This window comes from Coenobita brevimanus, chromosome 57, assembly GCF_032717465.1.
Source record: "Coenobita brevimanus isolate Jiangsu-jjx chromosome 57, ASM3271746v2, whole genome shotgun sequence".
In the NCBI taxonomy this organism is placed as follows: Eukaryota; Metazoa; Arthropoda; class Malacostraca; order Decapoda; family Coenobitidae; genus Coenobita; species Coenobita brevimanus.
The window spans coordinates 57,569,360-57,641,448 of record NC_137010.1 but is presented as its reverse complement, the minus strand read 5'-3'; the positions used below and the strand labels follow the sequence as shown (position 1 = coordinate 57,641,448).

Here is a 72,089-nt window from a genome sequence, read left to right as displayed (position 1 = left end):
CCCCTCCCCGTAAAACAAATAACTCAAAGTCAAATGGCCACCCCTTACGGGATTATGACGTCTGGCAATAGATAGATAAAAATTATGGCCGTTTTCATGAGGGTGTTTTAGATCATTTTCTAGGTGACACAGGATGCTTCATTGCACCTCTTCATTAGCAATGTATTCTTCATTATTACACCTTTTTATCTATAAGACAAGCCACTTAGAATACAACTCAAAGATTTACATTAGCCATTATTCACTTGTGATAGGTAAATTTTCATCATGTGTAAGAAGTTGGAAAACTGTACTCATCACAGTATGGATGTGTTTTGATGATTAATGGTCCTTATTCAGAGTGGCACAGGAGGCTTCGTAGCACCTCTTCCATAGCAGTTTACTCTGCATACATCTTAACATTCTTGTGTATGTTATCTGTGTTGTTTTAAAACAGGCATAGTTTACACCAGTTACATAGAAGAAAAACTGAAGTGTAATGTACAGAATAAATCACAAAGGAAGAGGTGATGCAAAACATCCAGACCCACATAGAAGTTAATGAGGGAATGGCCTCAACCTAGTCTGTCAAGGAAGAGAGAGTGACTAGCTCCACTGGGGTTGGAAAATCAACCCTCTTAGTGTTGGGTAACTTTTGTTAGTTGTATAGCTGAGAGTCAGTCAGAGGAACCTGAGAGTGTTATTATTGCTCATATAACTCTATGGTTGGGGTAACTCTAGTATACCCTATTCTCTACCGACAGAAGCAAGAGTGTGTTGTTTATGTTTGAGAAAGTCAAAGAAGCCTATGAGCATTAACCCTTCAGTATTGTGAATTCTTGTCAAGTTTTGTTATTGTCTTCATATGGTTTTATTGAGGTTTGATGAGGCTTTTCAAACTGGAAGGGTTAGATATTGCCTTCATTTGCCTATCTCCAGGCAGTTTTATTCACTGTATGAGATGTGTTCAAACTGGAAGAGTTACTTTTTTTTATGTGCTTTTGTTTACCCACTATTTCATTGTGTGCATTTGTTAGGCCAGTATTTCATAACTGCCTTTGATATTTCTTCATCTACTGCTTACTGTCAGTAATCCCCTGCCATTTTTTGGAGTGTGGTATTTGTATTTGGTTGTATTAACAACTTTCCTTTGATGTTTGTTGGGACTTTAGTTGACTTGGTTTAGGGTCGTGACTGAAACATGAACCATGCCACAAGAGAGCATTTTGCACATCCTCTTTGTCCTTCATTACTTTATTCCTGTAATGATATGAAGGTGTGCATCTCGAGTTTTTCATGATTTCTTTTTCTTTCTTTTTTTTTTTTTTCCCTAATAATTTGCAGGGGTGCAAAAGTGGAGCCATTATAATATCTCAGGACATCGTGGGGCTTTGTGTCATCTTTCCGGTTGCTTAGCTCCACAGTTTCCATTCTTTACCTGCTCATCTCCTGGGTTGGTCAGAAAAATGTCAATATTGTGCATAAAGTGGCTGAATGGTTAGCATTGCTGACTGCAAAGCTGGTGGCCTGTTTGCACCAGTTTTTGAATCCTGGTATGGACAGCTGACATCATGGCTCAGGTGTCCCATCCACCGTTTTTGGGTTGGTAAGTAAAATGAGTACCTGAGGTAACACTTAGGGGAGGTAACTGTGGTAACGGGGATGATGCAGTGGCCTTGTATCCCTGCATATTGTGTGACTAACCTGCCAGAGATTCAAAAGCATATGATGTTACAGAGATGAGCAGTTCAGCTAAGCACCTCATGGAGTCAACCCCCATGTTTATATTTACGTGTTTATGTACAGTGCATTTGTAGCCATGCTTTTGGCAGAGGCAGTGAGAGTTATCCCCACATGGCCACTGTCTCCTCCCCTTAGAACCTCCCACTGAGGACCTCACTTGCCATTGGCCGTGCTTTGGAGAAAACGCTTAAACCAGAGTGCCTTTCCTGAATGCATGCAACCTTGGCATCACATCCAGGGTAACTGGTACCGTCAGAAGCTTATTTCTTCCTTGTTTCTTCATTCATTCATTGCCAGACACCATGAATCCCAAACGGGGTGGCCAAGGGCTTAGAGTTAATTGTTTTACAGGGAGGGGCACTAATTCTCCACCAACCCCACTTGACACGTAGGGATGCCAACAGCATCTGGTGTTCCCAGACGGTCACCCATCCAAGTACTAACCTCTTCTTTGTTGCCTCCACTATTTCTCTCCCCCCTCCTCTTCCCTGCACATGCCTTCTGTGTGACCACAGTCATGCTCCTGCATTGTCAGGAGTGGTGCTGGTATATATGGAGTACCTAACGGATGGAAGGAAGAGGAATAGAGAGTGGGAGTTTGGAGAGTTAGCTCTGAGACACGTTTTCTCACCCAGTCACCTCAACTAATGGTACTGCAGCAACTAGACAATACCGTGTGGCCACTTAGTAGGCCACATTACTTTGGCAGTTGCTGTGGCTTCCTGACTGTGTACACTTCCCCACCTGTGTGGTGCCAGCCCATGTGTAGCATCCTGCTTTGGTTCAACTTTCATTTCTCAGTGCTTTTACCACTGCACTTCTCAAGCAACAAGGTGGAATAGCTATGCTTCCAATAGTGCCTAGTCTGCACCTTGATGGCTCAATGCCACAAATCATCCAGCCTTCCTCCTTCCACCCATCACCACTATTGCACTGATATACATTGCATCAAGGCTTATGATAATAACGAGGCAATAGGCATAGTGGTATCTAAGGTGCTGTCCCTCCCTGCTTATGAGGTCTGTTCAGAAAGTATCCGACCTTAGGCTAAAAAAGAAATATATAGATAACTAACCCATTGAGCTAGGACACTAATCCCCCTAAAAGTAGGCCCCTTCTGACTTGACACACATAGCCCAGTGTCTTTCCACTGCCTGAAATATTTTTCAAAGTCAGCTTTTGGTATCTCCTGCAGCTGCTTCATCGCATTAGTCATGATCTCTTCTCTCGTCTCAAATTGGGAACCCTTCAGTGGAGTTTTGAGCATGGGGAATAACCAAAAGTTGCATGGAACCATGTCTGGTGAGTAGGGAGCCTGCCGGACCTGCAGGGTATTGTGTTTGGCCAAGGCAAGGGCGTTGTCATGGTGCAGCTTCCAACTTGCCACTTTCCAAAGGTCTGTTCTCTTCCACCGAACTGTCACAAAGATGACGGATAACATCGAGGTGGTAATTTTTGTTGACAGTCTGACCTTATGGTGCATGATGCACAACTCCATGGTAATAATAATAAAAAAATGTCAACATGCAGGTGCATTTCACCTTGCTGCTGACCTGTCATGCCTTTTTTTTTTAGCTGAAGTAACCCTGCATGCTTCCAGTGGTATGACTGTGCTTTGGTTTCTAAGTTGTATTGATATACCCAAGTCTCATCTCCAGTGGTACCAGTCGTCAGAAAGTCTGGATTGCATTTTGCACACTCCAGCATGTCTTGAGCAACATTCATCTGAGAGAAGAGATCATGACGAATGTGTCGAAACACCTGCAGGTGATACAAAAAAACTGACTTAGAAAAATGTTTCAGGCAGTGCAAGGAATGCTGGGCTATGTGTGTCAAGTCAGAAGGGCCTACTTTAAGTGGGAATAGTGTCCTAATTCAACAGGTTAGCAATTTAATTTTTTAGAGCCTAAGGTCAGATACTTTCTGAACAGACCTTGTGTACATTGCAGACATAGTGGAGTACTAAGGCAATAGGCACATTGGTATCTGTGGTGCCGCCCCTCCCTGCTCATACATTGGAGGCATAGGGATGTAGACAGGCTTTAATGCCATCACCTTACTCATGCCCTGTAAATGGAAGAAGACCAGAACTCGAATCAGGAGCTATATTGGCTGTACCCCCCCAGGCCCCTGCCATCAGCAAGCCCAAGCTCTGAGAACACCCAAGGCAACTAAGGCAAAGTGACCCCAAGGACATGCCTGAAAAGAAATACATTGCCGAGGACTGCCAGGCCATATGGTGTGCCACTCCATAAACACTGTGCTGGATGATGATGGAGAGGGACACCGTCAGATGGTAGCACTGATGTGCTGTAACTAGTTATGGGAGCTGCCTGGTTATGTAAATTCTCCTTAACTCCCTCCCCATATCCCGAATGGAGGATGATGGACTGCAGGAGTGAGAAAGTTTCAGTCAGCAGTCCACTGGGTTCATGTCCAGATTAGCCTGGGGCAACAGCATCAGCAACAACAGTAACAGCCCAGTGCCTGCTTATTGATAGAGAATTCAGTAATTTCCCATTTATCCGGACGTCCATTATCCGAACGATCCATTACCTGGACGCAGTGATCTGGCTGTATTAAACCATTCTACACACATTTTTCCATTTTATCTGGACAGAATGCTTGCGTCTGGGTGGAAATTTTTGTCGCGCGAACATTTTCGCTTGCCCGGGCAGGAATAGCCCAGTGACGCTGCGTGTCTGGCCTGGTAGTTCACCCAGTGTCCGTTAGAGACTCCATTGACCGTTCCCAGTTCTCGCACATCGACCATGTGGGGAGCAGCTCCTCATATAGTTGTTATGGCGGTGCATGTGGTGGCTTTTGTGGTTGTTCCGTACCTGCTTTAGGCCTTACTATTCCTTGCATGCCTCATTCTAGGCTGTGTGATGATGGTCCCTCCACCACAGAAAAGAAAGAGGGTAGCGATGACTCTGGAGAAGAAGTGAGAGATCCAGGATGAGATTGATACAGGATGGTCAGCTTCCTTCATCTTAAAAGGTCTGCCTGATGTAATTGCTTGTCTGTGGTTTATAGGTCAGCTTGACCAGATAGAGTAGTGTAAAACAACAGGAACAAGTGTTGTACTATTTACCGTAGTGGCCCTTTACAATGGCTTTCAAAGTTAGGTTATGTACGAAAGGGGGCCTGGGGAGAAGGCCATTGTCCGGATGGATCTGCTTTCCGGACATGCCTTTGGCTGTATTACATCAGGTAATCGAGGTATTACAGTACATTCTTTACCCTGGAGCAGAATAAAGTTTCTACACAATAGTTTCTTAGTGTTATGAAACTCCTTTAGAGAGCCAACGAAAGTTCCCTGGAAGTGTTTAGCCAGTGCGTCAGATGGAGAAAGTATAAAAATATGGAATGAGATGCTCTTTGAAACTCTATCCTGTTACCAACCATTAGATCTTTCCTCCCGTAAGAAAAGGTGCACAGTCAGGATTACAGAGATCAGCCTCACCATTGATGATTACGGTAGTGTTTCACCAAAACACTGCTTAAAACTATGTTCACACCAAGTGCTTGCTGATGTGGGTGGAAGTTTTGCATTACTATAAGTCATACAAGTGGTCCCTTGGTTGCTGGTAGGTGTGAAAGAGAACATCAGTGGGTTACGGTGATGCAGAACTTCAACCCACAACCCAAGCCAGTAAGCATTTGGTATGGATGCAACCTTATTGAAGAAATCTGCTTTAAATTAGCCTCCCATTAAAAATATCCAGTCTCAACAGAGTATCTGCTGGTTCCGTTTGAGACCCCCCAGCTTCATACAACAGAGCAGAGTGTGACTGCCTTACCGTAGTAAGTTGGTCACCTTTGGCTGTGCAACTGTCCACACATAGTTGGTTTGTGGAAAAGGTCAAATATATTAATTTTCGAGGTTATAGGTCATGCCACCCTCCAGCAGCCCTTTCCTCTTCCCCCACCTCACCCCCACCACCACTGTGGAACACAGCAATTGGACACCATTCTCAGGAACTGGACCGGCTTTGGCTATGTAACTTTACAAACATGTCAGGTCTCTCTCTAACCCATTAGCATTCCATCTGTTCCGTGTTGTCCCATCAAGAGCATAGGGTTCCAGGACTACAGGACACCATTTGGTTTGTCACTCAATATAGAGTCATCTGAAAGCAGTACTGCATTGATTGAGTGCATGGTGGGTATTCCCACCTACCACAGTTATACAGCACAGTATTTGGATGTAGTATCTTGATAACTGGTCCACTTTTGACAGTGCAACTTTAGACATACAGTAGGTCTATGGAAAGGGCCAGCATGTTGACTCACAGTTCAATATGGCACACATAGAAAAAAAAAAAGGGTTTGGTGGTTATGGTAATGGACAAATTCCTTGGACACAGATCGATCTGCTACGTTGGTACCCCATACTACTGTATATAACATCTTTATTCATGCCATTTTATGTATTCTGCGAGTACAAATAAACACAAAGAAAAGCTTTTTCAGTAACGTCACAGAGTGACCCAACACTTATCACAACACTTCGTCCGCGATTCAAAATGCTAGTTGCTTTAAGCGGCCTGGCAAAAGTGGATATATGTGGATTGACTGAAACTAAATGGAAAGGTGAAAGGATGAGAGAATGGGAATACGGTGTAGGTATATGTGCGGGAGTCAGTGAGAATGAGAGGGCAAGAGAGGGAGTATGTCTGATGATAAGCAAGAAGTGGAAGGAGAATATAAGAGAGTATGGAACAGTGGGTGCAAGGATTGTATGGGTGAGGATGAAAGTAGGTATACAAGCATGGGCGATTGTATGTGTATATGCTCCAACAGAGGATCGAGTGGCAAGAGTGAAAGATGAGTTTTGGGCGAGAGTAGAAGCATGTATGGACAAATTTGAGAGGAGCGAGAGAGTGCTGTTGATTGGAGACATGAATGGCAAAGTCGGGAATGTACGAGTGGATGGAGTGGTTGGTCAGTGGGGTGTGCCAGCGGAAGTAGATGGGAATGGTAGTGCTTTGGTGGACATCTGTGCTGGTAAGGGGTTGGCAATAGCCAACACCTACTTTCGTCATAAGATGATCCACCGGTATACATGGAGAGTAATGAGGAGGATGGATGGTGAACTTGTTGAACGAAAGGCAATGATAGACTACGTGTGTGTGGATGAGCGAATGAGAAGACAAGTGTTGGATGCAAGGGTGTGGAGAGGGTGGGGGAATGGAGTCTCGGACCATCACTTAGTGATGGCCAAGGTAGGGCTGCAAAGAAAGTGGTTGAGGAGGCGAAGGGGAAGACAGGAGGAAGCAGCTCCTGTGAGAAGAGTGGAGAAATTGCAAGATAGTGAGAATAGGACAGAGTATAAGAGCATAGTGGAAGAAAGATTGGGAAGGTATGAGCTAGAGCAGATGGAAGGGGTGGAAGACGTATGTAAGATATTCACGGAAGAGATAAGCACAGCGTGTGAGGCGGTTTGTGGAGTGAGGAGGAGATGCAAGGGTGTGCAAGGGACAGCATGGTGGAATGATGAGGTGAAACGAGCTGTGGAACAAAAGAAGAAGGCATATGGTGAATGGTTGGCGAGTAGAGGTAGGGGAGAAGATGAGAGAGAGAAGAGAGAAGTATATGTGAGCAGGAGAAGGGAGGTTAAGAGACTGGTGAAGGAGAGTAAGAAGAAAGTGGATGAAGAGTTTGGGAGGAATCTGAGTGTGAAATGGAGGGAGAGTAAGAAATTGTTTTGGAAGGAGGTAAAGAAAGTAAGGCAGTGTGAAAGGGGAAATAGTAGGGGAGTGAAAGATAGGAATAATAGATTGTTGGTGGAGAAGAGAGAGAAATTGAGGAGATGGAAGGAGCACTTTGAGGATTTGTTGAATGTAGAGAGTGAGAGCAGTGTGAGTATAAGTGGTTGGGGAATGGCTGGGAGAAGAAGAGATGAGAGGAGGGAGGAAGAGATCAGTAGGTCGGAAGTAGTGGAAGCGATGAAGAAGATTAAGCTGGGAAAGGCCCCAGGAATTGATGGAGTGTGTGGTGAAATGCTTAGGTATGGGGGTGAGATTGTTGTGGAGTGGATATGGAAGTTGTGTAGATTGGCTTGGGAAGAGGGAAGGGTTCCAGAGGACTGGAAATCAGGTATAATTGTTCCTCTGTACAAAGGAAAAGGGGAGAGAGAAGTATGTGGTAACCATAGGGGTATTTGCCTTCTTAGTGTGACTGGTAAAATATATGGTAGAATACTCATTGATAGGGTTAGGCATATGACAGAGGAGCTAGTTGGAGAAGAACAAGGGGGATTTAGGAAGGGAAAAGGGTGTGTAGATCAGATATTTGTTCTAAGATGTTTAGTGGAGAAGTATCTAGAGAAGGGAAGGAAAGTGTACGCTGCCTTCATGGACTTGGAGAAAGCTTATGACAGAATAGATAGGAAAGGTATGTGGAAGGTATTAAGAATATATGGAGTGGAGGGGAAATTGTTGAGTGCTGTGAAGAGTATGTACGAGGGAGCTAGGGCTACGGTGCGAGTGGATGGTGAGCTGAGTGAGTTCTTTGATCTCAATGTGGGACTGAAACAGGGGTGTGTAATGTCTCCTTGGCTGTTTAATATATATATGGATGGGGTCGTAAAGGAGGTACAAGGTAGGGCAGTGGATGTGGGGGTGGCCTTAATGAATGAGGGTGAGATTTGGAAGCTTCCGGTGTTGCTGTTTGCTGATGATACAGTATTGTTGAGTGAAGATGAATGGGAGTTGCAAGGTTTGGTGAATGAATTTGGGACAGTGTGTAGGAGGAGGAAGCTGAAAGTTAATGTAAACAAAAGTAAAGTTATGGTGTTTGAGAGGAATGAAGTCACAGAGTGTGCAGTGAGGTTGGATGGTGAGGATATGGAGAATGTGAGTGCATTCAAGTACTTGGGTAGTGTGATGAGTAAGGATGGAACTTTGGGGGATGAAGTACGTGAAAGGGTACAGCAGGGAAGGAAGGTTGTTGGCACACTGAAAGCAGTGATGAGAAATAGGGAGGTGAGTATGGAAGTTAAGAAGTCACTGCATGATGGTATTGTGATCCCTACCCTGACGTATGGAAGCGAGGCGTGGACCTTGCAAGAGGGGAACAAGTCAAGAGTGAGAGCAGTGGAAATGAGTTACTTGAGAGGAGCATGTGGAGTGACATGGAGGGACAGGTTGACGAATGAAGAAGTGAAGGAACGTTGTGGGGTAGATGTGGATGTGGTTGAAAAGATTAGGAGAAATACACTGAGGTGGTTTGGACATGTGGAGAGGATGGAGAATGAAAGACTGACTAAGAGGGTGTATGTAGGTGAGGTGGAGGGAGGGAGAGGGAGGGGTAGACCGAGGATGAGGTGGAGGGATGGAGTTGAGAGGTATATGAGGGAGGGGGGGGTGAGTTGGGGGGAGGGGAGTCAAATGGTGGGTGACAGAGTGACTTGGAGGCGTTTTGTCTGCGGCCACCCTTTGCGGGATTAGGGCGTCGGGCTATAGATAGATAGATAGATAGATTATTTTTTAGGGGTGTACACTAATAAAATGGCCACTCTGGGATACATTGACCTTTGACAGTCGGCGAACGGTTTGAGTGGCTTATTCTTTTTCACAGTTTTCATTCAATTGCTTCTCATTCAGTTTCCCTTCTATTTCATTCCTTTACCTTCCTTCTTCGCAACTTCTTTCCCTTCTCTCCCGTGATTAATACATACACTTTTGTCAGACCAAACATGTATAATATCCCTTTCCGTTTTTGTGTTTCTCCTCCTCATATCCCCTCTTTTCTTCTTGTTTATTCCTCTTTTTTTTCATGTTCACAAGATAATTATTCTTTCAGTCATCCCTTCTTACCTAATTATTCTTTCAGTCATCCCTTCTTACCTAATTATTCTTTCAGTCATCCCTTCCTACCTAATTATTCTTTCAGTCATCCCATCCTGCCTCCTACCTCCTTGTTTCCTTCATTCTTTTCCTTCCTGCCATATTTTTCATCTCTCCTCGACTTTCTCTGCCCTCTTCTTCCCAGCATTCTTCCTCCATCCTCTTCATTCTTCCCTCCCTTCCTGGCCAAAGCTTATCCACTGTATTTCCTTCCTTCCTTCCTCCCTTCTATCTGTCATTGTTTTCTGATCATCCTCCCCCTATCCTACCCATTTTCACTGTCCTTACTTCTCTGTATTATTCCTCCTTTATTCCCATTTCACTTCCCTCTCCATCACCCCCTCCCTTCCAACCATCTGCCACATTTTATTTTTCTTATTTTTCACCTCTCTCTCTCTCTCTCTCTCTCTCTCTCTCTCTCTCTCTCTCTCTCAAAACTTCTTTCCCATTCTTCCACTGATCAGTACCGACTCGTTTGTCAAACCCAGTAAAATATTCCTCTGTTTTTGTTCTTTACTTTTTCCTATCGTGCCTCTCTTTATTTTCTTTCGTTTGTGTCATCGCTTTCTCCCTCCTTCCTTCTTTCTCTCCTAGTTTTCTTCCCTCCCTCCCTCCGTTTTTTCTTTCTCCCTTCATCTTCCTTCCTTCCTTCACCAAACATCTTCCTTACCATCTCTCACTCCTTTTATCCTGTATCACATTCATTCATTCATGCATTCATCAGTCTTTCCTTTGCATCTATCACATTTCTCTCTCTCTCTCTCTCTCTCTCTCTCTCTCTCTCTCTCGCCTCCCGGGATCAGTTACACACCCGTTTGTCAAACCAAACTTGTAAAACATCCATCTCGGTTGATGTTTCTTCCCCTCTCGTCTTTCCTTCATGGTAGTTTAATCCTTTCCTTCCTTCCTTCCCTCCCTCCCTCCTGCCTTCGCTCTGTTTTTCTCTTCCTTTCTCTTCCTTCATTCTTGTGCCTCATTCCTCTTTCCTTCTCGATGTTTTATTTTATTTGTCATTACTGATTCCATCCTTCCTTCCTTCCTGAGTGCCATTTATCCTTCGCTCCTTCCTTCCTTCCTTTCTTTCCATCTTTCCTTCCTTCCCTCTCCTCCTCCCTCTCTACTTTCTTCCCCCGTCCTTCCTTCCCTCTTAATCGTATCATCCCTCCTTCCTTCCTTCCCTCCTGCCTACCATTTATCCATCGCTCTTTCCTTCCGTTCTTTCCATCTTTCCTTCCTTCTCTCTGCCTCCCTCTCTCCTTCCTTTCCCCCATGCTTCCTTCCATCTTATCATCTCTCCATCCTTCATTCCTTTCCTTTTTCTGCCCATTTTCCTCCCACCTATTCTCTCCTTCCTTCTCTCTCCTCCTCCCTCTCTCCGTCCTTCCCCCCTCCTTCCTTCCATCTTACCTATATCATCCTTCCTTCATTCATTCCCTCCCTCTTTCCATCCACTTTCCTCCCATCCTTTCTTCCTTTCTCTGCACGTGGAGGACAACTTCAGCCTGCAGTCCACTGGGTTCACGTTCACATGAGCCTGGGGTTAGAGAGAGAAAGCTTTTATCTTTCCATTTCATCCGTCACGTTTCATTCTCAGTCCTTTCTTTCTCATCTATCCCCCTCCCTCCCTTCCCTTGCCTTCCCTTCCTTCCCTTCTCTACCCTTTTCTTTCCTTTCCCTTCCCATCCCATCCATTCCTTTCCTTCCCTTCCCTTCCCTTCCCTTCCCATCCCTTCCCTTCCCTTCCCTTCCTTTCTTATCCCTTCCCATCCCATCCCATCCCATCCCATCCCATCCCATCCTCTCCTTTCCTTTCTCATCCCATCCCACCCTATCCCATTCCTTCCTATCCTTTCCTTTCCCATCCCTTCCCGTATCTTCCCTCCCCACCCCATCCCATCCCATTCCATCCTCTCCTTTCCTTTCTCATCCCTTCCCTTCCCTTCCCATCCCATCCCATCCCATTCCTTCCTCTCCATTCCTCTCTCATCCCTTCCCATCCCATCCCATCCCATCCCATTCCTTCCTCTCCATTCCTCTCTCATCCCTTCCCATCCTATCTCATCCCATCCCATTCCATCCTCTCCTTTCCTTTCTCATCCCTTCCCTTCCCATCCCATCCCATTCCTTCCTCTCCATTCCTCTCTCATCCCTTCCCATCCCATCCCATCCTATTCCTTCCTCTCCTTTCCTTTCTCATCCCTTCCCATCGCATCCCATCCCATCCCACTCTTTCGCCTCCCTTCCCTTCCCTGTCTTTCCTTTCCCATCCCATCCCATCCCATCGCATCCCATCCCTTCCTGTCCTTTACTTTCCCATCCCATCCCATCCCATCCCTGATCAATACCGACCCATCTGTCAAACTAAAGTTGTAAACATAGCTCTCTCTCTCTCTCTCTCTCTCTCTCTCTCTCTCTCTCCATCTTCATCATCATCATCATCATCATCATCATCATCATCATCATCATCATCATTTTCTTCTTCTTCTTCTTATTTACATTATTCGTTCATTCGTACCTGCCTACTAACCATCCACCAACCTACCTACCTACCTACTTACTCTTCCATCTGTCCTTTCATTCCCTCCCTCCTACTCTGTATTTCCTTATTCTCTATATTTCCTTCTTTTTATGTTTTCCCTTAATATCTTCCTTCATTCCATTCCCTCCCTCTCTTCCTCCTTCCCTTCCTGTCTCCTTCCTTCCTTCCCTCCCGCTCTCTCAGCCCCCTCCTCTTTTTCCATCACTTCCTTTCATGCCTCTTTCCCTCCTTCCTTCTTTCCTTTCATCCTTCCTTCCTTCCATCCATCCATCCATCCATCCATCCATCCTTCCTTCCATCCATCTATCCATCCATCCATCCATCCATCCATCCATCCTTCCTTCCTTCCATCCATCCATCCTTCCTTCCATCCATCCATCCTTCCTTCCTTGCTTCTTCATTTCATCCATCCATCCTTCCTTCCTTTCTTTCCTTCCTTCCTTCCCGCTCTCTCAGCCCCCTCCTCTTTTTCCATCACTTTCATCCTTCTTTCCTTCCCTCCTTCCTTCTTTCCTTTCATCCATCCATCCATCCTTCCATCCATCCATCCATCCATCCTTCCATCCATCCATCCATCCATCCTTCCTTCCTTCTTTCCTCTCATCCATCCATCCTTCCTTCCTTCCATCCATCCATCCATCCTTCCTTCCATCCATCCATCCATCCATCCTTCCATCCATCCTTCCTGTTAGGACTCCATATTATAATTACAAATCATAATAGATAAATAGATAGAGAGACAGATAGAAGCAGCAAGTCAGATGATGAGAAGGTATTGTGTCTGCGAGAATCGAGCAATGCTAAACATGCTTACACACTCTTAACTCAAGGAATGCTTTATAGGCACACGACAGCGCCTCGTGACCATACACACACATACACACATACTCAACACAGGCTTCTAAAACTTTCCAACCACAGTGTAACACACGTGACACGACCCCTGCTACACCAGAATTTAGGAAGCAAAGAGCTCAGAAGGAGACAGGCCATAGAACAGGCAGGTAGTAGGGAGAAGGGCTTAGCAACATGGAAGAGAGAGAGAGAGAGAGAGAGGAGGTAGCTTGCTGGAGAGACTTTGTTAATATTTCCAAGACAAATAAAAATAGTCCCATAATATTCTTTACCTCTCCTGTCATTGCATGACAAATGGGAAAGAAGATTATCTACTTACAAACTACTCACGTATAACAACCGCTCGTCCACAAGTCTAATATATATATAACTGATCTACAAGTTACTACAAAGTCTTTTTTAAAGACATTCCTTCCTTCCTTCCATTCCATCCATCCATCCTTCCTTCCTTCCATCCATCCTTCCTTCCTTCCATCCATCCATCCATCCATCCTACCTTCCATCCATCCATCCATCCTTCCATCCATCCATCCATCCATCCATCCATCCATCCATCCTTCCATCCATCCGTCCATCCATCCATCCATCCCTCCTCGCTGTACGTTCTCCTTCCTTCCATCCTCTATTCATTCAGTCATTCACTCATTCACACCCTTCCATCCACCCTCTCCTTTCTTCCCTTTCTTCTTCCATCCCTCCTTCTTTCCCTCCTTTCTTCCTTCCTCAATTCATTTTGTTCATTCACTCCCTTCCATCCTCGCTCCTTCCTTTCTTCCCTCCCTTCTTCCTTCCCTCCCTTTTTCCATCGTTTCTTCCTCAATTCATTCATTCATTCACTTCCTTTCACCTTCCATCCCTCCTTTCTTCCTTCTTCCATTCTTCTCTTCCTTCGTCCTTTCCTCCCTCATTCCCCTCTTTCTTCCTTCTTTCTTCCCATCTTTCCTTCCTTCTTTCCTTCTTCCATTCATTGAGTCATTCATTCACTCCCTTTCACTCTTCCGCCCACCTTCCTCCCTTCCTTCCTTCCATCCTTCCTTCTTTCTTTTTCTTTCCTTCCTTCCTTCTTTCTTTCTGTCCTTCCTTCCTTCCTCCCACCCTAATTACTCCCCCAACAAGGAAAACACACTCGTAAACACCAATCAGTGTCACAATGAATCGAACTTTCCAGAATGATTCGAATTTATAACCGTCTACCGCGTTCGTATCTCTGTATTTTTTGTTTATATTTTTGTTGCATCTCTTATTATTTCGCTTATTTGTAAGTTTATTTATGGTGGGGATTAATTACGTGATGAATTTTAAGGTGTCCTGTAAATTTTGAGGATATTGAAGTTACACAAAATATGCTTTAGATTGCGGTCACAGTCCACTCTCTCTCTCTCTCTCTCTCTCTCTCTCTCTCTCTCTCTCTCTCCAGGTATCTGAGAGCTTCGTTTACTGATTTCCTTCATGTTTTTATTATTTTAAGGAATCAAGGTTTCAAAATAAATCATCACACCCAAACCAACCGACATACTTCGTTTCCATACTGTTATTGGGCCTACAATGGCCAGTTCTAACCAATATATATATATATATATATATATATATATATATATATATCTCGCATATTTTGGCGTGTCGTGATTTCTGACAGTTTCCCACTGTCACGTCACGTGCGATCGCCCCTTTTTTTTCTGACACTTCTTGGACTCACCCCAGATTTATACAAAAAGAATTAGGTTGATTATCTGTTGCTCTTTACGTGAAACAAGCGAAAAAACTCATGAACAGACACACACGTACACAACTTGATTTTATCATTAAGATGGTTTATGTACCATAACTTTGCAGAAATTTTTGTTCTTTTGCAGCATGACTACCATAGGTTGGTGGCAAAATAAGACATTACTTTGGCTCCGCATCTCCACAGTATTTCTTCCTGACTAGCTTCATATTACGTTAATCTCATGTTGCAGCAGCATTCGTGATGGAGGGATGGCAGTTTTATGCCAGGTTAAAGCAAACAGCGTAGTACTGTATTTTCTTTTATACTGTTATTGCACTCATCGGGATAAGGTAAAAGTTTCTGTGATTATTAAAAGATACAACTAATTTTATTAACAGGTGTCAATTTGTAGTTACAGACGCAACAGACACAGCCAGAAGGGACATGAATATGGAACGTGGCCAGTGCTCTGTTGTGGACCCGCTAGACGTTGCGTGTGTGTTACTACCCGACGATGCCCAGGAGACAGCTGACCACGGGGAGGAACAGCGGCTACCCTCAGAGAACGCCTACCACAATGAGGAACAGCGGCTGCCCCTGGAGAACTCCTACTATAACACAGAGCGGAAGTTGTCCCACGAAAATGCGTATCACGACGAGGATCAGCGAACGGGAAATGCATATCACAATGAGGACCAGCGGCTGTCCTTTGAGAATTACCACGGGGAGGAACACAGATCTCAGTCACCTAGGGAAGAGAAGGTGTTTCCCGACCCTGTAGATGGGGAGCCACCAAAAAGAAGGTGGAAAAGACCTAGGATGACCATAGAATCCGCCGAAGAAGTTGTAAATTTGCACAGTGGTCTTCTTAATGCTGTGCAGAGTATTCAAAAGAGTTCAGAATTGCAGGTTGCCAGTCTTCAGGGAATGGAGAGAAACATGGAGAGACAGGCTGAGGGTTTGGCCAGGCTAGAAAATCACATAGCTGGGATTGATAGGTCCCTCCAACAACTTGTTTCTATTTTAAACAGAAGACCCTCAATTGTGTAACTTAAATAATGATTAATTTTTAGCTATCTCTTGTTTCACCTGACCTTTATATTCATCTTAAGTTCATCATCATTATCATCATGACCTTTTCTCCCACCTAAGGATGGGGACAGGTAAGGTCCAGAAAACAAGGAACATTCAGTGTTGTCTAGCTACGTATCTATAGCCAGATGCCATAATCCCGTAAGGGGTGGCCGTTTGTCTTTGAGGTAGTGGTTTTATGAGGAGGGGCACTAACCCTCCACCAACCCACTTGTTGACACGTAGGGAACCAGCATTGTAAATGGTTTTCTGGCTTACAGGAAACCATTAGGCTTGTCACTCAATTTAAAGTCACGTGAAAGAGGAGTAGTAAGAAGTGACAGGAAAGATAGAAGAAATAGGAAGAATGGAAGGCAGACAGAAAAAGAATAAAGGTGAAGGATGTAGACAGCACTACATCAAGTAATGTAGTGCTGTCTACTTCTTCCTTCACATTTATCATTTCATTTTCTGTATCTGACCTCTTGTCTCTATTTCTTCCATCTTTCCTGTCACTTGTTACTACTCTTCTTTCCATTTCAAGTGGCTTTACATTGAGTGACAAGCCTAATAATGTACAGTACTGTGAAGAATACTTGAGCACGAGTGATGTATAGCTATGACAATGATAAAAAAGGGAACCAATAAAGATGGCATGGAGGGAGCTGTGAGAGGCTGAGGGAGACACTGATTCAGATGGAGAGGTGGTGTGGTGTGGGATATGAGAGGACTGGGTATGCAGGAGGAGACCATGGCAGACAGAAGGCAGCGGAGAAAGTACACAGGAACAGTCCCTCTCCAACCGTGACAAAGGCAAGGAGTACCGGTAATTTTGTGTCCTTGTGCTTAAATCTTAAATTGCTAAGAGGAATTTGGCTTACATTCTGACAGATATGGAATATTTGTGGTTATAGATGTGATTAGCCTTAACGGGTATCTTCGAGTAGAATGAGGAAGAAGAGAGTAGGTTAGGGTCAATTAACAAAGGGATAAGAGCGATAGACAAAATTAGGCTACAACAAATCCAGGTTTCATATCAACATTAATATGGCCTTCGAATAGGGAAACACATAACTGACAGGACTTTGTAACTTGTGGCCAGTAGAGGTAAGGGCCAGTATTTATAAACTCTCCCAAGCTCAAGTTGTGTATATTAGTGCTTGGGATGGTGGTAGGTGGTGGCGACCATCATCCACTCGCTTGATGTAGTGCTGCCTACTTCTTCCTTAGCCTTTATCATTCTTTTTCTGTGCCTGCCCTCCTCTCTTCCTATTTCTCACATCTTTCCTGTCACTACTTATTGCTTTTCTTTCCGTTACAGGTGGCATTACATTGAGTGACAAGCCAAATGGTTTCCTGTAAGCCAAGAAACCATTTACAACGCTGGGTGGTAACCATATAACCAAACCATGCGTGCTCCCTACGTGTCAAGTCGGTTGGTGGAGGGTTAGTGCCTCTCCCTGTAAAACAAATAACTCAAGAGTCAAGTGGCCATCCCGTACGGGATTATGGCGTCTGGCAATAAATAGATAGATAGTATACTTTTCACTCATCTTGCCACGAAATGTTTCAGAATCGAATTAGTGTAAATGTGAAAGTGATAGTTTTTGAAAATAAAAATTGCCTGATTATAACGAATGGACACTTGTTCACTGTAGAAGTTAGTGGGGATCTTTCATTAGTACAAAAAAGGTGAGTGTTATGCTGAGTATTCTGGGTTCAACTCCTTGAACTCAGATACGGGCATAGACTTGGGTTCTTTTATTTTGGACCGGGCTAGAGCAAGCTCAAACACAGGCTAGCCAGTCTTACACGTATATTACCTTACAGACAAATACAGTGGACTTTACACAGTTAGTACATGAGACAACACTATATATGGGCATAGGTATGGTGTATCTCACAACACTATGTGTCAAAGGGGGACAAGTATTTCACAGAGTTATGACACTATAGATGATCACAAGTGGTACACAGGGGTCGTGACATTACAACTGGGGCACAAGTGTTACACAGGGGTGTGGGGCACAACATTACACATAGTATGTAACACACAGGGTCAATGATGCTGTGGAGGGGTCACAAGTGGTACACAGGGGTGGTGACATTACAACTGGGGGCAAGTATTACACAGGGGTGTGGGGCACAACATTACACATACAGTAGTATGTAACACACAGGGTCAATGATTCTACGGAGGGGTCACGAGTGTCACACAGGGGTCATGATATTATGGACAGGTTACAAATACTATACAGGGTATACACACACAGTCCGTGATACTATGGGGGGGGGGGTCACAAGTATTACACAGGGGCACGACACTCTGGACGGGGAGAATGGAGTTCACTCAGGGTCTATAGCACAATGGATGCGCACGTGTTGCGCAGAGTCAATAACACCACTGGTGGGGCGCTGAGGCGCACAGAGGCTACGTCGCAGGTAGGTACAGGTGACGGCCCGGTGTGGGAGGAGGACCATCATGGGTGCACTCCCGATAGGGGTGCCAGTCGCAGGCAGCGCACTCATGAGTCCGGTGTAAGCTGGAGGGCAGTGTGGTGGGTGGCCCTTTCCTGGCGGGGGCCCTAGGAGTGTGGTGGCCTTTGGGACTGGGGCCAAACAGGGCTAAGAGGCGCGCTGCATGGCGGCTGCCCTTGGCCATGGTGGGAGTCCTGGAGGAGGGTCCGGGCCTGGGGTCGGCTGCGGGGCACCCCTCGAGGTCCGAGGGCTGCGGTCTCGCCGGGAGGGGAAGGCCATCAAGGGGTGTCTGTGGCCGCTCGCCCTTGGAGAGTCCGTCAGCGTTTTTTTTTTTTTTTTTTTTTTTTATTGTGACCGACTCTGGGCATAGGCTTTATAGCCTGCTTTCAAGGCCCAGTAGTCCTCCTACATACCATACACCTCTACATGTTGCTGGGGGCATCGGAGGCTGGGCTGCAGGGACAGGACACCCAGGCTCACAACAGGTCCGCTCCAGACACTCTCCAACAGGAGTCCTGCTGGGGAGCAGTCTCCGCCCTTTGTGGAGGAGGGGGAGCAGGAGGGGCGTCTTGCTCGGCCTATGGAGGGGCAGGCTGAGCCAGAGACTGTGCCCTCATAGGGAGCTTCTGGGGTAGTGGAGGAGGGACAACCGGTGGTCTGTCCCTCAGCCTGGCAGGTCCGATGGACTCTACCGGAACTCCACTCTGGGGCAGAGGAAGGGGGTCCAGGGGACTCTCCTTCCGCCTGGCGGGTCCGGTGGACGCTACCCAGGCTCCCTCCCGGGGTAGTGGAAGAAGGAGGTCCGGTGGACTCTCCCTCGGTCCGACAGGTCCGGTGGACTCTGTCGGAGGACCACTCGTCCCAGGGACAAGAGGAGCAGAAAGTCTGGCGGACTTTCTGGCTTCCGCGGCAGGTCCGATGGACTCTACTGCCCTCCTGCTGCCGGGGGGAAGTTGCAGCTGGGGGATGACCGGTGGTCTCTCCCCTGGTGGCAGGTCCGATGGACTCTACCACGGGCCCGCCTCCCTCCTTGGGACTGTAGGTGAAGGTCGTCTGATTGACGGTCCGAGATACCTGCTCCCGAAGGTGGGTGGCAGAAGAATATCTGGGGGACGTTCCTTCTACAGCAGGTCCGATGGATACTACCGTGCCGCTGCTCCCCTGGGGAAAAGTAGGGCTTCAAGGACCAGTGGTCTCTCTTCCTCTTTTGGAGGCAGGTCCGGTGGACTCTGCTACCGAGAGCCTACTTGGGACTGTATTGGAACAAGTCACACCCCGAGTCTGGTAAGCGCTGTCCTCGTCAAAGGGTTATGCACCTGGCCGATGCACTTCCCGTGGGTCTGACTGGGTGGAAGAGGGGCATAAGGTAGCTGGGGACATGGGCTGGTGTGGCGCGGGACACCTGTAAGCCTCCCCGTGGCCTCCTCTTAGGGTGGGTGTCCCATCCCCGTGTCCTCCTCTCGGGGTGGTGGTGTCGGGGTCGCTCCGTCGGGGTGGGTATTGCAACTTTGAAGTGTTTTACAGTACAAAATACGTCATCTCTGACAGAGGCTGCACCTGTTGGATATCTTGCTTGCTTTTATATTGTGAGGCAAACTGTTCCAGTCTTTTGTTGCTGCATAGAAGAATGTACAGTACACACTTTCTGACCTTTAATGTTTGACACGTCAAAATCTAACATTCTCCCAAACTACGAGTTATTTCTGTTTCTTAAGGACAAGTGTTGTGTATGTGGAGTATGTATAGAATTCTGAATAAATGTAGCTATAGAAAATAGCTATGCATTTGTGTTAGCTTGTGCTTGTGAGAAGCCGCGGGGAGGTTATCTCCAGTGGGATTGGATCAAGTCGAAGTGACAGATTGACAGTGAATCTGTGAGACCGGAAACCAACCGACGCCAACAAACTGCCAACAGCTGATCATCGGGCAGTGATGGTGGAGGTGAAGGAAGTACGTGTGAACTGGGAGTTGGTCAAGAGAAGTAAGGAATTGAAAGAAAATGAAAACTCTAATATCAAGAAAGTCATTATTGCCCCTGCCTTGACAAAAGAGGAAAGGGAAGAGAATGATAAGCTTAGAGAAGAACTGCGAAATAGGAGGGATAGAGGTAAGTGGATCATCAAGGAAGGAATAGTGATCAGGCTTCACAACCAGATTGAGGAACAGGATGAGTGACTCTCTGATGTGAAGAGGGATAAAAATAATTGCCAATTACAAAAGAACAGCAAGGTGGAAGACAGCATCGTGATTAAGGTGACTAACATTCAAGGATTATCAAAAGTAAAGGCTAAAGAGGCAGAAGCATTAGTAGATGGTAGAACTATACTCTGTCTAACTGAAACACAAAAGAAAATTAGAGATGTAAGCATCAGTAACAGAATAAATATAATAGAAGAAATGAGAGAGATGAATGATAGAAAACGTGGAGGGATAATGATCTATCTATCTATTGCCAGACACCTCAATCCTGTTTGGGGTGGCCACAAACAAATCACCTCCAAGTCGCCCTGCACCAAAATAAGAAAGAAATATCCTTCAACAAAGTAAATACAAAAAATAGACATTTTATATGTAAAGGGAATTATTAGAGGATGGGAATTAAAGATAATAGTAGTATATTTTAGTGTTTGTGATAAGCAGAGAAATCACTCCATGAGAATAGATATAGAAAATATATTAGAAAATAGCCTAGGAGAGCCACTGTTGATAGTAGGGTACTTCAGTGGTCATGTTGGATTAAAAGGAGAACAAAGGATGGATGATAATGGTAGAATGATCATAGATTGGATGGAGCAATGTAAATTAATAATGCTTAATGATGACATCTATTGTCAAGGAGAATACACGTCACTTGAGAGGAGCTTGTGGAGTGACGTGGAGGGACAGGTTGACGAATGAAGAAGTGAAGGAACGTTGTGGGGTAGATGTGGATGTGGTTGAGAAGATTAGGAGAAATACACTGAGGTGGTTTGGACATGTGGAGAGAATGGAGAATGAAAGACTGACTAAGAGGGTGTATGTAGGTGAGGTGGAGGGAGGGAGAGGGAGGGGTAGACCGAGGATGAGGTGGATGGATGGAGTTGAGAGGTATATGAGGGAGGGGGGGGTGAGTTGGGGGGAGGGGAGTCAAATGGTGGGTGACAGAGTGACTTGGAGGCGTTTTGTCTGTGACCACCCTTTGCGGGATTAGGGCGTCGGGCTATAGATAGATAGATAGAATACACGTGGCCAAGGGACGTCCAGAAAAGTGTGATAGATTATGCACTTGTCTCAGATGAATTTTATGATAAATATGTAAGTATGAAGATAGATGAAGAACAGGAACAAATAGATATATCAGATCATAACTTAACGGAAATTCAACTTAGGGTTAGACAAAGAAGGAAAACCTATGATAGGAAGGACTGGATATGCAGAGACTACTACAAATCAGATAGAGAATCTTTGAAGAAATATAGAGATGAATTAGAGGAAAACATTGTAAGAGAGAAGGTGAAAAATATAAAGGATTTGGAAGAGAGAATGGTGAATATCACAAACAGTGTTCTTAAAGGTAGGAAGAATATAGGGAAACAAGAAAGGGAAGAAGAATCAGTGTGGTTCACAGAAGAAATTAGAAAAGAGATTAAGGAAAGATGAAGATTAAATAGGAATTGTAGGAATGCAGTTGGTAGAGAAGAGCACGAGAAATGGAGAAACCTGTAAATGGAACAAAAGAAAAAAGTACAGTTAAAAACTGTAAAAGAGATGAGCATACATGAAGAAAAGGAAGCAAAGGAAATAAAAGAAGATAAAGGCAATGGTAAGAACACATGGAAATATATACGGATGTTGAAAGGAGAGAAGGAAAAAGACAGAACCTGTCTATTGGACAATGTATATGATGAAGATAACAGGAAATTAGGCAGAGAAAGGGTAAAAGAAGAAGTTGACACATACTGGAGCGCTGTATATGGAAAATATTTAAATAACATTAGAGAGGAGTGGAATGGAGAAAAAAGGCAGGAATATATAAGAGACAGGGATGCTATTAAATTGAGGATAGAGAGAGGGGAACAGTGCCAGGTAGTTAGAAGGGGAGGTGAGGAAAATGGAGGCATGGAGTATATAGGCCTATGTAGAAAAGAAATTAGGGAACACTTAGACATGGCATTAGAAATTAAAAGTGGTGTGTCATATGTGGAAGAGGAGATAATAAATGAGGAAAATGTGTCTAAGAAAAATGAAAACAAAGAAAGCTGCAGGCCCAGATGGAGTGAAACCTGAATTTTACAAAGTTTTCCTAGAAAGTAAGGTATTATGACGCACATTAGTCGACAATGAAACAAGCACTGGAAATAGCGGACATACCAGAAGATTGGAGGGAATCAAATACAGTCATGATACCTAAAGCTAGGAAGCCTAAAGTTCATGAGTTCAGGCCTATAGCACTAACAAATACAGGTTACAAACTAATGATGGCAGTACTGAGAATGAGCATAGAAGAACACGTAAAGAGGAATGGATGGGGAAAAGATACTCAAGTAGGTTTTACAACAGGAGGTAGAGTAGAAAACAACATTCTTGTTCTGAGGTACTGTATAGAAAAGACATATAGGAATAGAAAAATGTTAATAGTTATATCAGTTGATTTTCCCAAAGCTTTTGATAGTGTTAAAAGAGACTTGATGGTAAAGTTACTGAAGGATTACAAGATAAGTGAAAAAACAATAGATATTATTACAAAACTATATAAGGGGAACAAAACCAAGGTGACGTTGGATGAGGGAGAAGAGTTTACGATACCAGTAAGTAGTGGTATAAGGCAAGGTTGTGCAGGTTCAACCACTTTATTCAAGTTAGTAACCTTCAAAATAATTCAAAGACTAGAAGAACTAGATAGGGGCTTTAAAGATGAGGCTTTTAAAATAACATCCCTGTTCTTTGCTGATGATGGGATGCTGTTGGCAAGCAGTGTAGAAGATGCAGAAAGAGTAGTGGAACAGGTGATGACAACAGGCAAGGAATGCGGACTAGAAATAACTAAACCAAAAAGTAATATCATAATATTCAACATGAAAGATAAACCAACGGAGATAGCTGGTATAAAGGTTATTGATAGGCTGAAATATTTAGGAATTACAATTAATGATAGTAGACACTTCTTCAAAGCACAGAAAGAGTCAGTGATAGAGAAGGCAGTAAGAATGGCAAACATGACATACAGTACTCAGTAGTTGCAAGGAGCTGTTCGAGACTGTTAATCGGGAAAACATACTGGAAGAGCGTAGCCCTCCCAGCAATACTGTATGGCTCCAGTGTAGTAGATTTCACAAAGCAGGAGATAGATAGACTGCAGAGGATAGAGAACAGTGTGTGTAGGAAGATACTAGGAGCTCCAAGCTATGCACAACAAGTAACCTTAAGGGGAGAAATAGGAATATCAAGTATGAGAGCAAGAATTATGGAAAGTCAGCTGAAGTATCTACAGTATATCTTGAGAGGGGAGGGGAATGACCTGATTGAAAGAGTTGTGCGAGAGATGAGTGCGCAAGTTAAAAAGAATGGATGGATAAAAGGACTAATAGAGGGAAGAAGAATGATGGATATAAGAGGAAGCAATGTGACAAATGATGAGATAAAGAAGAAAGTTCAAGCATGGGATACAAAAGTTTGGAAGCAAGAGATGCAAGAAAAAGTGAGCCTGAGAATGTATAGTAAATGGAGAGAAGAGATGAGTGGACAAGAGAAAGTATATGACAACAGGGGAGCATCAGTCATTCTCTTCAAGTGTAGGAGTAATAACATGAATCTGAGAGACAGAAGAAGATTCTGAAATGAATCAACAGAATGCATTATGAGTGGATACAACACCAAGGATCTGAACCACCTCATCCTACACTGCCCTGCCTACAACGAGGAAAGAGAAAAATATCCTGCATTACAGCGACCGTACCAGCAAGATGAAGCGTGTATTATTGGAACACTATTATTTGATAACATAGAAGAAAATAAATCAATGTTATACAGATTCTGGAAAATAAGGGAAAATAAAATAAAGGACTCAATGCCATAAGAAAAAGACCCAGACCACGAAAAGACCACAATAAGACTGCATCAGGAAGTGCCGATAGCAAGGCAACACTTCCGTCATCCAACTGAACTGAACAGAGTTGTCAGTTTCGCAGGTCAGTGAATTTATTTAACTGCACCATTGTTAAAATGGGATTTTTGAGTCCAATTTCAAGGATTTGGGGTAGTTATTTGTCATATGAATAAAAAGTGGCCCATGGAATGTAATAGATTCATGCTTTTCCTCTCCCATTTAGATCCTTTACAATCTCAAGGAGCGATGTTGGAAATTAAACTATCAGATTTGAATTTAACAGACTTATATTCGTTGTTTAACCAGACCATATTAAGTTTTTAGGCCATTTTTTGTTGGGCAAATTTTTCAAACATTCATTTCATTGGTTTTTATTCAGTGTCAATCCAATCTAGTCTGCTTATGCCTTACCACGCCATGCCTTGTGATGGCCAGTTGTTGAATGAGAGAGAGAGAGAAGGAGAGAGAGTGAAGTTTTCAAAGCTACCAAGAATAACCACTGAACACCCCATCTAAAGTGGGACAGTGCTTTGAAGGTGGGAAAATGTCAGGGTAAATACTTTAATGAGAGTCACTTCATGCTTTCTTCTCTTCCATTGTATAGTAATGGGAAAGAGGGATCAGGTGATGGTGGGGGTGAGGGTATAGAGGGACATTACAGTATAGATACAAGTAAGCAGGGTGAGATGATGATGATACAGTGGAGGAATGTTACTAAACTTGATATGATGATGATGATGATACTGCAGGAGTAGAGGAATATTACAGTGCAGCATAATTGTGGCAGATAAGGTGAGATGATGATGATGGTAAGGTAGAGGATTATAACTATAGATGAGCATGAATAGGTAATGATGATAATGATAAGAGTACAAAAGTATTACTGAATATTGATGAGCCTGATGATGATGATGATGATGATAAGGCAGAGGAATATTACAATAGATGAGCTTAAATGAGTAAGTGATGCTGAAGATGATAAGAGGAAAAAAGTGGTATATAAATGAGGTTGGTGATGATGGTGATAAAGTAGAGGAATATTACTTTAGATGAAATTGAAGAGGTAGCAACAGTACTGATGATGATGATGATGATGATGATATTACACAAGAGATATGCCATGGTAAAGACAGTTATTATTATTTCAGAAAACATCAGTATCAATATCCTTGCCTGAGGGACAAAACTGCGGCTCATGCTTGTCACAGAGAAGAGGAATCACTGACACCATCTCTCCACTCCAACCAACACCGTACAGAAATACTACATAGCTACATCCCTGAGCACATCCAGCCTCATTGTGTGTATTGCAGCTGTTGTAGTTTCTGTAGTGAGTTGTAATCAAAAGCAGGGAAAGTACATCTGAAAGTTTAGTTATGAAAAGCAGAACTGATATGTTCCATGCAGAATGCCTTTTATGCCTTTCAGATTCCTTATGCATATCAAACATTAGTATGTGTATTAACGCTGTAGTTGTTGTCTCTGTAGTGATTTATAATGAATATAGAAAGGGAAGAAGTAGGAAAAAGTACATTTGAGCACTGAATATGATTATGAATTAGAGTTTATGGTGTATTTTCTGTGCAGAATATTTCTTAGGGCTTTTCAGATTTCCTAACCACATACAGCAGATAATCAAGTTTTGAATATGTGACAGTATTTCTAATCAGCCCTCTGGAATAGCAAGCATTTATATATACTGTAGTAATTAGTTGCCTGGTTTTGTCAGGTATTTGGATAATAAGATGTATAGAGAATGAGGCAACCAAATGATTGTTTAGCTATCTATGCTGTGTCCACTCTGTCCTGACCTGTAATTGCCATCTCTCCATCTTGAATGCTTCGATGTAACTAGAACTTAACGCTAGAATATGGTACTAGTCGTGAAAAAAGGCTGTGGAAAGGATGAAGAGCCAATAATATCAGATAATGAGCAGTGGGAAATAAGCTGCAAAAAGATGAAAATCTCAGTCAAGTTGAAGTTGATGAACTGTGGATTACTGTAACAAAAATGTGTATGATTGAGTATCTAGATTATAACATGTGTGGATGATTGAGTACAGTATCAAAATTTTCAAATTTCTGGATACTCACAGATGAAGATTATAAAATATCTAGATAATAAATTTTCTGGATAACCAGATGTCTGTATAATTTTGCATCAGTCAAGAATTATGCACAGAAACATCCATAAGCTCCCAAAATATAACCTGCTATATTGTACTATGGGCTCAAGAGAAACTTGGGATCCCAAAAATGTCTCTAGCAGTCAGATCAAGCTAAATCAAGTGAAACCATGCTTCTTCGTAAGTAATCACCATATTGAGGTTGGTCATGGTACACTTAATGTTTTCTGTGGATTAGAAGCCAAATCAAGTGCCAAAACCAGCTAATGGCTTCCCAGCATTGCTGTAGTCAAGTTGGGAGTAAAAAAAATTTACACAATGTCTCCAGAGAGAATGAAGAACTTCATATTTCATTCCACCTCATGACAAACAAGATTATTCAACACATAAGAACTCTTCAAAACTATCACAGTAAATGTTTTGGCAGAGAATGAATAACTTTGTATCTCACTCCAGCTCATGACGAGTGAGTTTTCCATCACAGACTCATCATGGCCAGAGTTAAATGATATGCTGGCCTCAGGATCACTAGTCTTCCTCACCTCTTAATGGCAAGGGATCTGTTTACCCCGGGGCTGCAAGATATACGAATACTGTACACTGTACTGGAGTGAAGTGCTAGGGAGGGACTATGCTCGTGTTACTTTAAATTGACCAAAAATTGTCATTTCTTGGTGCCAGGAAATTGTCATCTTTCCATTATGAATGCTGAGTTGTAACAAGACAAGCAGTAGAAAAAGTACTAGACTCTTTTTACCTTAAATAAGCTAAGATTGCCATCTCTAACTTGAATGCTGAGCTGTAACAAGACATTGACACTGTAATGCGATGCTAGTCAAGAAGTGCCATGGAAAGGATGTAGAGCCATAGCAGTGTCTTCTTCCACCATTGAGCTACAGGAGATAAGTTGCAAAATGACCAAAATCTGGGTCAGGTTAAAGTGAATGAACTACATTGTAAAGAATAGAGGTGGTTTAGTTGATATGTTTTACCCTGGTGATAACCTATGATAAAGGTTGGATTGTAGGTGAAAGATTACAGTACAGTGATTGTAAACTGAAGCTGAGTATAGATGTAAGGTACTGGTACAGCAGTATATAAATACACTGTAGAACTGAGGAATGTGATGAGAGCTAAGAAAACAATGGTAAAGCTTAAATGAAAGAATGATGATTGTTGACAGCAATGAGTAAAATAGCTTTAGGGTGAATCATTGTGTGGAGGCAACCACTTAGTTCAGCCCAGCATAGTTAACCTGGATGGATGTGTCTCAGGGATGCCAGTTTAGGGCTTTTGGTATTGGATGTAGAGATATTTTTTTTGCTATAGTACTATCCAATTACAGTTTTTATTGATCACTGTTGATGATGATGATGGAAATAAGCTACAAAATGGACAAGCCCCTGACAGATTTAAGTGAATGAATTATGGTGACATTTTAGCTTCATTATATATCATACTAACTTGAAGTGCATTATGACAATAGCTGTGATGGAGGAGGGTCCTGTGCGGCGGTGGTGCTGTGAGGTGTGTGGAAAGCCATTCCCCAGAAAATTTGATGTGGACCGACACATGCTGACTCACACAGGCATCAAAAACTTCAAGTGTGAGGTGTGTGGGATGTGTTTCACCCTCAAGAGCAACTTAGTCAAACACAGCCTAGTCCACTCAGGAATTAAAAATTTTGAGTGTGAGGAGTGTGGGAAGCTTTTCAACCTTAAGGGAAACTTATTAAGACACACTCAAACTCACACTGGCAATAAGAACTTCCCGTGTAATCTATGTGGGAAGAAATTCACTGAGCAGCGGATACTAAACCAGCACAAACTGTCTCACATGGGTATCAAGATGTTTAAGTGTGAAGTGTGTGATCGCAAGTTTACCCAGAGGAACAACTTGATGCAACACAAGCTCATCCACTCGGGCATCAAGGCATTCAAGTGTGAGGAATGCGGGAGGATGTTCAGCCAGCGTCGCGGACTCACGCAACACGCACATACGCACTTGGGTCTCAAGCCCTTCCGGTGTGAGGTGTGCACAACGCTGTTCACCAGGAAGTGTAACTTGGTCAGGCATATCAACAAAAAACACAATATTACTCACAACACACACACATAGCATGCACATAACACAGACAACATGCACACACTCCACGCACATCACACACAAACACAGCATGCACTTAATGTACACAGCACACATGACATGGACACATCGTGCACACAACACACACACTGCACACAGCACACACACATAACATACACACAGCATGCATAAACACACACAGCCATCTAACCCCCCATCCGGAAGACCGACGTATCATCAGACGTAAGAGACAGTTCCCCACAGACCCAGACTACGCACCTATCACTTACAACCAGACGAAGCACATCATTAACAACCTCAAGCACTCATCTGCCTGTGGACCAGACAACATAAGCAACATTCACCTTAAACACCTAGGACCACAAGGCACACAAGCACTCACCAACATATCAAACTACAGCTACACACACAACATAATACCCAACATCTGGAAGCATGGCATTATCATCACTATCCCTAAACCCAACAAAGACCCCACGTTACCCTCCTCACACCGCCCCATCACACTCCTCTGCACCCCCTCTAAAGTCACTGAACGACTGATACTACAACTAGTCACACCTCACATTCCCCTAGCCCAGTCACAACATGGCTTTAGGCCACTACACTCCACAAACACCCTTCTTACAGACCTTACCCAGAGAGTTTTCGATGGCATAAATTCAGCTAGGCCACCACACACAACACTCCTAGTCACACTAGACATTAGCAAAGCTTTTCATGCCATCCCCCGCCACAACCTCACAAACAAAATACTCAACACAAACATGTACAATAACACAAAAAGATGGCTGGCAAACTACTTAGCAGGCAGATGTGCACACGTAACATTTGCCGGTCAGTCTTCTAACATCAGAAACTTTACAAATGGTGTCCCCCAAGGATCTGTTTTGTCGCCTACACTCTTTAATCTATACATGCACGACGTACCCACACACCGCAGATACACATAGCTTCCTTTGCAGATGATATAACACTTACATGTATGCACCAAAATGCAAACACAGCTGCACACATCATTCAACCTTACCTCAACACACTACACAAATGGTTCACCACAAACAGGCTCCAAATAGCCCCAGCCAAATCTACAGTGACTCTTCTCACAAACTGGACAGCAGAACATAGTCACATCCCACACCTCACCATAAACAACACTCCCCCCCCACACACACACACACACACACTCCTTGGTGTAACATACAATACATCAGTGTCATTTAAACAACACATCACAAACATTAAAAATAAAATAACACCAAGACTCAGTGCTTTGAGGTCACTTGTCCATACAACATTCGGACACAACAAAGAAACCACCACCACAGTATACAAACAATACGTACGTTCAGTGATGAATTATGCAAGTCCTGCCTGGGCTTCTAACCTGACCAAAACACACTACAACACTCTACAGACCATACAGAACAAGGCCCTAAAAATAATCACAGGCTGCACAGCTACTACACCCACAGACCACCTACATCAAGAAACCAAAGTCCTCAAAGTCAAGGATCATCTAGACATGAGAGGCACCCAGTTTCTTGCTGCAGCCTCCACAATCCCACAACATCCACTACAGTACATGGCAGCACAGCCATCCACACCAAGGAACATCAAAACAACACCCAGCACACGATACCATACACAAATACTGTCATCTCTCCCTCCTCGCCCACCTCAGACCAGCTTCCAGAATCATATCCACACTCAGATCACTCGCTGCTCCATTCAGTTATTTAAAGACAACACACAGCTGCATGCACGGCCTCCTGACATTTCTGAATCCTATCTTTCTCGTGAGGACAGGGTCCACCTGGCCAGGCTGAGATGTGGGCACCATCCAGCCCTCTTAAGCTACCAGAAGAGGCTGGATGACTCCGTCGCTGATGCCTGTCCAGGATGCAACACAGCACCCCATACAATTAAGCACATTATGGAAGACTGCTTTGCTCACAATCACCTACGCCAACAACACAACATACACTCTTTGAGAGCTCTGTGGGAAAGCCCAGTCTCGGCCATGGCCTTCCTAAGGGACTCGGGGCTGTTCGGCCAGACTGCCTAGGGAACAACTACTACTACTACACACAGCACATACAACACACACACTCATACACTGGCCCCAAGCACTTCTTAGCATGAGGCACACACATTGGGGTTTTCTTGGACTTAGCATGGTACATCATCAATAAACACATTATCACCCAGTCTCCTCTCACAGTTACTGGTGCCAGCTGGTTAGAACAGTAAATTGTATTGTTGTACAGTACGGTAATAGTATAGTAGATTTCATCTTTCACAAAAATAACAGCTCCTGTGAAGCTGTCCATGTCCGTCATCTCAAATGTTTGCAGTTGATTCATGATTTAATGAGCTAAGGGGTTGTCATGGCCCTTGCTCATTTTGATGTGAACCCAGTGGACTGAAGGCTAAAGCTGTCCTTTTTCTGTCCTTCCACTTCCTTTCAGGGGCTAGGGAGGGAGTTGAGTGATGATTGTATAAACATGCCATGGAGCCACTTGATTATGTCAGTGTGACCATGTGAAAGGCATCTCACTCTAGCATCAAGATAAAGGTGCTGGAGAGGGATGCCTTCATGTGGCAACACTGATATAACAGCGTGGCTCCATTGCCTGTTTATACGTCTCTTGATTCACTCTTTGGGTGGCTTCATTGTCTGTTTATACAAATGTCTCAGTTCACTTCTTGTCCCCTGAAAGGAGGATGGTGAATTAGCAGAGACAGGCAACTTTAGTCTTCAGTCCACTGACCTCACATCCAGATGAGCCTGGGGTTCCAGCTACTGCTAACACCAAGGTAAAGGCGAATTAAGACCGATTCTGAAATCATGGGTTCTCACTTGAAGAAGTGAATGATGATTTGCCAGCATGATATGCATTACTTCAAGAACAGTGTCTGGTTAATTGGGAATCAGTTACATGGCTAATCACCAGTTTCAAAGATACTGTATGTTCATTAAGGTTTGAAAAAAGATAGCCCTAGTCATATCTGAAATGTGAAGCTGGTGGACAACATGCACAAGTTGCCTTTCCCCTGCAGTTTACCATCTTTTGGGGGACATGGAAGTAGTTGAGGAACATTTTTCTGATGTAAACAGGCAGTTGAGTTGCCTGGTTATATTAGTACCACCGCATGAAGGCAGTGGACCTGAGCTGGTGATTAAGATATAGCTAGTTGTTCATTAACTCATGGATCTATTGTAGTTTTGGCAAGATGAATATTTCATTTGTGGCATATTATTTTGTATTCACGTCAGTGATGCAACACAGATACAGTTGCTTATCTACTTATGAATTTTTGAAAATAGAACTTGCAGGTACAATTTTTTTTTTTTTTTTTGAGAAGCATTTACTCAGTTCTTTTCTCAATTATATCTTCAAAATATTGTATAAATTAACTAAGACAGTGATGCTAATAATCAAATTTCTCTGAAGCAATTAGTACAACAGTGGTATTTCAGTGTGTGTTCATAATGTTCAATGATTTGTACATATCCGCCCTCTGGTAGTAGTGAATTTTTACCTAGATTTTTTTAGGCATTGATATGGATGTGATTAAAAGTGTTAAAAGAAATATTTTGAGATGGTTTGGTCATGTGGAGAGGATGGAGAATGAGAGACTGACCAGAAGAGTGTATGTGAGTGAGGTGGAGGGAGAGGGGAAGACCAAGGATGATATGCAGGGATAAAGTGGAGAGATATATGTCAGAGTAGGGTATGAGTTGGGAGGGCAACCAAATGGCAGAGCGTAGAGTAGTGTGGAGATGATTTGTTATGGGATTAAGTTATGTGGAAATTGATATATAGATACGTAAAGATTTTTTTAGTCAAACAACTTTAAAAACAATAGACTTTTGAATTATAAACCAGGTCTCAGTTGCAGTCAGTGTTGTAAGTAAAGGAGCAGTTGTATTTTCTCTTTGTTTACCATTTTTGTATAACTTGCATACATTCGCAGTTGATGCAAGGTAGGACCATATTTTGAGTGGCTTTGGAGATTTCATTACATCTCTTCATTGGTGTGTGTGTGTGTGTGTGTGTGTGTGTGTGTGTGTGTGTGTGTGTGTGTGTGTGTTTCATAGTTTTTTCTGCACATTACACTTCATTATCATCTTGTATGTGTCTGATGCAAACTATATCAATATTAAACTAATATAAATAACATACAAGGGAATGGCAAGGTGTATTATGCGAACAAAATTACTAGAGAAGAGGTACAATGAAGCTTCCTCTGCCACTTAGAGTACCACCCATGTTGAATGTTTCTAAAGGTATAATTACATCATATATCTTTCTTTAGATACTCCTGTGGCATTGAGGAAGTAGTGCAAGGTAGATTTTGCCAGGAGCTGTGTCCAGAGGCAGCCTTTTAGATCAGTAAGCTTGGAAAGATCTTTTTCATTTTGTTCTTGCCATTTTTTATTATTTTATGCAGATCCAGATAGACTTTTTGAAATGGAAGGAAGGCTTTTCCCAATTTTATTTTTGTGTATGCAGTAAACTTCCTTTCATCCATATGTGTACTGTCTGTATCATGTCATTATGCATATCACGTGATTATTAGGGCAGAGGACAGGGACAAAGTGTAACCATCATCTCTTTGCCACTGCCACCTGGGAAAATAAAGATGATGATTGACCAGCACTGGTGAGTGTCCAAATACTGCATGGTACTATATTGACAGTACCTTATATGTTTAATCATGCTTTATATTTATATTTTGTGTTAATTTATTGTGTTTTTGTAGGCTATGATAATTTTGAGGACTATTGTGCCATTTATGGGGGTAAGGGGGGTTTTGAAAGTTGGTACTGAATAATTCGTAAAGTATGTCTATAGTACAGATATTAGGAAGTTTACTGTACTCTAGTCATCTCTTGACTTCTTTATTTAGATTAGGAAGAGGTTTTTCTAATTATAAGGCTTAGCTACAGCCTTAGTAAACCCTTAGATACAGCCATAGTAAACTCTTTCAGTATGGGAGACCTTACCTAAGTTGAGAAAAATTGTCTGGTGGTAGCAAGAATAAGTTTACAAGGACCAGAGTAAACTTATGAAAATGATACACAGGCAACCAGTCTAGTCCAACCCGTGAATATATTATGATTACAAAGTGACCCTCATTATTCCTTGTTGATATTCTAATTGCTGTATTTATAAACTCATATGCTTAAGTTGTTCACAGTATATATATTTTTTTACACCACTATCTTCATTTATACAGCTCATAAATATTTCAAAACATAGAGTGAATACTGTATTGCAATGAAATGTACAGCCAGGATCAAAAATTCTGTTGCCGCTCTCTCTCTCTTTCTCTCTCTCTTCTATGGACTTATAAAATCAGTGTGGTGGAAATGCAGCAAATGATGCTTATTGAATTGAGTCCAAATGAAGTCACCAGCATTTCCCTTTATGCATTTATCAGACTGAGCACATGGAAAGAAAAGCAAGAGGGGTGGCAGGACTTTTGGTGCCATTTGTATGAGAATATACGATACAGCACAGTTCAGTGATTTATTAAAATATATAGTGAATCATTATGGAGACTTGTTTATCATAGTACTTGGCCCAGACTTCTTATAATTATAGACCAACACCTGCACAATATCACCGTACTGTGTTCAGTATACCTTGGCCTAAAATTACCATCTCTTCATCTTAAATGCTGACATGTACAAGGAACAAGATATTAACACCATAATCCTTTTACATCAACTTGGCCCAGATTATTGTCCTTTTGCAGCTTATTTCATGTAGGCCAGTGGAAGAATAGGACAATACTGTGGCTCTACTTCTTTTTTAATGTACTTCTTCATGACTAGCATCATATTCTAGTGTCAGCCTATTGTTACAACTCAGTCTTCAAGGAGTGATGGCAATTTTATACTAAGTTAGAGAAGAAAGGGTATAAAATATATTGCCATATTCTATCCTCTCTAACTTTCCTAAAACTGCCTTCTCTCCATCTTGAATACAGAGGTGTAAACAAGAGATTAACACTAGAATATGGCACTAGTCATATGGAAATGGTCTGGGAAGCTTGTTGGGCCATGTTACTGTCTTATTCTGCCTTTGAGTTACATGAAATAAGAGGGAAAAGGACGAAAATCTCCAGGAAATAAGGTGGATAGGCATAATTATAGGTCCACAGGATAGCCGGAGTTGAATACTGTATTTACCTCAGAAATATCATACATGAATCTTTACTTCACAAATATAGACTGTTACAGAGGAATATTTTCTTCAGAAGTATTAGAGGTAAGGTTTTTTTTTTTTTTTTTTTTTTTTTTTTTTTTGATGGCCAAGTGTATTCAGACTGGAAGGTTAAGGTTATCATACACTTCTCATTTAACTGCTCTAAAATTACTATACTCTTTTCACTTTAACATGGTCAAAAATTGTCAGCTCTCCAATTTGAATGCAAAGGTATATAGCATATGAATAGCAGAATAAAACGATAGTCATGGGGAAGTGTTGTTGAAAAAATGTTGAGCCATAACAGTGTCTCATTCTGCCACGGAGGTATGTGAATTAAGTTCCAAAAGGATGAAAATCTGGGCATATTTAGTGTGGAAGGACTATAGTAAGCGGGGATATGTTTTCCTACCGCGCAGTGAATTTCATGCAACCACAACTCAGTATGTATTAAAATTGTGGGAGTGGCCCAGTTCCATCAAGTGAAAAAAAAGAAAAAGAAAATAACAGTGGGGATGTGATTTAAAGTGGTTATTAGGTAAACCATTCTGTCGTGCTGTGTTTTATTTATTCACTTGTATGTATGCAGGTATAATTAAAGTCAAGGATGTCTTCCAAAAACCACAACATTTTCCATACAACTGGTACCGTGAGAGGAACAAGGAAATCAGGTTCACAGGTACAGTCAGTCAGAAAAGTATTGCACAGGAGGGGTCCAGTGATATCTTAATTGATCAGTATAGCTAGTGATGTACTGATGTGTTTAATTTACTGTCATTTGAAGGTGCATATGTTAACAGTACTGACTAGGAAATGTCAAGCACGTGATTCATATATGGTGTCCTTTCATAAGTCATGTTTGTAAATGTGGGGTTGAATCATCCGGGATTTGCAGCATTCGTAGTTGTGTGGTGTTGAATTGTTTTGTGCAGAGTTTACACTGATACTTTTTTAACTGACAGCACCAGTGGAACTTTGATAGTAACTTTTTGTAATTTACTGGAATGGTGGCTGAGTCATCCAAAGGGGTCATTTGCAGGCAAAAATAGTGTGAGTTTCACCCCAGGGAGTGCAGGGAACAGTTTGGTTATTCGAATTTCATTAATTCAGACCACTGATCTTCCACAAGATCCACCAGCATTTCACAAAAACTATCTATCTATCTATTGCCAGATACCTTAATCCCATAAGGGATGGACACAAACAAATCACCTCCATGTCACCCTGTTCCCTGTCATTTCACTGCCCGTCTCCCAGCTCACATCCTGCTCTCTCATAGACTTCTCTGCTCCATCCCTCCATGTCATTCTCAGCCACTCCCTCCCTCTCCCCCCCTCCACCTCACATACACTCTCCTCGCCAGTCTCTCGCTCTCCATTCTCTCCACATGGCCAAACTACCTCAGCGTATTCCTCCTAACACTTTCTATCGCATCCACGTCCGCACCACAACACTCCTTCACTTCTTCCTTTGTCAGTGTACATGCTCCTCTCAGATAACTCATTTGCACTGCTCTCATTCTCAGCTTGTTTGCTTCCAACAAGGTCTAAGCTTCTCTCCATACGTTAGAGTTGGTTTCACAGTACAGTACTATCATGCAGCGACTTTTTTTTTTCTTCCATGTTCACTTCCCTGTTTCTTATCACTGCTTTCAAAGAACCAGCAACCTTTCCTCCTTGTTGTACCCTTTCAAGCACTTCATCCTCCAAACTTCCATCCTTACTCATCACACTACCCAGATATTTAAATGCACTGACATTTTTCATTTCCTCATCATCCAACCTCCCTGTACATTCACTGACTTCATTTCTTTCAAAGACCATAGCGTTACTCTACCGTACATTCACCTTTAGATTCTGTTTCGTACACACTCTCCCAAACTCATTCACCAAGCCTTGCAGTTCTCCTTCCTCCTCAGTTAGCAACACAGTATCATCAGCAAACAACAGTACAGGAAGGTTGCAAACATTGTCCTCTCTCATTAGGGCCGTTCCAGCTTCTACTGCCCTACCTTATATCTCTTTTATAACCCCATCCATATACAGATTGAACAACCATGGAGACATGACACATCCCTGTTTCAATCCAACAGACAGAAAAATTCACTCAGTTCACAATCCACACAGACTGCAGCCTTAGCACCCTCATATATACTCTTCACAGCATTCAACAACTTCCCATCAACCCCATATATTCTTAATACTTTCCAGTCCTTGTCTATCCACCCTGTCATATGCTTTCTCCAAATCCATGAAGGCTGCATGCAACTTCATTCCCTTCTCTAGACACTTTTCTACTAGAGACCCAAGGATGAATATCTGATCTACACAACCTCTTCCCATCCTAAATCCTCCCTGTTCTTCTCCAACTAACTCCTCTCTTATTTCCCAGATTCTGTCAGCAAGTATCCTACCGTTTACTTTTCCAGTTACACTGAGAAGACAAATGCCCCTGTGATTACCACACACTTGCTTTTCCCCATTTCTTATGTCCAGGTGAATTATACTGTATCTGACTTCCAATCCTCGGGACTCTACCTTCCTCCCAAGCCAACCTGCACATCTTCCACATCCATTCTACTACTGTCTCTCCCCCATGTTTCATTATTTCACCACACACTTCATCAATTCCTGGGGCCTTACCCATTTTGACTTTCTTCATGACTTCCACTACTTCCATCCTACTGATCTCTTCCTCTCTTCACAACACACTCCTTCTCCCAGCCACTTACACTTGCATTACTTTCATTCCCTGTGTTTAACAGTTCCTGAAAGTGTTCTCTCCATCTGCTAAGTTTCTCCTCCCTTCACTATAGTTGCGGCGCGCGACTCTGAGGTTGTTATTATTATGCCCTGGCAACCTACCATTCAAAAGTGCGTCTGATTTCGTATATAATATGAGACGCATGTGATTCGTGCATAATATGTTCGTGTATAATAATATTCATGTATAATATATTCGTGCATAATAATATGATTCTTGTATAATATGATGCGAAATTGGATGCCCTTTTGAATGGTAAGTTGCCAGGGTACGATAATGACAACCTCAGTGTCGTGCTCCGCGACTACTGTATAGCAACCTACCATTTTTATCTTCCACTCACCTACTAACTTCTTTATCACCCTATTTTACTCTCTTTACTTCATTCTGAAATATTTTCTTACATTCCCTTCACTTTACACTCAAATTGGATGATGATGATGATGATGATGATGATGATGCAGATTTTCATTATTCATGTGTCTGTTGTCCATTTCCTACAAAAAGTGAAGGATGACTACTAATGTGGACCTGTTGCTGCTGTTGTTGTTGCCCCAGGCAAATCTGAGTATAAAACCTGGCAGACTGCAGAATGAAGTTGCCTTCTTTCTGCAATCCAAGTGGGGGGCATTTGTATAACCAGGCAGTAGAGGCACCCATTTGTGTTAGTGCAACCACATGAAGGCATCCCTATCCAGCACCAGTGGATTTACATCTCTGAAGTGGGGAGGGAGGGAAGGTGAATATAAAATGAGGTAAAGGGACAAGTTTGTAAAGTATGTCACATGTGTGAAGGCAGATATGGACAGAACTGAGGTTGTATTATAGATATGCTTCATCTTGCATGGTTAATAATCCCTTGACGTGCACTTCCTGATGAAGCCTGTAGTACTGAAATGGCCAACTGATTCCACATGAATGAACCATACAGCCATTACACTTTAGATATATTTGTTGTCAGTGTTGTGAATGCTGGGTCAGGAACCATTGAGATGTTGAGAGCCATCTGCTGTGATGGTGTGCTATTTAATGACAAATTGGAAAATGAAACTGATATGGGACTGCTCTGTATTGATGTTTTGCCTCACAGTTTTTTTTAGACAACTGAAGTCTAAAGAGGCAGTGAGGCAAAATATCAGTACATAGCAGTTCCACATCAGTGCCATCAGCTATGATAGGAAACTTATCAGGGTGTTCAGTGAAATGGGCATTAACCCATTAACTTTGTAGCACAGTTGATGACCAAAGGTACAGGTAGTCAGACTGGAAGATCAGTTTGATTTGAAACCAAAGGAGACCCATTCTTTCTCATTTCTACAGCTCATTAGATTTTATGCAACCACAACTTGGTAATTTGTGGGAGTGACCCATTTCTGTCTGATGACAACAAATCAACAATTACATTTACAAGGATACCCAAACAACCAGTACAATGACGCTTTTATAAATACAGGTAACAAAAACAAAGCACAGATATTACAAGGTCATTCCTGTATACTATGTTGTTTAAACAAACACAGATTCTGTTGTCATTCTGATGTTTCATTTACAATTCTATATATTACAGCACAATATAATTTTATTTAAAAATTTATATATTACGTCTCTATCGTGAAAAGTAAAACAGCTAAAACAATGAGAATATATTATGCAATTATTTATCATACATCTAAATGTGAATGATAAAAATGTACCGGGCACCGAAACACCACCACCATTTCCTTATTTACCAAGATTAACAGAAACACTATTATCCAATTAGTTGTTTCTGAAGCCTTTTGGGTTACAAAATTTCTTTGTAATCAGATGTAATTACGACTTTAAACATATGCCAAATTTTAAAATGTCCTGTGTGGACAAAATGTTAAACTTAGTTACACAAAGGTAGGTTAGTTCAAAATTGCCTACTACAAAGAATAATTTCAACAGTATCCATGCTGACTGGCTAACCTTCCACACCTAACTAACCTAAACATCATTAACCCTCCTCTCCCCTCCCCACTACCCCTCCCCCCATCCCTAATGTCCATGGCAGTGATGTCAGTGGGTAAGGATGGAGGCAGCGTGTTCCTGTAGAAGCGTCTGCATTGAACTCACATCATCACACCAGTCGCTCAGCCGGTCGATCATACCAGCCAGCTGCACAAGAACAGTAGCAGTATTAGCCTTTATGGTATGTCTTTACCATTTCCAGCAGAAACAGAATTTACATCCTTAAGCCTTTCACTGCTACAATTGCCTAATGATTATATTCGGCATACAGGAGATGTCTTACACTGAATGAATAAACAATTATAACAACAATAGTTTATAGCTCACATAATGCCACTCAGGGATGAGTGAGGCTGGTCATTCTCATCTTAAATGTCAGGACCAACTTGCCTAGCCACATGCAGCTACGCTCCTCACGGGGCAACACAGGATTGGATGATGATGATGACGATGATGATGATGATGATGATGATGACAACGGTAATAATAATACTGTAACAGTAATAACATTACAGCTGACCCCATATTATCCCCACTGAGATGTAAGGGCCCTAGGCTGGGTTATCAAGTCAGGTAGGCTACATAGTGTACTGTATAAGGGTACATGATAAGCCTACTTCCCTTGAAGGCATTAGTGGCAACCATCATCCACTCACTAGATTCAGCGCTACCTACTTTTTCCTTCATTATTATCATTCTTTTTCTGTGTCTGCCTTCTTCTATTCTTATTTCTCCCATGTTTCCTGTCACCTTTTATTACTCTTCTTTCCATTTCAGGTGGCTCTACACTGAGTGACAAGCCTCATGGATTCCTGTAACTCAAGGAACCATTTACAATGCTGGGTGGTAACATTCATTCATTCATCATCTAATCCAGTGTTGCCCCATGAGGAATGTAGGAGCTGGGTGGTAACCATACACCAAATAATGGGGTGATGTGGAGCCTACTAAGGTGCCCCTGGTAACTGGGTAGATACATAAATGCGGCATCCATCTGGGAACCAAACCTCCGCATTCTTCCCCACACCTCAATATATTGAGGTGCTGTCCACTGCAAGGAAACACTGGGTGAATGCTCAGGATGGCCCTGCAGGGGCGAACTGTTGCCTGCAGTTGATGGGTCTGCTTAGTCAGAAAGACTGGAGTCATTCTATAACATGGCTGAAAAACTTCCAGTCATCTCTTCGGGTATGATTTTCATTCCGACCGGGGCACTCTAACCACCAGACCACCAGGCACCATGTATTGTGTTGATCTATGAACAACCAAACACCTTCATCCTGGAGGGAGTGGCCACAAACAAATCACCTTTATGTCACCCTCAGGCCACCCTCCCTCTACCTCACAATTGGAGGGTTGATTTGACAAGTAACCAAGGAGACCCATTCCTACCTCATACCTACAGCAACCACAAGTTTTTAATATGTGGGAGTGGTCCAGTTCCCTCAGATGAAAATAAACCAACTATAACCAATCTCTTTATTCTCGACACGTGTTCCTTCAGACAGAGGGTCGTATTACAAGTGGTTTTGAAGATTTTGCAGCACCTCTTCCTCTGTGATTTATTCTGCTCATTATGCCTCAGTATCCTTTTGCATGTTACTGACTGAAACTATGTCGATATTACGATGATATAAATGTCATGGAGGAGAATGCTTAGGTGTAATAAGCGTAATAAACTGCAATGGATGAGGTGCAATGAAGCCTTCTATTGTTCTGATTATAATGGCTTCAATATCCTTGCATGCATCAGCCTTGGTCACCTAACAGCAGCCCTCCATACTGATCAATCTCAGGCAGCCTCTCTATTCAGTCCCTTATCCCTGAGGTCACACTATAACCTTGTCTGAGGTCATTTTCAGTCTGGCTCTTGCAACCCTACCCTCAATGTTCACACCTCTCACCCTCCACACCCAGCTGACACCTTCCATCCTCTCCACATGCCCAAACCATCTCAATCTACCCCTTCTCAGCACAACACTAATATATTCATGTCCCATCCTTCTGTTCAACTTTTCATTCGCAATACAACCCTCCTATCTATAATACGGCTCAGAGAATACATTATGGTCAGTTATGGGTGATGAAACTGACCTGGTTTTTATGGAGGACGCGTGGCTGTACCCAAGTGATGTTGACCTGCTTGGTGACCTGGTCGATGGTACCCTTGACCAGGCCCAGTGCCAAAGCCCGCATCACCATCACTTCAACCTGGTGACACAGAAAGTATATACTGTACATAAGTGGTGGATTCATCACCATCATCATCCAGACTTCTTTTTCTCACTTAAGGGTAGGGTGAGGTAGGATCCAGAGAGCAAGTACAGACCTGACAGAAGGAAAACTTAACCAAGAGTCTAACCAACTAAATGGGTCACACTCTCATTCACTCACCATGCAAGCCCTTGGGATCCTGACTCCACCTCACAAGCATACACATCCACACTTACAGGCTTCATACAACCTACCAAGGGTCAAAAGTCATTCACTACTCCATACAAAATTCTTTGAAATGGCTCAGCTTGCTGTCACTTCCCTTGCCTCATCACACTCCATACCTTGCTTTTGCACACACTGATTTCCCATATCTATCCACCTCCTCCTCCTACCACGCCTCCTCCCACCTTCAAACTTGCTTAGATACACCCTTTTCACCACTATTCACACCCGTTCTCTCCACGCGGAGAGGTGTAATGTGCAGAATAAACAGCTTAGGTGTTAGGAAATTTCCAGGGCCACTCAAGAGACCAGCCAGAGCGCCCACCTGTCGTTCACCGAGTCCCGTGGCGGTGGCTATCTCATTGAAGCTCAGTTGGCGGTCCCAGGCCTTGCGCTGTAACGTCATCTGTCAGGAGGGAAGACGGTGACAAATTATTTTGTCATAATCATCATCCTAACCCAATTTTCCATTATTTCAAAGGGGTCTGTTGCATCTACAAACAGTAAACAGAAAACCATGATGTAAAATGAAATGGCACACACACACACACACACACACACACACACACACACACACACACACACACACACACACACACACACTCATATCCAAAAATCCATTCACCACCTCCACCACCCACCTCCATAAGACACAGCAGCCTGATTTTCTCCCTCAGGTGGGTCTCGCGTGCCAGGAGGTCAGGCTGTGAGCTCCACTGGGGTTTGCTGCCCTCGAACTTGGTGATGTCCCCCTGGTTGAACGTTATCAGCAACTCCAGCAGCCACCCACATCCACAGGACTCCAGGCTGCTTAGGATTGGATGTGCTAGCTGAGGGGAAGGAGGGAATGATCGTAAGTTTGTATTTTCAGTCAAGCAAAATTCATGGTTAGCCCCTACCCAACAATCCACCTCTTCTCTCTCTCTCTCTCTCACACACACACACACACACACACACACACAGAGTCAACCAAGGATCTTACACCCCATTACTCACCAGTTCACCAAAGTTATATATGCCGTCACCAAGGAGTGCAGCCAGACCAAGGTAGAAGGCGTGTTTGCCCTTGGTCTCGTCATCCAGGTCAGACAGCTTGGTGCAGCCCAGGTAGCGCAGGGCAGCGCGGTAGTACTCAGCGTGGGCACCCGTGTGACAGTACAGATCTGATGCCAGCTTGTAGAACCTGTGGTGGACCAGACAGGAATATTAGAATCACATTACAGGCTTTCATACATTAAGGCATATTTACTTCATATATAATCAGACTGGTACTGGGGAGGGATGCCTTCACATGGTGGCACCAATATCACCAGCCAACTCTGCTGCCTGATTATACAAATGGCATTCAACTCCTTTCCCAATTCCCTGTGAGGAGGATGGTGGGGTGTACGAGACATGCAACTTCACCCGCATTCCATGGGTTCAAGTCAAGCAAATCTCACACTACTTCCACTCAAGGAGTGGAGGCCTCAGACCAGGCTGAACACTCCAAGAAACAAGCCCAGTTCTGTCTGAAGAAAATTTACAAATCCCAAAATATAGGGAAAACACTATCTTTACTACAATACAGTATTGTGCATTTAAGATTATTTGATTTTTCCACTATGTATTCGTCAAACATGGGGAAGATACTTGTGCCTCTGTCTGACCATCAGATTAAACAAAAGGATATGCCACTGGAAACTATATTCTTCTTACTCTAAACTGGCCCAGATTTTCATCCGGGGCTCTACATCCTTTCCAAACCATCATATTCATGTGTTAATATAATCTCACAACTCAGCATGCAACATGAACAGGTGGCAGTTGTAGGCCAAGTCGTCAGAAAAAGAGTATACAGGTAGTACAGCAAATAAGGGAAGCAGAGCACAGAAAGTGGACTTCAAGGGTGACTTACTTGGCATGTACTGGTGTGACCCCATCAATGTCATTCAGTAACGTCTCTGTTTCATCCAGGATCTTCTTGGTTCGGGTGGGGTCCTCCAGACGCTTCAGTGTGACCTGTACGGTACATGTTCAGTCATTAGAGGTCTAATTACCCTTTTTCTAATTAAGTACTTACCTATTTACTCATCTCTCTCCCTCATTTATTTATATGTACTCTCTCTCTCAATGAAACCTGTACCAGTATGTGCTCTGTTATTAGAGGTCCTTCAAACTACCGTATTTACCATTCTCTCCTTAACTGTCTATCTACTCGCATACATACCATGGTCACCTCTCTCCCTCTACCTACTTTTCTCTCTGGTTCAAAACTTTGATCACCCCCTTTACTTGAACTTTTTCTTTTTTTAACTGTGCTAAAATTACCCAAATAATACTTGGCCACAACAGACATTAAACCCAACTTATGGCGGAAAACAACTCAGCATTAAAGTTAACCCTTTTGTGGCCATGACAACTCTTGTGTTTCATTTCAGCTAACATCATATGATATAACTCAGCTCAGAGTGAGTATAGGAGCCTGGCAGTGTTAATGTAAATAAGTTCAAGCCTGACTCACCTCTGCCATAAGTACGTTACAGAGCACCTTTGCCTCCTGATGGTCCACCACTTTGGGCATGATACGCTCGATGAAGGTGATGGCTGCGTTGGGATCGGAGTGCTGAGTCATCACCTCACCACCCATCTCAGCCAGGGACAAGGGGTTGATTCTGGCAGTAGGATAGAAGTTATAGTGGTGTGGGATTAGGAAGACCAACTTACTTAGTGACTGGGTAAAAAGGGTAAACACAGTGGCGTAAATGACAGCTATCTATCTATCTGTTGTTGGTTAACCCCAGTCTGTCAAGCTAAGCAGACCTGTTGACCACTGAGAGCAACTAACACTATGCGTCCATCCTCTAGGAACAGTATAGTATATGTAAGGATCCGGTGCCCCTTTGTGACAGACAGCACCTCACCAGGGTCAGACCAGAGACCTTCTTCATGGTGGGTGCAAGGAAAGATAAAAAGGCTTGGGTCCCAGGTACAGTTGGCCGCACTCCCGCGAGGGCCACCTTAGTGTTGTCAACGCTGGCCGAGATAGTAACCGCGAATCATTAGTAGTGAGCTCTGATCGAAGCATTCACAGGACTGAGGGAGGGAGCGGGTTTGAGGTGGGTAGGTGGGTGCCTGTACACGAGAGGCGAGATATGACGATTGTTGAGGCGACAGAAAAGTGTAATATTTATTAAAAGAAAATTTTTTTTTTTTGGTGTTACTTTTGCCATCACGAAAAGTGAAAATATCAACTTTAAATATTATACTGCAAAACAAAGACAACCGATCAAGATTCATAATTGTAGACTTTAATCGTATTTTATTTCATTGTCGTTTCCAAGCAATGGACGCTGTAAAATACAGACAAAAACTGCCTGAAAATAATGAATGAGAATGCTGTTTATTAATCACATGTAACAAATGTAAGTAACTTCATCCGGAATGTGGCAGCTGCTGACACCACTGGCACATATCAACATCGCCCATATCTAGCGTTACCTAACAAGCAGTTTAAAATTGCATCGTTGCGTCATCGCATCATGGAGTTATCAGGGCTCCCATTGACCTTCACATGATAGCAGATTAAATATATATATATATATATATATATATATATATATATATATACATATATATATAGATAGATAGATAGATAGATATATATAGAGAGAGAGAGAGAGAAAAAGATAGAGAGAGAGAGAGCAAGAGCGAGAGAGAGAGAGCGAGAGCGAGAGAGAGAGAGAGAGAGAGTGCGAGAGCAAGAGCGAGAGAGAGAGAGAGAGAGCGCGAGAGAGCGAGAGCGAGGGCGAGGGCGGTAATAACTTGACAATAAAGGTATTAAAATATATATGATTTGTTACCAGGTATTGTAGATTTATATTATATATAGCTTCCAGCCTTCCACTCATCTGTTTCAGACGTCATCCCTCACCTCTCGTGCATAGGTATCCCCCCACTCTCCTCAAACTCCCTTCCTCCCCCCCAAACTCTCTCTGTACGACTCTGTCTTACTGGCTGTGGATGCTTCGAACGCATCTCTCTACTAGTGTTTCAGAGTAAATATCTTGGCCAGCGTTGACAACGCTGTGGCCCTCGCGGGAGTGCGGCCAGCTGTACATGCTGCAACTGATTCCCTCCACACAGGATACACTGTGCCACCACATGTAGGCTCCTTGTCAGCACCGTGCAAATACATTATAGTGAGACAGATTACCCACACCACCATCACCTTGGTTTACAGTCCAGATTTGAGCTTGAAGTCTGAGTTTTCTTTCTCCTTGGGGTGCTGCTGACCCAGGCTCTCAAGTCCCACCTATCCACATTAAAACAAGAAATAAACACCGTACAATTTGTCATGCTACAGATGTATGCAAAGGAATCAAAGAAAGGAAATTATTATAAGGTGTACAAACAGGAAATATTCTCTCTTTCTCTCTCTAACTACAGTAAACTTGTATTCACCTGCCCTCATTCACTCACTCCTTCCTGTCTCCCCACCACACACACACACACACACACACATACTTGTTCTCCAGCTCTGATATGATGCTGGTGTAGAGTGATATGAGCTCGGTGCCTTCCCTCATGGCCGGCTCCTTCACCAGATCCAGCAGTGCCAATGTTACCTGGTGCCATAGCCTGCAAACAGTAAGAAAACATCATCCTCACCTCTCTTCATTTTATTTTATTTTTTTTCACTCAAGGATGGGATGAGGTAAAGTCCTGAGAGCAAGAAACCAGCTCTAAAACGTTACACTCTATTTTTAGAAAGAAATCAGCTCTAAAATATTATGCTCTCTTTATTCTTTTTAATTTTTTTTTCCCCACCCAAGGATGAGATGTGGTAAAGTTCTGAGAGCAAGAACCGGTTCTAGAATGTACTTACACTACTCTCTCACAGACTTTGAAACCCTTCCCCTCATTCCAAGTGGAAGAGAAATTGTGCAAAGAAATTTAACATATGGTAAAGGGGAAAAAGAACCTAACTTTTTGGCAAATTTTGAAGCTCTCATTCACTGACACTGAAAAGTTTATATTGATTTCATTTCTGCACAATTAACTATGATATTGTACCAGTAATACAACATCATGGTTACAGCCACCAAATGTTTCCTTTCAAGGGTTAGGTTTGGCCTGTTATGCTTGGTTTGCACGTAAAATTGACGGGGTTTGTAATCATCAACTTCACTGTTCTGCCGCTTAAAAGAACATGAGGTAAAATAATAGTTTCAGCCCAAAACACAATTACAAGCTTTTGATTGTTTTTTCCAGTATTTTAGACAATTCTGCGGCACTTTTCTTCCATGGCACTTTCATTGCACATTATTTTATTTTACTCTTGAAGCTAACCTAACCTAACCTAACCTTCAAGAGTTAAACAATAATTTGCAACGAAAATGCCGAAGAAGGAAAGTGTCTCAGAATTTTCTAAAATACAGAAAAAAAAAAAAAAAAATCTCATAACTGTGCTTTTGGCTGAATAATACCGAACATAAATAATAATATAGTCAAATTTTATGGGAAAAAAAGTAAAAGGTACTACTGAATCATTGGCGTGGGTGCTCTCCTTGACTTTCACCGAACTCAGGCACCTCCATGTTGCAGCGTTGATTAGATATTGCATGGGTACCTCTGAATTATTATCACTATTAGCAATGTCTGAGTCAATGTAGCCTTTTGTAGAACGCCAATGATTGAGTTTTAACATTCACTGCACCTTTATCTACACTCACTTTTTGTTATACAGCTCCTCGATGTCCCCAAACTTCTTAGATAGTTCTGGGGGCGAGGAGTCCTTCTTGGAGGTGAGGTAGGCTTCCACTTTGCTGCTCATGGTGGCTGTGTGGTGGATAAATTACAGGAAGATGTATCGTGTGTGGACGTGAGAATGACTTTTGTTTTGTTGACGCCGGGGAGGTGGATGATAAACAGTTTACTCACTTTACTGCTACATTCCTTTTTCCCTGTTGTCTTTGGTGTATGTTTCAAATTACACATTTTCTTGTAGTACCTTATTTTTACTTAATTAAATATTAGTGAGAAAAAAGTTTTTACAATAAATATCTCAATTCATATAAGGTATCTAATATGTACAAACTGTGGCAGTCTGAATGAGCGGTATATTTAAATGTTTTCTGTGATGTTGAGAAGTCATGAATATTGAATGCATGTCTGACTGTAGAAATGATGCTCTGATCAAAAGCTCATTCCATATCACTTTCCCATACCTCTTCATCCTTGAAGGTTCATCATTTTTTATAATTTTATATTCACTAGGTTTGTTGATGTTGGCAGGGAAAGGTGGCGTTAAAGTGTGTGGGTTCTTATACCTAACTGTATCCTTACAGGAATGAGTCATGCTTGTACTGTCCCGTGTTTTGAACTATTTTTATCATATATATCTTTAGATTTATGAATACTTTTAGCACACTATTTCATTCGGTAGTGCATTCCAAAGATCAATTACTCTGTTTGGGATACTGGATTTCCTTACGTCTTTGTCACCTCCCTTTTTTTGTAGTTTTTTTGCAGTGTCCTCTTGCTGTTGCTTCCCCGTAGGTTATATACTCACTTATGTCTATTTTCTCTTACCCTGTGATGCATTTATAATAACATAAATGTCTTCTCTTTTCCTTCTGTCTCCCCCCTGTTTCCTTGCTTGTTGTTGTCGTGGGGGGGCTTCGGAGACGTCGATTGGGACTTGATGTGTAGGGGAGCTATAACAGGGTATCTTAATGAACTCCAAAGTGTGTGGGAGTCTGGTTACTAGGTGGATGTCACACTCGCGTTTCCACTCTGCTCTACCCTTTCCTCTCTACTTGGGTCCCTGTCGCTGCCTCAACTAATTTTCCAAGGCTCTGTTCTTCTACTATTACTTCTTCTTTCCTTTTCTGCTATCCTCTCTATTCTATCTTTGGCATTAAGTAGAATGGTAATTTCCACATTCATCAAAATTCTCATCAATGACCTAAGGTGGGCGTGCCCGTGGGCTATGGTGGTTCGGCACCACCCTGGTGGGTGGGCCTTTGCAGAGGTAGACCTCTGCAGCGGCGGAACTGCTGTTAAGCGGCAGCTTTTGTTTCCGGGGGTGCTGTTGCTTGGCGGTAGGACTCTCGGCCAATAGCCGGTGGCCCAGCATTGTGCTGGGAGACTTAGTTCTCCCACACGTTGTTGCTATCCCTTCTAGGGTAGAGTAGGGAGTGCATGCTTGGACCTTGATCTCTACTTGGGTCGTTGGTTTGGCCTCTAGACTCTGCGTTCCGCCCAAATAATCCTTTATTTTTCAACAATCACGATAAGCCTTTTCCTTCCTAAGTAAAATTATGGATACAGTTAACATTTTCAGGTTCTCCCTCCCCCGGTTCTGCCGATTTTTTTACCTCGACGACGACCCCGGCTTCACTTCCTGGTGTTTCCCCGACTCCTTCCACTGTTCTGTTCCCCTGCCTGTTTCTTCCTGCTCATCTACACCATCTCCTTTCTCACAGTCCCTTCCATATACTATTCCGTCTACCTGTTCTCCATCCATAGTAACCCTTGCACCTTATCCACCTCTGTGCCTTCCTCCGTCCATTCGCCCTGTTTCTTCAGCTTCCTCGTTCCGTTCTTATACTGCTTCACGACTCCCTACTTCTACTTTCATCACCTCCCTTTTTGGACCCCAGAACTGGTCTCAGTATTTTAATATTACTTACCAAACGGATGACCTGTTCCTTCATCTTTCCCTGCTACGGCAGGCTGGCTCTGATGTAACATTCTCTGTAAGACCAAACGGCACTCGCCTCCTCAAAGTACAGAATGCTGCACAAGCAGAGGTCAGATGAACATCAGTGGACTCGTCATGGAATCCATTCCCTGTTTTCCCAGATGTTCAATTGAATTCCCCGACTGGTACTGTCCGAATTCCCTCGTACATCTCTTTTGGGAGTAGACATTTCTCCGAATGTGCTGAGGATGTGAATACTCATCCTCTCTGAACAGCATTACTAAAACTGGTCCGTACAATGGTACACAATCCCTTCCAAAGGACACCGCCAACAACCAGCACACATCGCCAAGATAGTTTTTGAGTCCAGTGACCTACCCTCCTCCGTTATTATTGGGGGCACAGTCTTTTCCGTCAAGGAATACGTTCCTCCTCCTCGTCAGTGCACTTCCTGTTGGCGATTTGGACACCCTGCAAAATAATGCCGGTCTACAGCTGTTTGCCCCAGCTGCTTGCAGGCTGGACACCCAGCGTCCACCTGCATGTCTACTTTCCAGTCCTGCCCAAACTGTTGGGGACAACATGCAGCAAATATCCCACCTACAAAAGTGTCTCACATCAGGTGGAAAACGGGACTTACCCTCCGTGAAGCTCGTCGTCAGGCACATCACTTGGAGCACTCCCATATGGCATCTCCTATGTTCACGTGACAACACCCACTCCTATATCACAAGTTCCAAGCTCGTCTGGTGTCTCTACTTCTATTCCTCTCTCAAACTCTTTTGCCACTCATGCCTCTCTTCCATATTCCTCTCCTTTCCTTCCCTTTCTTGTTCGTTCTGCTCACTCCACTCCACCTCCTCATACTTTACACTCCCACTAAAGTTTCGAGCATCCGGCCCCTGGATTTTTATTTATTATAATTATTTTCGTCGTTTTAATAATTATATGTACTATCTGCTATGATATTATTAAATGCAGTTTACACTTACAATAATGCTGCCTATCTCTAAACCAAATTGTACTCTCCCTCTCTACAAAAACAATTATACACGCAATCTCTTTGGTCAACAAATATAGGGGGGGCGAATGGTCACGGTGTGCCTCACTTTCAGTCTGACTTTCTTACCGAGTGGATGTCGAGAATTCACTCTCCAGCGTTGGTAAGTGTTTTAAGGCTGATTGGTGGTCATTAACTGAAATTGTTAATGCATCTTACCTGTACGTATATCGTAAGTTAATCGTATTCTAACACCAAGCCGTTCTTGTGCTTCTCGACTAAGTTTGGCACCATGTCCGCCAACAGGTTTGTGGCCATAGCCTGGGGCCTTGAACGTCTGTACGTCGACTTCAGGTTGGGACAAACCCATGTGCGGTTTTTGGTGGATACAGGATCGCCCACATCCAGTGTTACCGAAGAAAAGTTACAAGCTAGTGGCCTACACTGTAGTTTTAAAAGGTATAAAACTAAGTATGGCCTGGCCCATGCAGTAATTGTGGGGCATTTGTATGATGTTCAACTTTGTGCTCCACCCGATCTTAAACTCACAGTTAAGTTGGGGGTTTATAATACCAATACGTGTATATTGGGATTAGATTTTCTCACACAATTTCATTGTACTTTAAACACAAAGCTGGTTAACCCGTTCCTGTTGATACGTTCACCCCAAAATCTTCCGGACGTTAGGACACTAAAGCGTTACTGGACCAAAACAGTGCTGGTAAACGGTCATAAGGTGAGAGCCAGCGTGGCCACTGGCAGTAGGAGCAATGTAATGCCACTACGGACGGCTCTTGCCTGTGGTGTACCGTTAGCCGCACAGCCCCCTAGCCGGATCACCTACCCTCAAATGGGTGTCTCCGAGGAAATCTTCTTCAGGACAGAATGCGTTACTGTTTCCAATCATGACTGGAGTATTCTCTGTGATTTTGATATTATGCAGAGCTTTCCCCAATATTTGGTGCTGGGAATGGATGCTCTAGTTGATCAGGAACTTACCCCATCGGCGTCCATCTCAGAAAAATGTAAAAAGTCTTTCACAAATATATTTCGATCATTTTGCAACATTATTTAGAAGTTTCGACACTGATTGACTTAAAAATTAAAACTCAGTATTACTGAATAACCATGGGTTGTAAGGAATGGGAGAGTGAGGAAGAGGTCCATCGCTGGTAAAAATAAAACCTCACTTCGATGAAAATTTCTTACGCGAACCCGCAGCGGTGATGGACTGTAGTGCAGTAAGGCAGTTCGGTACAGTCTAGGCAAAGACCTACCGTAATTCTATATTAGTAACTATAATGGCTGGTGAAGATACCATTATTAACATAGTACAATGAAGGTTCATATTGATTTTACTAAATTTTGTCATTACATTTTTGTATACAACACACTGAACTCTCTTTTCAACCCGTCACTGATCTTTACCCACACCTTTTTATTTTACCTATAATAGATAACTTAGAATATATTTAAAATGACTGGTGTTAGATAGTGCTGCTTCAACCAGCAGCAGCAATTATTGGACCTTCAAGAATTATTTGACCCGTCTCTTCAAAAATTCCTTCGCAATATTTGTACATTCTGTTGTGGTTCATTGTCTTGTATATAATAGAAAAGTGAAAGGAAATTACAGTATAAATGTATTAATACAATTTACAACGTTATAGCCTACTTATGTTTAAGCGCTATCAGTATCTCTTTAATAGTGTTACGCAGGACTCACTCATAGTTCAGTAAAATCATTTGACGTTAAATGAATTGAATGCTAGAGCTGTGACTAGCACTGCCAGGTAGGTGGGTAGGTAGGTAGGTAGGTAGGTAGGCAAGCAGATGGATAGGCAGTGTGGCAGTTAGGTAGGTATGAAGGTAGGTAGGTAGCAAAGTAGATAGGTATAACACTGGGGGAGGCGGTGGTTCAATCGGTAGAGAGGTGGCTTGCGGTCCTACAGGACCCAGGTTCAAATCCCCGCTGGGGCAGGGAACAGTTTAAGGATTTGAATTTCATTACGGCAGACTTTACCGATCTACCAGAAGACCCGCCGACATGTCGTAAAAATACCCCCGCTAATACCAATACACCGGTCCTGTATGAGACAGCCCTAGCATGTATTCAATATGGACGGTGGGTGTTAACGCCGAAGTGGTGACATGTAGAGGTGTACGATATGTAGGAGGACTACTGGGCCTTGGGACCAGGCTGAGAAGCCTATGTCCAGAGTCGAGCACATAAAAAAAAAAAAAAAAAAAAAGGAAGGTAGGTAGGTTTAACATTGTGGTGGATAGGTAGGTAGGCACCGTGGAAAGTGGGAGGCTAAGCACAGTTGGAAGATAGGCAGATAGATAGGTAGGTAGGCAGTCACTGTAGTAAGTAGCCAGGCATTATGGGAGATAGGGAGGTAGGTAGATAGGGACTGTTGGAGGGAGGGAGTAGTTACATATTTTGGTAAGTACAATAGGTAGGTAAGCACTGAGGGAGGATGGCTGGTAAGTAGGTAGGTACTGTAGTAGGCAAGTAGATAGGTAGGTGGGTAGGCAGACACATGGGCACTGTGGTAGGTGGGTAGGTAGTCAGGTGGGCAATGTCGTATATCAGTAGGCAGGCAGGTAGGTTGGTAGATAGTAGGGCATTGCATAAGACTACAGTACTATAGATTACCCTCTTTACGAGGTGTAGGGGCCTGAGGCTAGGCTAGGCTACTGTGGTCCAGTATATTTAAGGTGGCTGACCTGCCCACTTCCCTTGGTGGCACTCATCACCACCACTAAGTGCGCTCTGTTTTCTAAGCACAGTTTACATAACATAACTCTCTAACAGTACAAAGAACATCATCTACTTAAATGCAAGAGCTTATCCCAGACACCAAGAAGTAGCCCAGTGGTCGCATTACTGCACTATAGCTCTAAAACACACCCCGCAAAATTTCAAAATTTCATAATGGAAAATTAAGCCATACGTGTTCTCTATGTGTCAACGACTGGGTTGGCGGAGACTTAGTGCCCCTCCCCATTAAACAACTAACCCAAAGTCAAACGGCCACCCCTTACAGGCTTATGGGGTCTAGGCATCTGAGTATGGACAGACAGATAAAAGTCAATCTGTGAGGGCGAGCTGGCGATCTAAAGGCGAAGCTTCAGGTAACTTTTCCATGTTTTCGCTCTGAATCCTGTTAAAATTAATATTTGTTATGCTAGGTGTTTTTAGGTCGACTTCTCGTCCTAAGGACACTAGCTACTGAGCCGGGGTTCTCTTTTAAGATCGGAACTAGAATACACTGTGAGAGGAACAGGGCATAGAAACTGGTCAACCAACCTTACACGTGTATTATCTCAAATTCACACAGCACTGAATACAATGTAAATATAATTTGGGCACAATACACTATACATGTTCAAAGGTCACTGTCTGGACTGGAGGACTCTAACAGGGCTGCTGAAGTCTTGGGCTGTCTATAGGTGTCGTCCGGGTGTAGGAGGGGTCCTGTCAAGTTTGCTTTCCCTTAGAGGACACAGGACTACTCTCGGGGGCTGCATCGTCTGGAGTGGGCTGCTGGGCAGCATGGAGAGGGGCCTTGGTGGGGAGTTCAGGCCTTAGGGCTGGGACCGAATAGGGAGAGTAGGCGTGCTTGTTTGTGCCCACTTGGAGGAGGAGGTCGTTATTCAATGGGGCTGGGGAGGTCATGCCCCAGGGTCCTGGGGACACCTTGGGGAGTCGGGGGGCTGTGGTCTCACTCGGGTCGGGTCACTGTCAGGGGTGGTCTGTGGCGTCCTCTCCTCTGGAAGTCCAACAGTGGATGGTCTCACCTGGGCGCCGGCTACACTGCTCAAACCCCCGGGTTCACACTGGGGCCTTTCCAGACCTCCTTCAGGCGTAGCTACTCCTGGGGGCTGCCTCCATGGGGAGAACAGGAGGGTAGTCCCGCTCGGCTTGAGGAGGGGTGGGCCAAGCAAGGGACGTCCTATGGGGGGAAGTCACAGGGAGCGAGAGATGGGTGGTGTCTGGTTTCTCCCTGGCGCTGCTAGTGGCCGTCGCCGAGGTCCCGAGGGCAGCAGGGGTAGGATGGCTAGTGGCCGTCCCTCTCCTGTTGGCTTGGCCAATGACTGTCACCGGGGCCTGACTTTCTGGCAGGACTGAGGGCAAGATGCAGCTAGTGGTCGTCACCTGTCCACTGGTGCGGCTAGTGGATATCACCTGTCGCTTGGTACGGCTAATGGCTGTCGCCCTTCCTCCGGCGCGGCTAGTGGCCATCGCCTGTCCACTGGAGTGGTTAGTGGCCGTCACTGAGGTCCTGTGAGGGGAGATGAGGCTGGTGGCCATCGCCTGTCCTCCGGCACAGCTAGTGGCCGTTGCCGGGGCCTTGTTCCCCGGGTGGACTGTGGTCTGGGTGCGGTTAGTGGCCATCACCTGCTCACCGGTGTGGCTAATGGCCATCACCGAGGTTCTAGGAGGAGAGGGGACGGCAGACACAGTGAGGCTAGTGGCTGTCACCTGCCTGCTTGTGTGGCTTGTGGCCATCACCGAGGTCCAGTTCTCTGAGGCAGCTGCAGAAGGAGAGCAGGTGGTGGCTGTCTCTCCCCTAGTGCGGCTAGTGGCCGTCACTGGTTTCTGCAGAGGGGGGGGATGTAACTATGGAGCAGCTAGTGGTCGTCTTTTGCCTAGTGCGGCTAGTGGCCGTCACTCAGGTGCTGTCTGGGACCAAGATATCAGCCCCACCCCGAACCTGGCAAGGGCTGGTCCAGCTGGAGAGTAGTGCACCAGCACTGTATAGTTCTCGTCAGGTCTGTTAAGGGGAAGAAGGGCATAAGGTAGTAAGGGACATAGGCCCGTCCTGCCTGGGCCTTACACACACCCCAAGTGCCTCTCCGTGGTCTCCCCCTGGGGTGGGTATCGTAACATCCCTCTTGTGGTGTTTCGTCTTGGTGGGCATTTCAATATCTTTTTCCGGATTTCAGATAATTTGATGTGTATGAACCTAATTGGTTATAAAAATTATCTTTTCCAATTAAAAGTGCTGATTCGGTAAATGACTGCCGAGTCGCTAATTCGTTGCACTCTTATATAAGCAGGGCAACTGACATCATCATTTCCTTTCATTGCAGTAATCAGCATTTTTTTTTTTTTTTTTTTTCCAGTTCTTGCATAATTCTTTTCCATGCTTCTACCTTTCAGTACTTTGGTGCTCCTTCAAGTGCACAGAATAGGGCTTTAGGCTACAGTCCCAAAATTTAAGGCAAGGGCGGCCAGCCTCATCACTCCCGTGAACTTGAGGCGTTATCTAAGCAATGAACTCCAACCAGCCCTTGGATATAAACCCTTAAGGGTTCAATCCTGTAGGAGTGCCTTACAAACCATCAGACATGGGCACAGCCAGATTGGGGGTGGGGGGTCCAGGCCCCCCTTTCCTAGTGTATGAAGTAACTGTTATGCTAGGTGTTTTTAGGTCGACTCCTCACCCTAGGAACAATAGCTGCTGAGCCAGGGTTCTCTTTCGAAACCGGAACTAGAATACATCACAAGAGGAACAGGGCATAAAAACTTTGGTCAGTCATCCTTACACGTGTATTATCTTAAATTCACAAAGCACTAGATACAGTGTAGATACAGTTAAAGCACAATACACTGTCTGGGTACAAAGTCAATCTTGGGACAGGAGGGTTCCTACAGGGCTGCTGAAGTCCTGGGCTCTTATAGGTGTTGGCCGGGTGTTGGAGGGGTCCTGTCAGGTGTGCCTTCCCTTAGAGGGCATGGGACTACTCTCAGGGTCGGCTTCATCTTCAGTGGGCTGCTGGGTGGCATGGAGAGGGGCCCTTCTCTAGCCCCTTAACAGCGGGGCGTCACTTTCGTGACGCTTGGGAGCAAGGGATCATACCGTGGGGTGTCACTTTTGTGATTCTGTTATTTTGAATTCGCACGGGCTTTCAAGTGGTGGCTTGTATAATCTATCAGTACTGCCAATGTCCAACACTAGTCAGCACTCCTAATCTCATCTGTACTCCCATCCATTGTTGATAATTTAGCCATTTCTCCCCGTTCTTGACTCCCCTCCCTACCTCCCCTCCATTACCCTATCCTCTCGCCTGCCCAGCAGTGCTATGCTAAATAAATCTTCCATGGAATTTTTCACTGATTTCATCCATTGAAATAAGCCCAATGCCCTATTCGTATACCAAATAATATATACAAGAAAGAAATAACGTAAGTGAGAGTGCCATACACCTAGAATTGGCTAATTATCACCTGACAACACCTCACGTGCACTCGTTCGCTAATTTTCGCTGTTTATTTCCCCTTGAAATATGCCGTATAATCAATTTTTGTAGTAAAAATATATATAAGAAAAGAAGGGAGATATTTACATTCACCAGGAACTACCTAATTATTGCAGGCCACCACACTGTATTCTACGCTAAGTAAATCTTCCCTGGAATTTTCCACTGATTTCATCCATTGAAATAAGCCCTATGCCCTATTCTTATACCAAATAATATATACAAAAAAGAAATAAGGTAAGTGATAGTGCCATACACCTGGAATTGGCTAATTATCACCTGACAGCACCTCACAAGCACTCGTTCGCTAATTTTCGCTGTTTATTTCCCCTTGAAATATGCCGTAAAATCTATTTTCGTAATAAATATACATATAAGGAGGGAAGGGAGAAGCCTAAGTGATATTTACATTCACCTGGAACTACCTAATTTATTATGTATTGTCTTGGTTTCCTGCCAATCATTACATTGCTATATATTAGCTGGTCTCACAAGGCTGAAGTTGGTAGTATTGCACTCACCCTAGCCAGGCAGCAGGAGGCCACCACTATCAGTTCACTGTCGTCTTTCAAAGTGAAGGTACGTCTGATTCGCTCCTGCTAACTTTCGCCGCTTTTTAGCCCCATGCAAAGGGCCCTGTGACCTTTACCCCCTACTAAACCTCGTGTGGAAAGAGGTAAAGGGCTGACAATTGATAAAGAGTGACTACGATCTTTCTATTGAGTTAAACAGTGCAAGTGGAATTGTAAATAATGTGTAAACAGCAAGTGAAAGCAATGAATGTAAATATAAGTGAACAATGGAAAATAGTTTTATAAGTTACTTCAAGTGACAGTGCATAACACAATGTAAATAAAATAGAAATGTAAATAATGTAAATAAAATAGAGAACGTAAATAGAAATGTAAATGAGTAATATTATAAGAATACGAGTATATACCCTAGGAGTAATGAAAGTGAAAGTTTCACTCTAGCATGTATGAATACTATGAGTTATGAGAGTGAAGGTGAAAGTGACATTCACTCTCAATGCTAGTACCGGTATACAGGACGAGAAAGTGAATGCTACGTATTTTACTGAAAGAAATTGCATGCCTACAGTGACAATAAACTACTATTACTGAAGGAAACATGGATAAAGACTGTAGATACATATAAGTGTTATATAGTAATAGAAATATAAACTGTGAGTGTTTTTATGAATAATAAATGACAGAACACCAGCGGCGAACTAGCGCAAGTGGGAAGGTCATACGCCCTCATAATTTTCATTGCTTTCACAGTTTTTTTTTTTTTTTTTTTTTTTTTTTGAGTATGGATTCCAAACTATTTGAGAATCATAGAATAGTGTTTCTAGTGGTAATATCAGGCTGTGGTAATCATATTACGGGTTGTCGGGAAGTGTAAAGTGGAGACTTGTTACCCAACTTCAGAGGTCTCCACAAGTCCTACGGTACTCGACAAAGGCTCAACAAACACCCCAGGAGAAAGCTGAAGGTATGTGCCATAAGCATATATGATTTTAATATTCTAAGACTAATACCGTAACTGATTTTTGGCAAATATTTTCAGAGAGTCTGTCGTAGCGCGAACATGCCTGCAGAAGCAGCAAGAAAAAGCAAAACAAGCCCGCGATTAAAGGGCTAGTGGAGCCTCAGTGGGGTGTTCAGTTCCAAGGGCTGTGACCCAATAGGGAGAGTAGACACGCTTGTCTGCACCCACCCTGGAGAGAGGGTTGTCGTTCTCTGGGGCTGGGGAGGTCACGTCCCGGGGTCCTGGGGGCGCCTCGGGGAGTACAGGGACTGCGGTCTCCCTCGGGTCAGGTCACCGTGAAGTGTGGCCTGCAGTGTCCTCTCCTCTGGAAGTCCGACAGCAGGTGGTCTCGGCTGGGCACTGGCTGGACTGCTCGCACTCCCAGGGACACGATGGGGCTTTGCCAGACCTCCTCCAGACAGGGTAGTTCCTCCTGGGGGCTGCCTCTGTGGTGAGAACAGGAGGGGTGTCCCACTCGGCCGCAGGAGGGGTGGGCCAAACAAGGGACATCCTCTGGAGGGGAAGTCACAGGAAGCAAGAGACAGGTGGTGTTTGGTCCCTCCCTGGCACGACTAGTGGCTGTCGCCGAGTTCCCGAGGGTAGCAGGGGTAGGACAGCGAGTGGCCGTCCCTCTCCTGTCGGTGTGGCTAATGGCTGTCACAGGGTCCAGACTTCCTGTCAGGACTGAAGGTGAGATGTGGCTAGTGGCCGTCACCTGTCCACTGGTGTGGCTAGTGGCCATCGCCTCTCCTCCGGTGCGGCTAGTGGCCGTCACCTGCCTGCTGGTGCGGCTTGTGGCTGTCACCTGCCTGCTGGTGCAGCTTGTGGCCGTCACTGAGGTTTGGCTCTCTGAGGCAGCTGCAGGAGAGCAGGCAGTGGCTGTCTCTACCCTAGTGCGGCTAGTGGCCGTCACTGGTTTCTGCAGAAGGGGGGGAATGCAGCTACGAAGTAGTGAGCGGCTAGTGGCTGTCACTTAGGTGCTGTCTGGGACTGAATTATCAGCCCCACTCTGAACCTGGCGAGGGCTGGTCTGGTTGGAGGGTAATGCCCTAGCACTGAGTAGTTCTTGCTGGGTCCGTTGCTGGGAATAAGGTGCAAGGTAGTAGGGGACATAGACCCATACTGCCTGGGTAGCACGCATGCCCTCGAAGCCCCTCCGTGGTCTCCCCCTGGGGTGGGTGTCGCGATGTTCTGCTGGTGTCTCTTCACGCGGGGTATTTCAGTTAAAAAAAAAAAACAATGTAGGCCTATACTTATATTATTATTTCCTCATGGGGATATTAATGATTATTCCTGGGTTGTTTCCTTTACTGCATGTATTTATTTTTAATTAATCTACTGTACATACTGATAAAATGCTTTTCAAACATCTGTATCTCAGGAATAAGAATAACCAATATTCCACCCTCCCCCCCCCAAATGCAAAATCCTGGTAGTGCCTCTGCCAGCAGATGTCATTTAGTTATATGGTGGTAGATGGGGGCGCTCATCATCCACTCACTCGATGTAGTGCTGCTCTCGGGTGTCTGCCCTTTCCTCTCCTCCATCCTTCTTTCCTTCCATCCTCTTCTGTCTTTCTCTCCTTCATTCTTTCCTCGTCCTTCTGCCTATGGGTGACTTTACACTCCCTCTTCTGTCATTCTTTCCTCTTCCTTCTGCCTGTGGGTGACTCTACACTGAGTGAAAAGCCAAGTGGTTTACTGTACACCAGGAAACCATTTACTATGCTGGGTGGTTACCATATAACCAAATTTTGGTGCCTGGTGGTTAATGAGTAATTACGGTACTCCAATGGGATTGAGTCAGTGAAGGTTTTTGTCAAAGGGGTGGTTGGGGTTTATTGCTTATGTAATGCCACTCTGGGATGAGTAAGGCTGGTCACTCATCTTAAATGTCAGGACCAATTTGCCTAGCCCCGGGCTGCTACGCTCCTTATGGGGGATTGTAGGATTGGATGGTGAATGAATGAATGAATGATGTTACCACTCAGTGTAGTAAATGGTTTCCTGGTCTGCAAGAAAACTGCCAGTTCATCTCCATCTATAATCAGATGCCTTAATCCCAGAAAGGATGACCATGAACAAAACTGCCTTCATGTCATCCTGTCTTCTGCTATCAGGCTGCTCTCCCTCCAACTCACACTACCCTCATTCATATACAGGAAGCCCTCTTTTATGATAAGGATGTTTGATAATATCCATCACGTAATTATTTATTCCATATTGCGTCAACTATAACATGGGTTGAATGGAGATACAATTTTAGCGAAGAGTCACCCACCCGACAAATCTCAGAACAAATTTCAGCACACCTAAACTGGCAGTTGTTTCACTACACTGCACTTCACTTGCTGCTTCAACATCAGTACCACACTATTGCTCCATCATTGACACTAACACACCCAGTAGTGACCAAATTCACTGGAACATACAAATGACCAAAGCTTGCATGCTGGTGATCGTATAAGCGAAAACAGCATCATACACCAACAAGCTGGTTTTGTATGGGAGTATAATGATCATATGAGCACAAATGCAATCGTATATTGAAAAAAGGTCCTAACTTTCTATTCATAAGTGAATCATCTTACACTGGTTATTTCATACAATGAGTCCCCTGTCTCTCCATCCCACCTAGGCATCTCATCATCAGTCTCCCTCTCCCCTCTTCTGTCATACTCACATACACTCTCCTGGTCAGTATCTCTCTCTCCATCCTCTCCATGTGGCCAAACCAGATCAAGGTACATCTTCTAACACTTTCCAGCACATGCACAACACCAAATACAACATACACATAAATGAAAAACAAATATAGCACTACATTTTACTAAACAGTAGATATACATTACATCACCAAATCCATTATAAATATTCCAAGACAAATTATTACCTTACCTGAATTTGATATAAAAAAAAAAAAAAAAAAAAAAGGAACCCTGCAAAATTCCACTTATCCACACAGAATAGTTTCCGAGCCCTTGTTTTGATTCTAGCTACCTTCCGATGACTTTATTCAGCACACGATTTTTTTTTTTTCACTTAAAGGGGTCACATATAGTGTTTGTTTAAGTCTGTCATTATAAAGATGTTCTAAATACAGTACAATTGTCTAGTGGCAGCATGAATATACCTGAAAGACATCATTAGCAGTGATGGGGTTGATGGCACTGGTGATATTGTTGTTAGTGTGATCCCAGGCTCATATGGACATGATCCCAGTGGACTACAGGCTGATGATGACCTATTAATACAGTCCACCAGTTAAAATGGAGCACGACCTCTTCCTGTAGTCCACCGGTTAAAGTGAAGCATGACCTGTTCTTGTACTCCACCAGTTAAAATTGGAACATGACCTCTTCTTGTGGTACACCCGTTAAAATTGAACATACTGTACTGTAATTTGTACCAGTAACCACCTCACTGTGATAGGTCTCCTCACAGTTGAATATACTGTATATAAATCTCCTGGTGACTGCAAAATAAACTATACAGCACATGTAATCCCACCATACTACAGCACCTTTACTCTAACCTGACAGTAATCCCTAACCACTTTCATATCAGTTGATGGTCAAGTGTTGTCAGACTGGAAGGTTATGTGACTACTGTATGCTTCTTTCACACTAACGTAGCCTAGATTTTCATACTTTTGCTGCCTGTTTCCCATAACTCAGCTACAGAAAAAGATAAGGCTATGACTCTACAATAGCACTTCTTTATGACTAGCACCATATTCTAGTGTTAATCTATTGTTACAACTCAGCATTCAAGATGGAGAGGTGGCAATATTAGACAAAGTTAGAGTATAAAAGGGTATAGTAACCATGGAGACTGATTCCTACTTTATAACCAAGAGTCATCGAATTTCATGCAACCACAACTTAGTATTCAAACTGTGGGAGTCGCCAAGTCCCATCAGATGAAAATAAACCGACTATAGAAGGGTTAAAAAAAAATAAAATGCCATTACACCAGATGGGATAAAAAGAGTAATGCATTTATGTGGATAACCAGAATTCCATTTAACACCTACAGTACAGAAAAAAAAGAGATTCATAATAAAAATCCTTAATTCTATGTTTGGCATCAACAATTATCTTTACATTACCTTAAATTCTACACTAACTCCAGTATTTACAGAAGAACTCGTGTTATCCTTCGAAAATTGTTCCCGAGAAGTTCCCAATCTCAAGTGTGACTGATAAGGAAAGCAGCCATCACTCTCTCCTCCAGACTAGGCCCTGCAACCATCTAATTTACAAGCCAGGTCCCTGTTTTAGTGATATAGTTCATTTTAACTAGATGGAGATTTTCATTCTTTTGCAGCTTACTTCACATAGCTCAGTGGCTGAAAAAGACAATGCTATGACTCTATAGCCTTCCCATAGCACTTCTTTGTGACTGGCAGCATATTCTAGTATCTATTGTTATAACTCAGCATTCAAGATGGAGAGATGGCAAATTTACACCAGCTTAAAATGAAGAGAGTATAGGCACAGAGATAGGGGTAAATAATAGGGAAAGCACCCAACAAACATCCACCTTGACTGATATTCAACCATCAAGTTTACAATCAAGGTCCTTAATTCAGTTCTAGGTGCAAACAAGCTGGGGTAAATTAGGCTTGGAATCAGAATACCTACAGTCCTCATTATAAAGTAGCAATGTCCCCCAAAATACATGGAGGGGCATAAATTTTTCCCTCTTTACCAGTTCTCATGTGTTGTGGGAATTGCTGTGTGTGCTGGTGTGGGTCTGTGTGCTGAAAGAACACAGCTGGTGATGGGTTACTTCTGCTTATTGTAAATGTACCAGTGATAGGTATTTTTTTCTTTGATTAGATGAGGGAGGGGGGTTGAGTGAGTTGGGGGGAGGGCAGTCAAATGGTGGGTGACAGAACGACTTGGAGGCGTTTTGTCTCTGGCCACCCCTTGTGGGATTAGGACGTCAGACTATAGATAGATGGATAGATTATAAACTAAGGGTAAAATACTAGAACTGCAACTGACTGAGCCATCCCCACGATTTCCGAGAATCGGCAAAGGAGGTCACTATACAGTATATGAACCACCCTGCATCACAACTACTTCACACTGATAGACAGATCGATATAGACAGACTGATAGATATATACAGACAGGCAGATACTGATAGACTAATATTCCAACAGCCACTGTAAACAGAAAACAGGTAATTCAATTTTATAAAGAGTATTGAACTTTCATGAGGCTATATTTCTGTGATTTATTGTGGAGTTAAGAGAGAGAGAGAGAGAGCAGGCAGGATGGAAAGAAGGGAAGAGGAGAATATGGAAGAAATAAATGAAGAGGCAATAGAAAGCGGGAGAAAGAGAAGGCGGGGGAAATAAATAAGGAGGAGATAGAAAGAGGGAGAAAAAGAGGAAAATCAAATGGGTGAAAAGGGAACATACAGCCATAAAGAATACTATGCATATTTTTAGGCTTCATTTGCTTGACCATTGTTGTACTTTGATAGCTAAAATCAAGGTGTCAGATGATTTTAAAGTCAGTCCTTCAATAAGCAATGGATGTGTTGTAAAATATCTATCTCTATCTACTGCCAGATGCCTTGATCCCGTAAGGGGTGGCCACAAACAAATCGCCTCCATGTCGCCCTGTCCCCCGCCATTTCACTGCCTCGCACCCACCTTGCACACCCCTTTCTCATATACCTCTCCACTCCATCCCTCCGTCTCATCCTTGGCCTCCCTCTCCCTCTCTCCTCCTTCACCTCACTCACATACACTCTCCTTGTCAGTCTCTCACTCTCCATCCTCTCCACATGGCCAAACCACCTCAATGTGCTTCTCCTAATGCTTCCTATCACGTCCACATGAAGTTCTGAAATAACAAATGTTTTGATATACAAATGCTACTGTAATCGTGGAGGGGTGGGACTGGCAAATTACTTCATGGGTATTATTGGAAATTTAGTGGTCAATTTTCTATAATTTACCAAGGACTTAGTAACATAAAAGGATGCTAAAAAAAAGCCTACAATAAAACCCCTTTAAGGTGAATTAATTAGGGGTGAAGAGTGTCCATCACTGTCATCTGTCACACAGCAAATGAATCATGTGGTACTGGAATGTAGTAAAGATGATGGTGGCAACTATCATCCACTCACTTGTAATGTTGCCTACTTCTTCTTAGGTGATTCTATGCTGAATGATAAGCCTAATAGTTTCTTGTAACCTAGGACTCCATTCACAATGCTGGGTGGTAGCCATATACCCAAATAACAAGGTGATGGATGTGGAGCCAATGGTGCCATTACTAACAAGGTGGAGAGACACAACTGTGACACCCACCCAAGAACCAAACCTCCATACTCTTCCCTGCATCTCACTGTGGCGAAGTGCTGTCCACGGCAAGTGAACATTAGTTCACTGCATGACAGCCATGCAAGGGTGATGGCTTGCTTGCAGTTGATGAGTCTAATCAGTCAGACTGACCGGCACTACCTGCATACAAATTCCATTTTCACTGTTTAACAAGTATATACTGTACAGTACTGTATGCTACTTTATTCAATCAGCAACAAAAGGCCAACTGAATAAATAACATTTATACAATCAAAAACAAACAAAAAGGAAATACTTTCATCCACAGCAGCATGTACAAAAAAGCAGACAATTAGACATAAGCACTTACACTGTCATGGAAAAAAAAGAAACAGAAAAAACATTCCTAAACTTATGTACCACCATTTACACCAGGTTTGCAGCCAGAACTGAAAACATATCTCAATTTACCATTCCTGTGTGTCTTAAGGGAAGTCTGGCATAACAGGTTTTACTCTACTGGGTGGTCCATATACTGTACAGCACTAGAAACTCACCGGATAACATCATCTGTGTTTGGGGGATGCCTCAGTCTGCTAGTGTGGGTGTGGATATGGCAGTGGGAGCAGGAAATGAACACGCAATACAGGGTAGACACTGATAATACTGACAGAACCGTCCCTACAACACAAAAGATTTTGCCTGGTGGAGCAGACAAGGAGCATTTTACACAGACCACCCTGTACCTGTACCTTAATGAGGCCTAAGTGTATAGTGGATGATGCCAGTTAGTGGTGTCTAATGGGTCTTATAAATAATAACTCAGGATGGTCAGGTCTCAGGATAACCTAATCTCTGGGAAGTTGGACCTCTCCCACAAATACAGATCTCTTAGACAATCTGATCCTTTGGACAGTTAGATCTCTTGGACAATCACATAGCTTGAAAAATTAGGTCCCTTATGGATCCCTCAAACAATCAGATCTCTCGGATAATCAGATTTCTTAGACAGTCAGATCTTAAGGACAATCAGATCTCCTGGACAACTAGATCTCTTGGACAATCACAGACCTCTCCGGGAATCAGAGCTCTCATACAATCAGACCTCTTGAACAATCCAATCTTTTGGATAACACAGTTCCACTCAAACCTGTGTGCGTTTTGTGCAGATATTCATACATAAAGAGCTGAACTACGACTACATTTGTCCACCTTAACTTGGCAGAGATTTTTGTCCTCTCGCAGCTTATGTCTCGTTGCTCCAAGGCAGAATGAGACAATATTACAGTATTATATCAATTCCACAGCACTTCTTCATGACTACAGTTCATTTACCTTGACTTGGAGACTTTCATTCTTTTGCAGATAATATCCTGAGGCTCAGTGGCAGAGTAAGATAATACTATGGCTCTACATCATTTCCATAACACTTCTTCATGACTAGCAACATAATCTACTGTTAACCTCTCATTACAGCCCAGCACCGAAGATGGAGAGATGACAAATTTCGGCCAAGTTAAAGTGGATGGGATAATAATTACTTTGAACATCTTAGTTTGTGATATGTTTCAAAATATACATTAGTGTTTAAAATGTTAAGTATGAAAGCCTAAAGAGAGGTGGGAATACAAAAAAGAAAGAAGGCACATAACGAATGTATGAATGAGTGAATCAAGGAAGGAAGGAGAGGTGAGAAGATGAATAAAATTGGGAGGATGGAGGCAAGAAAGGGAAAAGAAAGAGGAAGAAGGAAAGAAGCAGAGGTAATTCTGAACTAAAGTGGAATGTGTAAAGAGGGGAGGTAGGGAGAAAAGCAAGGAAGAAGGAATTTAGGCATGGGAAGAAACAGATGGAAAAAAGGGAATGTGTCTGAAAGGAAAAGATAGCAGTTCCAAAAAATAAGAATGAGGAATGAGAGAAGCTGTAGTGTGATGGAAAGGAGGAGAAAATGGGAGTGAATGAAGGGAGAGAGAAGGGACAGGAGGAAAGACAAATATTAAGAAAGAAGGAAGAAAGAAAGGGGAGAAAGAGAAGTAAAAACTGTAGCAAAGTAGAGAAGAGAGTGAATGGAGGAAGAAAGAAAGAAAGAAAAAGGGGGGGGGGGGGAAGGGATAAGGGGCAAAAGAAAAATACAAAATATAACAAAGCAGAGAAAAAGAGAGTGAATGGAGGAGAAAGAAAGGAATAGAAAAAAAGGGAGAAACAGAGAAGGAAAGGGAAAAGGAGAAAGAAATGTTTAAAATACTGCAAAGTAGACAGAACTAAAGCAACTGAAAACATATACAGAAAACAACTATGAGCAAATTGTAGCATGGTGGAAAGGGGGGAAGAGGAAGAGAGTGTGAAGGCAGGGAGAAAGAAAGAAGAGGAGGAAAGATGGACATAAGGATAGGAGAAAAGACAGACATAAGGAGAGGAGGAAAGAGAGATATAAGGAGAGAAGGAAGAAAGAAGGAGAGGTGGGAGAGGATAAAATGTTGAAAAACAGACAAAACTAGGGCAGCTGATAACAGAAGTTGTAGTGTGGTGGTGGGGGTGGTATGGGGGGCTGCTGAAATGGGATGGTGACCCCCTCCGCATCCAGAAGCCGAACTTTGACCTCCATGTTCACCAGTGTCTCCAGGTCTCGGGTCGCGGCCGGGCTGGGCATAGGCTGACCTGAAATGGGGGAATCAGTCAATCGCCCAACCAATCACTCAATCAATTACTCAGTCAATCAACCAACCAATCACTCAATCAATTATTCAGTCAGGCAGTCAACCAACCAATCACTCAATCAATTATTCAGTCAGTCACTCATTTGTTCACTCACTCACTCACTCAATCAGACAGTCAATCAGTCACTCAATCTCTCAGTCAGTCACTCAATCACTCACTAACTCGGTCAAATCAAATGATGCCACACTTGCTCATACAGAATCCTAATACTGAGGTTGGCCATGGTAGAGCTGATGTTTTCTATGGATTGGAAACTAAACCAAATGTCAAAACCAGCTAATTAACTCCCACAGTTACTGAAAAATGCTTGAGGGGAAAAAAAAAACAAGCCAAGATGTGTGATAGGATTTGTGACAACTTGTGAATCTCAGTTTGAATTCAGACTGAAACCCCTGCCTAGAGTAACAACTGTGTGGCTATAGTTTTTTCACCTTAACTCTTCCATAGCACTTCTTCATGCCTATATACACTCTTTTCAATTTAACTTGACCTAGGACGGCCATTTCTCCATACTGAATGCTAAGCTGTAATATGAGATTAGCACTAGAATATGATACTGGTCATGAAGAAGTGCTGTAGAAAGGATGAAGAGCTGTAGTACTGTCTTTTTCTACCACTAATCTATGTGAAATACGCTGTGAAAGGACAAAAATTAGGCCAGGTTAAGATGAAAAGAGTATATGTAGTGACCATACTTGTAACCATGCTTAATTCTCATGACAGTACCTCCTAGGGTCAAAGGTAGCTAACTATTTACGAGCTCTAAAAGACTGAAATACACACACACACACACACACAGGCATACTCAGGAAGCAATGCACTTGTTTCGTTAGCCTGGTAATCAACAATCAGTTTGTCATGACACAAAGGTGAGGTAGACAAATAAACAGATAGACAGATAGATAGACAGTGAGATATACAAAAGGATAAATACAGAGGCAGATAAATAAATAGTTGTTATCATCATCATCATCATCATTGCAAACATCATCATCATCATTCATCATCATCCATACCTTTTTTCCCACATATGGATGGGGTGAAGCACTGTATGGTCCAGACAGTAAGAAAAATCTGACAACGAGAAACTAACCAAAATCTGCCCAACTGAAAGAATCACACTCACTCACCAATGAAGTTCCCAGAATCTTAACTCCACCTCACACGCATTAACATGATAGACTGACAGACAGACAGACAAAACCACAAACAGACATATACAGTATTGAGATTACACAGGAAGCAATGCATTAAAGTAATTAACCCAGTAATTAAAGAAGGTTTCACCAGAACACACAGTCAAGATAGATACAACTAGACAGATAAATAGATAGAATGACAGATAAACAGAGACAAAAGACACAAACTTAGAAACACACTAGTGCTCCTGGGCCCTTCGGGTCCCTCGCACTTGCTCCTGTGGAGGGCTCTCGCGTTTCTGTGCTGTTCTAGTGTAACACTGTCACTTGGATTTTTTGCAGCTAACCAACTGATCGTGTTATTTGCAGCTTCGGGAATGGAACCCAGTTTGTTTTAGTTCTACCTCTGGGTAAAAAATTCTACAGAGATCCTGTGCCGGGCGCCTGGAGCAGCATTTTTTGGTCAAAATGTGATCGCTCATTAAATATAGTAAAAGTTTTTCAATCGTGATGGGACCAAGTTTTTTTTACATCAGCGAATTTTTTGTGATTTCTGTGCCAATTTTGGTGCGATAAATCGCCAATTTTGGTGCGATTTGAATGTGTAGTTTCAGCTGCCCAAAATACACACACACACACACACACACACACACACACACACACACACATGGCTACTGCTATAGTATATTAGATGGATATTCATGAAACAATGAGTTAATACTGTTGACCCTGTAATTGAAGGTCGTTTTACTGGGGGACATAGTCAAGACATAGACAGATAAACTGACAAATACAGTACTGAGACAGACAGGTATACTCACGAAGCAAAGCTTTAATTCCGTCGACCCAGTAATTGAAGGTGGTCTCGTCGGGACACACAAAATCCAGGTGGTTATTGTCAGTGAGATTCTGTGGCTCCAGGAGTAGTGAGAAGGCCAGCTGGGGGGCGTTCTTCTTCCTGTTAGTTATTTGATGGTTTGGTGATTGGTTCAGGAATATAGAGATATGGTACAGTACTGTATATGGAAATAAAAAGACAAAGGAAATTCAGATACTTTGAAACACATTCTTAACTTTACGAGAATTGTCTGCACATAGAAAAAGTAAGAAAAGTAATAGAGAAAATCATGGTATTTTGCAATGTAACTGAATTTTTGTATGAAAAAAAAGAGCCAAAGGCTAGGAACTTAAACACACAAAAGTTGCATTTCCACGGAAAAATGAACAAAAGGAAACCACAATCAAGAGTCACTCTTTATGAAATGCATGAATACACTGCCTTTAAAAGACTGGAGGTCATAGTTGGAGGAAAATACAGAATGAGGAAGACAGCTCCAGAACTAACCAACTGCATACATGAAGGACTGAGAGTATTACTAACTCCTGCATTACAGACACAGGCAGAAAAACGGTAATATGTCAGTATTATTTATGTTAAAAAGCAAAAAAAATCTCACCCAGTCTTCTCCTTCATGTGTGGGCAGTCCTTCCCTGTAACGATGCCTCTCAGGTCAACCACGGATATTTTCTTCTTCAGCTCCTCAACTGATGGTGTGGCCTTCTCATCACAGTCGTCATAGTGAAGGAACTTGTGGTTGGGTGACAGGCGGATGTATCGGAACTTGTCCTTGGCTCTCTGTGGGAGATGGGTGGGTTGTGGGTAGGGTATGATCCAGGAAACACCACCAATACAGTACTACATTCTCTTCACTTTAACTTGGCCTAAATTTGCCCTCACTCCTTCTTGAATGTTCAGCTGTAACATGAGATTACACTATGATGCTATAGTGGGTCTGTTTTCATCTGACAATGAAATGTTATCCCTGTCAGCTTGGTTGACAGCCAGGTGTTGCTGGATTGGAGGGTTGATTTGACCAGTAACCAAGGACACTCACTCCTTCCTCATATTAAGGCTCACTGAATTCCATACAACCACAGCTTAAAAACTGTAACAGTGGCTCCGTTCCATCAGATAAAGCAAACCAGTTATATTTGGTAGGGCATGGTCCAGAAAACAACATACACTATACTCTCTTCACTTTAAACTGGCCTAAAATTACCATCTCTCTATGCTAATATAATGAGCTGTTAACATGAGATCAACACTGGAATAGGGTGCAAGTCATGTAAAAGGGCCATGGGAAGGATGCAAGTTGTAGCACTTTTTTTTTCTTCCTCTCCCCCAGTGAGCTATGAGATACTGGATACAAAAATAAAAAACAAGGTAAACAAACTACAGTAAAGTACAAAATCACAAATCTGAACATCCGGTTCCCCAAAAGCTCTACCTTCCAAAATATTTCTTCACACAAGTGTTGAGGCCACTCCTCCTCCAAAGCAGAGTAAAAATAAAATACAGCAATGAATAAACAAGAAAGAAAAGCTACTTACAACTCCCCTAACAGTCTTGAACCTCGTGCCCTCCACCAAGTATCGCAGTCGGTGCTCCTGTATCAACTCCAGTATCTCTGGCTCTAGCTGTTTACGCAGTTCCCTGGGGGAAATGGAGAGAGCGTAGGGTCAGTGAGTAGATCTGATACTGTGTTTTTTATTGCTACTGTGGCACCAGGTTCTTCTGAACATAAACCCACTGGAGTGCAGGCTGATATTACCCTTCTTCTGCAGTTCACCATCCTCCTTTCATGATCAAACCAGACAAACATTAAAACTAATTAACTGAAAAACAACACTATCTGTGAAAATACGTGGTAGTTAACTACTTTGGAAACTAATCATAGCAAAACTGGCTGGAACATTTTGTAAACCCAACCCCTGGTGGTCTAGTGGTTAAAAGGGGCTATAGTATACTCTTTTCACCTTAACCTGGGCCAAAGTTATCCTTTTGGAGTTATTTCACATTGGAAAATCAATTACAGAATAACACAATACTATGGTTCAACCTCCTTTCCATAGCACTTCTTTGTGACTAACACCATATTTTAGTATTAACTCATTGTTACAATTTAGCACTCTACAAAGAAAGACAGCAATTTAAGGCCGCCCAGTTACAGTGAAGTGAATATAGTTTTGTGCATAAGTTTGAAATTCCCAGAGGTTACTAGATGTTTTCAGTCATGTAAATGTCACCAAGGGGAGTTGGCTGGTCATCTACCCTTACCCTCTACAGTGCAAGAATGTCTGTTGTTTCTACTCTTGTAACCATCAACCAATCTAACTGAAGTTTACATTTTATTGCTCATCTGTAGACGATATTATTCAGTTTAAAAGACTTCTCAAACAGAAGAGGTTAGATGTGGGTAACAATAACTTATTCACTACACATGGACTTGCCTTAGTTTGATAATATAGTTTGAAGCAGAAAAAATCCATGTCTATCTTGCTATATTATTATATCTAACAATATGTCCCTTGATCCTATGAGATTTGCGGCCCTCCACCGATTGTGTCTGCGCCAGATTCAGCCGGGCGCACATACTGTAGAGTGCACCATCGCACAGCGATATTTATACTTAATCAG

At 43.1% G+C, this 72,089-nt stretch overlaps 3 protein-coding genes across 3 annotated transcripts in view; 1 reads left to right on the top strand and 2 right to left on the bottom strand.

The window, feature by feature from the left end:
* Positions 1–15,727, top strand: part of LOC145402044 (uncharacterized) — a 23,702-nt gene extending 7,975 nt beyond the window's left edge. The window contains exon 3 of the mRNA XM_080274141.1: positions 15,090–15,727. Coding sequence (XP_080130267.1) covers positions 15,090–15,727 — 638 coding nt within the window. The remainder of the gene's footprint in view (positions 1–15,089) is intronic.
* Positions 15,728–38,966: 23,239 nt separating this feature from the next.
* On the bottom strand, positions 38,967–47,839 carry LOC145402354 (26S proteasome non-ATPase regulatory subunit 13-like). Its single transcript, XM_080274501.1, has 9 exons — positions 47,673–47,839; positions 46,465–46,578; positions 44,462–44,612; positions 43,856–43,959; positions 42,955–43,141; positions 42,600–42,788; positions 42,284–42,364; positions 41,614–41,730; positions 38,967–39,666 (listed from the first exon to the last, which is right to left on the bottom strand). The coding sequence occupies exons 1-9, from the start codon at positions 47,771–47,773 to the stop codon at positions 39,568–39,570; spliced, it is 1,143 nt and encodes a 380-aa protein (XP_080130627.1). The 5' UTR covers positions 47,774–47,839; the 3' UTR covers positions 38,967–39,567.
* Positions 47,840–67,248: 19,409 nt separating this feature from the next.
* Ced-12 (engulfment and cell motility Ced-12) overlaps positions 67,249–72,089 on the bottom strand; it is a 23,415-nt gene continuing 18,574 nt past the window's right edge. The window contains 4 exon segments of the mRNA XM_080274500.1: positions 67,249–67,412; positions 69,433–69,569; positions 70,069–70,247; positions 71,003–71,105. Of these exon segments, the coding sequence (XP_080130626.1) occupies positions 67,249–67,412; positions 69,433–69,569; positions 70,069–70,247; positions 71,003–71,105 (583 nt within the window).

Coding starts and splice junctions, on each gene's coding strand:
- LOC145402354 (XM_080274501.1), bottom strand. CDS start 47,773: ATGAGCAGCAAAGTGGAAGCCTACCTCACCTCCAAGAAGGACTCCTCG. Junction 46,579..47,672: donor GAGGAGCTGTATAACAAAAA/GTGAGTGTAGAT, acceptor TACTGTTTGCAG/GCTATGGCACCAGGTAACAT. Junction 43,960..44,461: donor GTAACGTACTTATGGCAGAG/GTGAGTCAGGCT, acceptor TGTACCGTACAG/GTCACACTGAAGCGTCTGGA.